Source organism: Euphorbia lathyris, chromosome 1 (genome assembly GCF_963576675.1).
Source record: "Euphorbia lathyris chromosome 1, ddEupLath1.1, whole genome shotgun sequence".
Taxonomy (NCBI): Eukaryota; Viridiplantae; Streptophyta; class Magnoliopsida; order Malpighiales; family Euphorbiaceae; genus Euphorbia; species Euphorbia lathyris.
Window position 1 is genome coordinate 125,707,108 of NC_088910.1, and position 71,844 is coordinate 125,778,951.

Below are 71,844 nucleotides of genomic sequence, written 5' to 3' on the forward strand. Positions count from 1 at the left end.
GTTCCTTGAAAAGGTTTGAAATATTATTCCATCTCACTCTGATTTCTAATTGTTTTTTTGTGGAAGCATGTAATTCTAATCCTAAATGTTTGAATCATAAGGTATGGGGCAAAACTGGATCTAAAGTCTACGGACCTATAGCAGGAACTGATTACGAGGATAACCAGCTTCGATTTACCTTGTTGTGCTTGGTAAGTCATGCTTTCATGGCTATGCTGTTCTTTTTTCCAATGCAAATGAGTTTTTCTTCTTAAACTGTATCTATACAATAGAAACTGTATCTACACTTCATATACATTTAAGATCTCATTTCCTTTTCTGTTGCTTTCAGGCTGCTCTAGAGGCACCAAGAGTTCTGAACTTGAACAGCAGCAGCAATTTCTCTGGACCATATGGTGTGTACATGTTCACAAAACATTTGCACTTTTAGTTTATTTTTGAAAGGTCAATTTTAGTAACATAGTCGCCTTTGCTATATAAATTCAGGAGAAGATGTTGTCTTCATTGCCAACGATTGGCACACTGCTCTCCTCCCATGTCACCTTAAGGCCATATACAAACCTATGGGAATTTACACAACTGCCAAGGTACATTTCCTTAGCTTTTGTTTTGAATTGAAGGGTTTCTGTTTGATTTGAAAACCCTGTTATAGGGTCGCTAACTTGTTTATTTGGTCTATGGTAGGTTGCCTTCTGCATCCACAACATTGCATATCAGGGTAGATTTCCCTTCTCAGACTATTCACGTCTCAATTTGCCAGATGAATACAAGGGATCTTTTGACTTTATTGACGGGTATGGTATTTATAGTACATTCTCAAGATATTCATACCTCTGTTGGTTTCTTGGACTCTTGCGAAGTACTGAAGGACCTTTTCTTGGTAGGTATGAGGAGCCTGTGAGTGGAAGGAAAATCAACTGGATGAAAGCTGCTGTTTTGGAATCAGACAGGGTTTTGACTGTGAGCCCATTCTATGCCCAGGAATTAATTTCTGGAGTTGAAAGAGGTGTTGAGTTGGATAACGTCATTCGTAAAACTGGTATCACTGGCATCATAAATGGTATGGATGTCCAGGAGTGGAATCCTGCTACAGATAAATACATCGACATTAACTACGATGCCACGACTGTAAGTTTCTTGAGTAAATTTTAGTTACCAAGCTATGCATATCTGGTGATAAAACAAGGTGGATCCTTGACACTTTCTTGTTCAGGTTATGTCTGCAAAGCCTTTGGTGAAGGAAGCTCTTCAAGCTGAAGTTGGGTTGCCTGTGGACAGGAATGTTCCTTTGATAGGCTTCATTGGTAGACTAGAAGAGCAAAAGGGTTCAGACATTCTTGTTGCAGCTATTGAACAACTTGTTGAATCAAATGTGCAAATATTAATTCTTGTAAGTAAAACCATTGTTTCTCATGTTACTGCCCCTGTGAGATGCCGAACCTGAGTTCTATAACCTGTTCTTACCCTCAGGGAACTGGTAAAAAGAGTTTCGAGAAAGAGATTGAAAAGCTCGAGGTGATGTATCCTGATCAATGCAGAGGAGTAGCAAAATTCAATGTCCCCTTGGCCCACACGATCATAGCCGGTGCGGACTTCATGTTGATTCCAAGTAGATTTGAGCCCTGCGGTCTCATTCAGTTGCATGCTATGCGATATGGAACAGTAATGGCGCTAAACACTTTTCCATCTCCATTTAATGGATACAATAATCAAAGCTTAAAACTACTTGCGACTTGTTTTAATGGTAATGGAACAGCTAACAATTATAACATCAAATTTTGCTGCAGGTACCCATCGTTGCCTCGACAGGTGGTCTCGTTGATACTGTTAAAGAAGGTTACACAGGGTTCCATATGGGTGCTTTCCATGTTGAGGTGAGCAAGCAATGTGATGATTGATCATTCCACTCTTTTCATTTATTCTTTAAATACTAAAGTAATGAGACTCATCAATTGTCCATTTCTTCTCCATTATAGTGTGACAGAGTCGATCAAGCTGATATAGATGCACTTGTTAAAACTGTGCTAAGAGCTGTTGCCATGTACGGCACTGCTGCATATAAAGAAATGATATTGAATTGCATGGCCCAAGATCTTTCATGGAAGGTATGTATATGTACATTACTAGGAATATTATCCATTGAAAAAGAACCGGCCAGATTTACAGTTCCTTACTCGAAAATCATATTGGTTTGATGCAGGGACCGGCCAGATTATGGGAGAAGGTATTGCTGGGCCTGGGGGTTGCAGGCAGCGAAGCTGGCATGGAAGGCGAGGAGATTGCTCCTCTAGCCAAGGAAAACGTCCCCACTCCTTGAGCAGCAGAGACAATATTTTGACAGCCTCTGAAATTAACCTTAGTAACTACTTGAACTATAGATAAGCATCTGTTCCAGTTCCAAGGCCTGCTGAATCCGGAAAAAAAAAATGGCAGTTGAAGGTAATTTGGTATTTACTCTTATGATGAGTGGAGTGATGTTTGAATCGAAGTCGAAAGAGAATCCATAACTAACGTATGTAATCCTCGTTAATTCGAGGAACTAAAAACGTGAAGAAAAACTTTTGCTTGTGGGTAATAAAATGCTCATCAGAGCAGAGCAGGTGGTGCAAATTTTTCATTTTTGTGGTCTTTCTAGCTGTTACTATTAGTTTTCCAGAGGCTGCATAGGAAAAGAACTCAGTTGGTCTGCAGATATGGAGAAGACACACAGTGAATTTCATGGCAGCTATGAGTTGCAGAATAAATTGAATTACGCGTTTATATGTGAGAATATTGAAAATTCAATTCTGCGTAAACAATTGAAGAAGTGTTTTTAGCAGTTAATTCCAGTCAGAGTACTCTTTGAATTATCAAAATGTGTGATTTAACAATAAAGTATCCATTTAAACCTAGACCTGTTTATGGGCCAATACATCCAATAGCTTCGGGTTTGGATAGACATTAGATTCGGTCCGGCCCAAGTTTGTCTAAACCTATTCATTATTGGAAAATTTACATAAAAATTCATTTTTTTAAAAATTATTTACAATTATATAAAGTAAATCATAATTTTTAATATATTTATTTTGAATTATGTCCAACTATATGTATATATTTTTTAGGATCTAGAATTTTTAATTTAGAATATAATATAATATTTTATTTGTGATATATAAAAAAGAAAAAGTGGCATATTGATAATATAGTTTAATTGTAATTTTATGATTAATTATAATTTTCATGTAATAAACTTAAAAAGAATAGAGCATTCTTAGATGTAATATGAATTCTCCTAATAGATGGCAATTAATTTGATTTGATTTGTAACATGTTCCCACTTTGTATAATTTAGACATTATATCAATTTGGATCTCCTAGACTAAAGCTTCAAAGTGAATTCTAAACTATGAAAATCATTAATTAGGTCTTTAAATTAAGAAAAAATCATCAATTGAATCCTTATCATATCATAAAATCAGAAACTGTGACTATTTGTTATAAGCTATAATAATATATATGTTGGTTCAAAATGAGTTTGGGAAAGAGGATTTGAAACTTTTCAACCGAATGAATTTTGGTGAGACCTCAATTGATGATTTTTGTTTAGAATATAGACTAAATTGATGATTTTTGCTTATTTCGAGAATCTGATTGATGATTTTGATTGTTTAAGATCTTAATTTATTTTGAAACTTTAGCTTGGGGAGCCAAACGAATATTTTACCTATAATTTAAGATTATTTTAGTTTTAAGAAAATGTTGCCACGAGTACAAATCATATAACATACTTTGTGCGTACTTAGTACAAGGTTTTAATTTAATATTGTTGAAATGATTGAAGCGATACGACAAAAAAAAAAAAAAAAAATTGTCGGCATCACTCAACTTCAATTCAAAGTGTTGTTGATCAATTATTTGTGCTACAAATATAAGATTCTTTTATTTATTTTGGTTTTTAACAATTTTCCATTTTATGTTTTTCCAAATATTAGATTTTTTTATTATTATCACAAACCCCTTAGAAAATGACCCTGTTTTTTCTGGACCATTCCTTTCTTTGAATGGTATATAATCCATTTTTAGTTTTTCAAACCCACTAGAAAATGACATTAAATTGAGGGGAAAAGTAATATATATATATATATATATATATATATATATATATTTGTAGTACCTATCTATAAATACAAGTCTCTGATTTAAAAATTGGCAAAAAAAAAATACTAAGAGGATTTTATTTTTCAATTGATTTTTATTTAGAAATATTAAGTCTCAAATTTTTACTTTTTTATCTCATTAAGTCTCTGATGATAAAAAAAATATAGTTTTAAATAAAATTCAGTTAATATAGTCTTTAAAATTCGTATTTCACGGTTTGAAAAGTAGTTGAAAACAGTTTTTGATATCTACAATGTGGTTGTTAGAAAACTATAAAACTTTATTTCAAACTGTAAAAAGTATAATTTCAAACATAGATAAAATGAATAACGCACTTTAACTGAATCAGTTCACAACTAAGCAAATTCATAAGCAAGGGCTTAAGGCAACAAAAACTATATGATTAAAGATTTTTTATGTCCAAATAAAAGATCAATGGTTTATTGAATAAAAAAAAAATGAAAAATCAGAAGTATCGTAATGCTTCTTGCTTGAAAAGTTTATAGTGGTATGCTTTTTTTCTTTAAGTTGAAACTTTCCATTTACAATTTAATTAGAACTCTCATTTTTTTTAACATTTTCAACTCAACCATTTATATTCATAAGCTTATAAATATAGACTTCTATCACAATACATATGAGTGAAAATAACAATATACATTTACATTTTCTCCATCTCTTTAAAACTATCCTTATATTCTTATTTTATAATACATTATCAATACAAATTCTTTCCATAGTTCGTTGTTAATATTTTTTATATATATATTCATCTTTGATTTACATTATGTCAAATATTGCCAAGCTTGAATTTGAGGCTTTTGCCATTCCTAGCAAAAACTATTTGCCATGAGTTCTCGATGCTAAAATTCATCTTGATATTAAAGACTTGGAAATACAATTTTAGTTGGAAATGAAGCATCCAATCAAGACAAAGCAAAGATAATGATATTTCTTCATCCTTATATACATGAAGGGATAAAAACTGAATATCTTAGAGTGAAAGATCATTATGAATGGTACGATGATTTAAAAGAAACGTTTTCTATTCCGAAGTGGTTTAAAAGGATTGGAAAAACATATTTTCTAAACATATTTAATAAAAATGTGTGAAGGTTTGAATGACTGATGTATAGTTTTCTTGATCTTCTTGGACTTGTTGAGCTTGAGAAGCTTGTTTTGGAGCTTGAAAGTGAAGCTCTTCCATGCTTTCTTAGATGGGGGAAGCTTGAGGTTTAAGCAAGACATGGCTAGAACGATGTAATTTTTTTTGTGTGGGTGCGGAGGTGATAAAATGGTTATTTATAAAGAAGAGAAGGCATATAGTAATAGCTAATATGAAGATTTGTTGTTTTGCATATTAAGGGATGGATTTCGGTCATAAAACTAAAGGCAAAATGATGATGACATCCTTTCTAGATCCCTCATTCAATCCAAACCTAGCGTATGCTCTAGTTAGTGCAAGAGGAATCATCAGACGAATCAAGGAACTTAAAAGGCGAATGAACCCTTGGCGAAGGTTACACTGACGAATCCTTCCTAAGCGGATCCAATAGGATTACTTCCTCACCAATGAGGCCACCATTACTTCCTCTCTAAGGAGACAAGTCTGACGATCAGTCGGTTTTGTCCTAATTACCATCTCTGCCATTTTGTCCTATTTTCTACTATGCCATTTTGCCATCCTCCCCCCCGCCCCACCTTACCTATATTACTCTCTATGTTGTAACCCTAGTAAGGGCATTTGCGTCTGTAGTCTTTAATTTAAGGGAAGTATTTAAACCCCACCATTTGTAAGGATAATCAACTTTTTTATCAATCAAACATCATATTTCTCTTTGAGAGCAAGGTTTCATACCTATATTTTGGGATTGACTCCTACTAGTTTAGCTAGTGAAGAAACTCTTTATTGATTTATGATCAAAATTATCACATTCGTCTTTAATCTATATCAGTTGGTATCAGAGTCAATCGTTTCCTGATCTGAAACTTCTTTTGGCAATGGTTCAACCAAGGCAACCTCAAGATTCCATAGAAGCTACTGACAGAAAGTTCGAAGAAATGAGATAGCTCATCATGGATTAGTCGAGCTCATATCGAGCGACAGAGACAAACAAAAGAGAAACTCAGAGAGATGAGAACCTCTATGGAGAGTTTCAAGCTAGAAGTACTAATCGTGATGCGCCCGCCCACCGGAGATCTTAACCGAAGGGAAGCAGAGATTATAGAGACCTAACCACAAAGACAACCCACTCCACTACATTCGCCCATAGTAAGTGTTGGGGTTTAGTGTCCTATAGACAATTATTCTAGGATATAAACTAAATATGAATGAAGTGTTCTTTATATCATTTGTTTTAATAAGATATGGTTTCGTAACTATATAAAGGCAACCCCTTTTAAAGGACTAAATAAGTCTAACAAAAGGAAATCCCTAAGTTTGTTTAAAGTGATTATAAAGTGTTCATACAAAGTGAGACGAAACTTTATAATAAACTAATAAACTTAAAACCACCCCAAGTCAAGTAATATGTTTAGGATTGACATATCACTGTTGAGACTTGCATGTAACAATATCTTCTGTCAAGACAGAAAGTTGATCTCACAAGCTTCAGATATACAGATAATCTGGACAGTTGCATGGATCCAATGAAAGGGGGTTCATTAGGATTGGGGACCCGACTTGAGATAACAGGATGGGTAGATTTATCCTTGTCACCTGTTCATCTCATTGGTATTAATAGGTATAAGTAATCCTCAGACTCAAAGGAATATTAATTGGTGATTCTGGATTATGGAATGTGATGCTTTGATCCTGTTGTAACACGATCCATAATAGAGATGACTCTGGGGTGTGAACGGTAGATGTTGGGTATCACAGGAAGTAATTGCAGGATAATTATACATTGGATTGAGCATTTGTCACTCCCGATGAATGGGAGATACGTCTAAGGATCGCTTGTGGAAGACTTGACTCTAAATCCTTACAAGGTGATAGCTTAAGACTTGAAATACAGATTTCACTTAACCTATCTAATTGGAGTTGACTCGGCCTGTACAAGTAAAACGAACGTCTCGCTATATGTGACTTGACATTATCCATAGTCATAAGATTCAGTCCAAGGATGTAGTTGATAAAGGATCGAATTATACTGTAACTAATACGGAAAGGTCAACGACAGAATCAACCTGTCTTCTTATAGCTCTGGGGGAATGTTTCGGATTTGCTAATCACATTTCGCGTACTCATTCCGTTATGCAAAGATTAAATATAATTCTGTGAAAATTAATTTAATAGTTGCATACGGCTAGAAGCAATAAGAACCTAATGGGTCACACATAAGACTTGGAGCCCAAAAGAGAAACACATGTTAATTAATTGATGGAAGCCCAACTGAGTCCACTAAGGCCCAGTAGATAGGGGTGGGACGATTTTTATGTATGATAAATACATAAATATTTAATTTGATTTTAACAATTCTAATTAGATTATAATTGTGAATTAAATTAATTAAAGGATAAATAAGTTAGGAGTTTTAATGAGATTAAATTGCTCCTATTATTATCCTATAAGGTTATTATTATTATCTTTATATTTAAGATATAATTGTAAATAATAAATAAGAATTATATTCCGAATTAAATTCTTATTCAGTAACCTAATTCTATCTAACTAGGGTTTAGATACAAGAGAATATAAATACCCCCCTATATGTGATTTTCGAAACACACATACTCAATCCGGGAGAGAGAATTTCGACCCACACTAGAGGATGAGATTATCCACCGCTTCCTTCCGTTCAATTGATTTTCATCTCTTTCTCTTATTCCTTGATCTTGTGTTGATTTATTAGAGACAATCTATTCTTGATTGTTTTATACGATTGATATCTAACTTGATTTTGGATTGTGTTTTTGTCTTGTGCTCGGGAACTCGAAGTAAGAGTTGTGGACACTTCGATTGCAATAATAGATAGAACATCGAAAGGTATTTCCTTCTATCCCTCATTAGATGAAATAACGATTAACGGATCTTGGGTTAATGGAAAAAGGTTGAAATTTTTATATTTCCACTGCCAAACGTTTGTCTATTTTCCTTCAGTAAGGCGGGATATAACACATCAGCCACCAAAATCAAATGGGTCTAAAGGCTCACGAGGTAAGAAGATCTAACTATGTTATTGTTCATAATGTTGGTAGCGATAATGATGATTTTGACGATATGGGGAATGATAGAATCACCAGAAATGTAGGGTATGGTGGAAATGTAGGAATTATTGGTAACAGACATGTGGGTGTGGTTAGGGAGAACCCCTATCTTGATAATAATCATATTAATGAAGGGTATGTCAGGAATTTTAAGAGAGATGATGATTTCAAGCTTAAGATCAATTTACCTTAGTTTGGGGGTGAGTTAGACATATAAGGGTTCTTGGATTCATTATCTAAAGTGGGAGCGGCAGTATGGTGGTATCAGTTGAGGGAAGAAATGAGAAGAGGGGGAAGGCATCTGATCAGATCTTGGCTACGAATGAAGGCGATGCTTATGAAGCGGTTCTTACCGCCAGATTATCAGCAATACATTTACAACTCCTATCGGGGATGTTCCCAAGGGAGTAGGAGTGTCCATGAGTATATTTTAGAATTCTTGAGACTTTCGACAAGGGCTAACTTATCGGAGACCAAAAGTCAAAAAATGTCTAGGTACCTAGAAGAGTTGAGATACAACATCCAGGATCGTATTGTCACACAAATTGTGATTCGAGTGCAAGATGCTCAGAATTTAGGTTTCAAGGTCGAGTCTCAATTGAATGTTAGGATCCAGGATGAATACCGGAGATCCGGAGTAGAATGTTCACTTGGAGGAAGAGATAACGTGAAACCAGATGATAAGGGCAAGCAGATAGTAGGCATTAATGGGGCGCAAGTCACGAGTGCAGGAAATGCATCTGGGCGAGATACGAGACCCTACAATAGAGGACCTCCACTTCCTTGCAGAAATAATCCATACGCCAAACCAGCACCTTTTAAATGCTTTCAGTGCAACGAACCAGGTCATAGATCAAATGAATGTCCTAAAAGGAAGAGTGTCAATATTGTGGAAAGATATGAAGATGATTACGAAGAAGAGGATGAGGTGTTTTCTGAACCCGTGGAGGATGAGGAGGATGGAACATATAAGGATGGATATGCCATTGATATAGTGAGGCGTATGTTAATTTTTAGTCAAATAGAGGAAGACCAAAGGCACCAGCTATTCAGGACCCGTTGTATAGTGGAAGGGGAAAAGTGTAATGTCATTATAGACAACGACAGTCAAGAGAACATTATGAGCAACACCACCATTCATAGGTTTGGGCTTATGGTTGAGGCGCATTAGGATCCACATAGCGTGGGATGGATCAAGAACGTTGGTGAGCTGAGAGTTGATCAACGGTTCAAGGTGGCCATTGAAATTAGAGATTATCAGGATGAAGTTTATTATGATGTGGTTGATATGGATGCATGCCACCTCTTACTAGGCCGACCTTGGCAGTTTCATCAGGATGCAATCCATGCCGAAAGGAGGAACACCTATCAGTTCGTAAATGATGGAGTGAAGTTCATGCTTGTGGCATTGATAAGGGAACCACGTGCGAAGAAGAAGCCCACATTGGTAGTATGCCCTACACACAAATCTTTCATCATCGAATGTGAAGAGAGTCAGCTAGTGTATATGGTGATGATTAAGGCAAGTCATGATTCGCTTGAAGAGGAAAGAAGGAAGTTGCTGGATGAGGTGACATGTATGCTTGAAAAGTATCAAGACTTATTTCTAAAGGAACTACAGTGTGGCTTGCCACCGTTGTGGGACATCTAGGATCATATTGACCTAGTGCCCATGGCTAGCTTACCCTAATCTACCGCACTATAGGATGAGCCCAAAGGAGAGTGATAAAGTGGAAGAGCTTGTCGCGATGGGATACATAAGAGAAAGTATGAGTCCATGTGCAGTCCAAGCCTTACTTACGCCCATGAAGGATGGGATGTGGTGGATGTGTGTTGATAGCAGAGCCATCAATAGGATCACTATTCGGTTTAAATTCTATATCCCATGACTTGATGATATGCTTGACCAACTGGGCGAATCTACGGTCTTCTTTAAGATTGGCCTGAGAAGTGGGTACCATCAGATCATGATTAGATCTGAGGATGAATGGGAAACAGCTTTCAAGACTCGAGATGGACTGTATGAATGACTAGTGATGCCATTCATAATGATTAATGCTCCTAGTACATTCATGAGGCTAATGAATCAATTACTTCGCCCAATTATTGGGAAGTTTGTGGTTGTGTACTTTGATGACATACTGATTCACAACCAAACATTAGGAGAGCATGTAGAGCACCTGGGAGTAGTATTCGATCTACTGAGGAAGCACCAATTGTACTCCAACACCAAAAAGTGTGACTTCGTCATGGAAAGTATGATCTTCCTCGGCTTTCTGGTTAGTGGAGATGGGATCCAAGTAGACGAGGAGAATGTTAGAGCTATCTGGGACTGGCCGACCCCTAGGAATGTGGGAGACATTCGAAGTTTTCATGGATTAGAAACCTTCTATCAGTATTTCATTTGAAACTTCAGCACCATCGTAGCCCTTGTGACTGAATGTTTGAAGAAAGGAAAGGGATTCAAGTAGGATGGAGAACAAGAAAGCAGCTTCGCCTTAATCAACGAGAAATTAAGCATTGCATATTAGTTTTCCCTAATTTTGATAAGGTGTTTGAAGTTGAATGTGATGTCAGTGGAGTTAGAGTTAGGGGCGTCCTGATGCAGAAAAAAGAAGTCAATCGCTACTTTAGTGAAAAGCTATGTGAAGCAAGAAAGAAGTGGGTTATGTATGATCAGGAGTTCTATGCCATGGTACATGCGTTAAAAACATTGGAACACTATCTGGTGAGAAAAGAATTCATCCTCTATACAGATCACCAAGCTCTTAAAAATCTTGGAAGTTAGAAGCAGCTCCGATGCTCCATGCATCCCCATTGGTCCGCCTACGTAGATAAGTTCCTCTACAAACTTATCCACAAGGCGGGACAATAGAACAAAGTGGCGGATGCCTTAAGCCAGAGGGTGGCACTCTTTAAGACAATGAACCTAGAAACATATTGTTTTGAGTACATCCGAGGAGACTATAAGGCGGATCATGATTTCAAGAACCTTTGGGAGAACTATAAAAGTCAACATGGGAAGGGGGCGTATCATCTACTTGAAAACTATCTTATGAGAGGCAATATCACCGAGGTGGATACCAATATCAAAAACTTATTGAGCGATTTCCGCAAGTGCACGGTTTCGCTTGTAGTAATAAAAAGATATCGAACCCACAGAGAACGCTTTTTAACAAAAACTTATTTTAATTCAGTTTGATTCACGTTTTAGGTTTATAATATAGAAAATCGTTTAATTGAATTGGATTGTGATGAAGTTAATTGATAAGAATCATATTAGAATTATAGGGTTAGGCTATGCTTACTTTGTTTTTGACAAAGTAAGTCTTACTTTGTTTTTTCCACCATTGGATGGTGATGAACTTTGACAGAGTAAGCTTATCCAATGGTAGAAAAAACAAAGTAAAGCATACTTTGTCAAAAACAAAGTAGGCATAGAAGGCACCTAGAATTATATGTTAGAAATTTAGAAATCAATTCTGTCTTGCGATTAGATTACAAGACAGAAACATTTAGCGTTTAAAGTAAGAGAAGTGTTGAACTCGTTTGCATTAAGCAAAGATATCAACTTTAAACTTTGTAAAAATTATAAGTGTGTAATCAAATATAAATTCCTTCAATTAAAAGGCTTTGAACCGTAGAAATCCCCCTGATGTTGAGTAGATTTCTACCTTAATCAAATTGATACTTATTTTCGATAAGCCGACCCAATGATCATATCATCCATAAATAAGAACTTGCTCAAGTGTTGAACAAAGTTTCCTTGTAACTATGTAAATAAAATACGTTTTAATGAAAACACCAGAATCTTACTTCGGAGAAATTGTCAAAGTAACTACATAAAGATATATTGAATTGCATAAACTTTTATTATGTGATTTGTGAATTGATACAAGTTTACAAAGAACATGAAACATGAAAGCATTCAAAACGACATTCGAGTTCTGGGTCGTCAATCCTTTCCTCAAACCTCGTTAGAGTTTGTCAGGCTCCGGGGTCGCATCCGCTGCTTGATCTTCTCGCTGAATCTTCGGAATAGAGATGATGTGTCTTCTACCGAAATGTAAACTCGTCTTCGAACAGTTCTTAATCTAAACTTAATTGCTACTGTGTTTGTAAGAAATCTAAGAACAATTTGTGTACATCAGATTGCTTTTACAGAAATGAAATCTAATCTTTGACTCATTTCTGAGTCAGAGTTTCTGCATAAATTCTGCACTTTAATCTTAATTAATCTAACTCTCCTTGAAATCTGAAATCAACTTTTTATTTATAGATACTGAAGAGTTGTGTTGAAGGGTTGTGTCCGCTGTGAAGAGACGTTTCTATCCACTCGAACAGACGCGCTTCTTGGAATTAAAACATGTGAATTTGGTGCTGAAACTGCTGCTGATCCTACCGAGATGTGGGGAGCAGTTTTCATTCTTCAGAACAAACATGCAAAGTGCCTGAAAAAGGCGTGTCGCGATCGAGATTTGAGAATCTCGGTCGTGACACCAGAATCCCTGCCGAGATTCGGACTCCATTCCCGTCTCCTCGTATCGGTGCGCTGATTTTCTCGTACTTTCGGCTCGTAACTTAGGAGTTTTCCTTCGTTTTTGATCTGTTTTCGCTCCTATTTGGATTTTACCAAATATTTAGGTACCTTGCATCAAAGAAATATATTCGGACGTAAAAGTACTCTAAAATAGATATAAATAGCACGATTTCATAACAAAATTGACGTGAATATTAATGATATTTTAGGTATATTTTGGGCTTAACAACGACTATTTTATGAGAGGCAATCAGCTTTGCTTACCATGTACTTCTATTCGTGAGAGGGTCATCTGGGATTTACATGGCGGGAGTCTGGGAGGGCACTTCGGGCCGGAAAAAACTTACGAAGCAGTGAGTTCTCATTACTTTTGGCCTAAGATGAGAAGGGATGTCACTTACCTGGTGGAGCGATATTACATTTGTCAAACCGCCAAGGGACATGCGACCAACGTTGGCCTACACTTACCACTACCTGTACCAGAGACAGTATTGGAAGATTTATCCATGGATTTCATCCTTGGGTTACCCAAGACCCAAAGGGGCGCGGACTCCATTTTTGTCATAGTTGATAGATTTTCCAAGATGGATCATTTTATCCCATATCGAAAAACGAATGATGCATCATCGATTGCCAAACTGTTCTTCAAGGAGGTAGTATGACTACACGGGATACCAAAGAGTATCGTCTCGGATCGAGATACAAAGTTTTTGAGTCACTTTTGGCGGACGTTGTGGGCTCTCTTTGATACGACCTTGAAGTTCAGTACTATCGCACATCCACATACTGATGGTTAGACAGAAGTGGTGACCCTAAGGAATTTACTAAGAAGCAATGTAAGGACAAACCTAAGATATGGGATTTGGTTTTGGCTCAAGGAGAGTTCACTTATAACAGATCGGTGCATTCGGGAACTGGAAAGTCACCGTTTGAAATAGTGTATATAAAGTCACCGTTGTTGGGTTGGTTTTGGAATGTTGGATGGGCCGTGGGCTCATATTCCTTATCAAATATCAATAAACTTCATTTTATTTCAATAAAATCATTGAAATTTGTCTTCTTTTTTTTTCAATCAAATTGTTCTAACCGATCTAGATAGAAAAAAACAACTAGAATAATAATGTGGCAACCCGTTGTAAAAGAACTTATTATGTAGTTACATAAAAACTATGTGTATATCACGCGACAACTAAAAAAATAAAAACACATTTTTTTTATCACGTGACAATTTCAAATAATTAAATTAAATAAATAATAAATATATATATTTTTTTTTTTGCTATCATCACTCTCATGTAATATGTAAAGTCAATTATGTTACTGTTTTGGTAAAAAAATTTACTGAAATAAAAATAAAAAATTTAATAATTTCACTTTCTTTTTATAAAAATAATTTTACTGAAATAAAATAAAGTTATACTCGAAACTTTCATCACTATTGATACAATTAACCATGAATTTTTTTTTGAAGAAAGAATTTTTTTTTTTTAAAAAACCCAATGAAATTTTGATATTTCTCATTGAAGGATGACTTAATACATCATCATATCATCCCTAAATTTATCTAAAAAGCTTAATTGGTCCCTAAACTTTTAAAATGTCCTAAATGCTTTTTCAATTTGCTTAATATGTCCTGATAACTCATTTAACTTGTTTAAAATATAATCAATTACTCATTCGATTCTTAAAAATTTGACGTTTAAGGGAAGTGATTAGGTTTCATAATATTTGCCGTTTCCCGCATATCAAGAATGATTAATTACCTTAAATTTGTGAATTACCCATCATACATGCTTATTGCTTTATATGTATATAGCCTTAATTGCTGCGAAATGCACCACCGCCACATTTTATGGATTACTTCAACGCTGCAATATTTGTTAATTAACAAGGATAAAATCGCCATTTTCTGTATAAAATATCAATATTAATTACAATCCTTAATTTGTATGCATTTTTCTTAAACGATAAATATTATGAAACAGAGAGAGTAATTACTCGGTTGTAAAAAAAAAGTAAGCTATATGTACAAGATGTGACACATGCGATTTGAAATGTTATTACATAATTCATAAAATAAATTAAAACATATTAAAAGGGAAGTGTTTACTTGCGCAACTGTAAAATTTACACTCTCTAATATTAGAACTTAATATCCCGACCTTGCTCGTTTTACCTTTTCAAAGCGTATGTAACACACTTCTCATCTATAAATTTTTTAGTTTTTCTTTCAACTAAATGATTAAACTATATATTTTAAGCAAGTTAAAAGGACTTTAAAAAACACTAAGGCCCTGTTTGGTACGCTGTAATAAGCGTTGTAATGGAATGACCATTAAGATGGAGGCTCATTACCATGTTTCGTTAGTCATATCATTTTTATCGTAATAGAATCACAAATACATCATTCAATTTTTTTTTACAAATTTATGTAATGGTCATTACAAACAAAGTATGAATCCTCATTACGAATAACCCTTGTATTTTTTATTACTAATGGAGAAATACGGAAAAAAAACATGAAAATATAAAAACCGAAAAAAAGAAAAACGAGAAAAAACCAAAAAACGAGAAAAAATGCAAAAAGTGAAAAAACGCGAAAATTGGAAAACGGGAAAAGGGAAAGGACGAAAAACATGAAAACGATAAAAAAAATGTGAAAAACATGAAAAAAAGAAAAGGAGAAAAAACACAAAAATGAGAAAATAAGAAAAGATAAAAAAAATGAGAAAAACAATGAAAAATGGAAAAACCAGAAAAATAAAAAAAATAAAAAAAATAAAAAAAACGGAAAAACATGAAAACAAGAAAAATAAGAAAACGGAAAAACCCCAAAAACGAAAAAAAAAGGAAAAACATGAAAAAAATGAAAACGGAAAAATGCAAAAAACGAAAAAAAACGAGAAACAAGCAAAAAAGGCATGAAAATTGCATTTAACTAATATAAACATACGTATTGGAATGATAATTTCATTTTATCAATTTTATTAAAATTTGCTAACCAAATATAGTAATGGAATCATTATTCCATTCCATTACATTACAACCTTAATTACATTACATTGCATTACAACGTACCAAACGAACCCTAAAGTCTTATTTGGTAAAGATGTAATGACCTTTGTAATGAAATGACCATTACATTGAAAACTTATTGTCATGTTTGGTTGCATGTTACAATTTTTATTGTAATGAAATGGGAAAACCATAGTTAAATTTTGTTCAACAAATCTTGTAATCCTCATTACATAGAAAAATAACTTGAATTCTCGTTGCATGTTTAGATGTAATCCTAATTCCTACTTTCAAAGCTCCATCTAATATCTCATTTGTCAAATCTCAATCTAATCTCTAATTCTTGTTAAAAACCCAAAAAATTGAAAAACATGAAAAATTGAAAACAAAAAAAAAATAATAAAAAAAGAAAAAATACGAAAAAAGTAATAGGGAAAAATGAAAAAAAACGGGAAATTGAAAAAAAATGAGAAAATAGAAAAACGGTAAAAAATGTTGAAAATTGAAATAAAAAACGAGAAAAATGTAAAAAAAAAATAAAAAATTATACACTAATTTATTGATTTCAGTTAATCTAATTTTTTCTATTTGATTTCGGTTCAATTTTTTGCATTTTTCGTATTTTTCACATTTTCATTTTTTCGTTGATTTTAATTATGCAAGTAAAGTTTTATGATTACATGTAATTAGGAAAATATAAATATTGTAACGATAATTGCATTCCATCATTTTCTTTTTATTTGTAACCAAACATGATAATAGAATCACTGTTCCATTACATTACATTACATTACGACTTTAATTACGTTACACGACCCGATGACACGACACGAACACGACACGCTTTTTTAGTGTTAGTGTTTAGGGTTTTATGACACGACACGTTGACATGACACGAAATGACACGTTAATTTTCGTGTCGTGTTCGTGTCAATCCGAAAACACGAAACTGACCCGAAATTTAATTACAAATATACCCTTATAACACGAACCCGAAACATGACACGACACGAACACGACACGAACATGAAAATTGTCAGGTGTAGTCGTGTTAGACAGGTCGTGTTGAGCATGTTAGGTCGTGTTAGGAGATCAAGTCGTGTCAATTTAATTGGTTGTAGTAAAAAATTTGTGTCGTGTCGTGTTTACCGTGTCAAGAGCAGATCGTGTTCGTGTTCTGATTTTGTGATACGAAAAGTTTTCGTGTCGTGTTCGTGTGTTGACACGAACTCGAAACCTGACACAACACAAACACGACACGAACACGAAAATTGCCAGGTCTAATTACGGTAATACCAAACGCACACTAAGTAAAATACTAACACGATTACAACACCATGACACATACCGAAAAGCAAGAGTCACCGGAATCCACTAGGGAATGGCGAGCATGTGAGGTGTGTCGGAGAAGGTGACTGTTGTTATTGGGGCCCACTCCGACCATCAAAGCCAAAAAAATAAAGCATTTTTAACGAGCAAATTCGTAACTTCATTCCTCTGCAACTTCTGCTAAAACCATTTTCACATTAATTTCAGCTGTTACTACTAATTACTACTCCTAATTCAAGTTTTTAAACTTTAAACGTCTCTCTCTCTCTCCCTCTAGTAAACAACCAACCTAAAAGACATCGCCTTCAAAGCTTTGCTTGTCAAATTGACCAACATTTCTCCTACTCCCAACATTCTCAAGAGTAAAGATCACACCTTTACTTCATCTCTCTCTGCTCAACTCAACAATGGTGGACTTCACTACTTTCCACTGTTGTTCTTCACTGATCTTACTTTCACTTTTTGGTACTTCCTCTTTCTCTTCCTCTTTCCCTTTCTTTCTGCTTCTGAATCTTCAATTGTTAATCTGGTTTTATTTTGGGCGTAGGTTTTTTATTTGTGTTTCCTGTAATGGTGACTTCAATTGGGATCAATTACGGCCAAATAGCAAACAATCTTCCGTCGCCGCAAGCCGTCGTACCTCTCCTCAAATCACTCGGCGCTACTAAAGTGAAGCTCTACGATACAGATCCGAAAGTTCTCGCCGCATTTGCAAACACTGGAGTGGAATTCATAGTCGGACTTGGAAATGAGTATTTAGCGAAAATGACAGATCCTGGTAAAGCTGAAGCATGGATTAAATCGAATGTTCAAACTTACTTACCGGCGACGAACATTACCTGCATCACGGTCGGCAATGAAGTGTTAACTTTCAACGATAGTTCTCTCACCGATCATCTTCTTCCGGCGATGCAAAATGTCCACACTGCGCTTCAAAATCTAGGTCTAGATAAACAAGTTAGTGTCACTACAGCTCACTCTCTAGCCATTCTCGAAACGTCTTATCCTCCATCTGCAGGAGCTTTCCGGCGAGATCTAGTCGGATGCATTACTCCGATTTTGAATTTCCATGCGAAAACTGGATCTGCGTTCTTAATTAACGCGTATCCTTACTTTGCATACAAGGGGAATCCAAAGCAAGTGAACTTGGATTTCGTTCTGTTTCAGCCGAATCAAGGAATTGTAGATCCCTCTTCTAATCTCCATTACGACAACATGCTTTTTGCTCAGATCGACGCTGTTTACTCTGCTTTAACAGCTCTAGGGTTTAAGAAGCTACCGGTTCAGATATCGGAAACGGGATGGCCGTCGAAAGGAGACGCCGATGAGGCCGGAGCTACTCTGGAGAATGCGAAGAAGTACAATGGAAATCTGATTAAGCTAATTTGTCAGAAGAAAGGGACTCCGATGAGACCTAATACTGATTTGAATATCTATGTTTTTGCTTTGTTTAACGAGAATATGAAGCCTGGACCTGCTTCTGAGAGGAATTACGGTCTCTTCAAGCCTGACGGGACTCCGGCGTATGCTCTTGGAATCTCCTCCACCAATTCCGTTGCCACTAACACCACTACAAGCGGAGGCAGCAACGGCACCGCGAAGCCTCCATCGGCGCCGGAGAGCTCTTCCACTGGTTACTTGTCCATCTCTGGCGCAAAGGTAGTGACTTTTTCTTTTTCTAGATATTTCTTAAAAATCACTTAACATTAATTTTTGACTAAAAATGACTAATTTAGATTCTAAAATCACATTTCAGTTTCACTAATGTCATGTTATAAACAGCAGATTGAAATTCTAAACTGTTTTTGTTGCTGCTGATGTAGTATGAATTAAGGGTCAGCTCCCAAAATTGGGGGCCAACATCAATTTAGTCCAAATTGGACTAAATTAAAATTTGATATCATCAACTCAGCTCTTAAACTTTTTTTTTTCGAAAGCAACCCAGCTCTTAAATTAATCTCGACTTTGTAAAATTTGGATTAATTTATAAAATATTATCGGTTGATATTTTGGCAACTTGTGTCATTTTGACCCAGTACAGTAAAAGCTTCTATATAGGAATAACCTATATTTTGTTATAAAAAAAACAGTTCCAACTTGGTAATAACCTCTATAACCAAACTCTATTTAGTACATCCCAATTGTTATACAAATAGTCTGGTCCCAAGTGTATAGAGGTTTTAACGTAGTATTAAGGGAGCTTCTATGCGGTCTTTAATCAAATTTCAATATATTGCACATGATTATGTAAATGCAATAAAAGAAATGATCATTGAATCAATTTATCTCTGAATCGATTTATCTCCGTGAATCGTATTTTTGGCCTTGACAATTGTTAATTTTGCATGTAAATTTAGAAGTTGCAAACATGAGAGAAATTGAAATTAAAGGTAAAGTAAGCTGATTGCATTTTGATTTGCAGGAAAAAAGGGATTACAATGTGATCATGAAAATGGCAATGGTGTTACCGTTGGTATATTGGGGCCTATAAAGTTACCATTTTCAACTGTTACTTTGCCATCCATTGAAGGAAAAGAGGCAGATTGGGAGATGGGGGAAAGGTGAAATTCTCAGTTTATTTCACTTTCACTAAAATATACCAAAAGTGAGAAAGGACTGCTCTGAAAGGACCGCACCTAGTTGTCGTCGGGTTGGGTATAAATTCTCTTAATTGGGCACTTTTCTACCCACTTTAGTTGATAATTATACACTTTTCTTTCTTTTGCTTTATTTATTGGTGTCTTTGCTCCTATTAGTTGTACACTTTTGTCCCTTTTTGAGGGATAAATTCTTATTCTGTGAGATCATTATTAGGATTATTATTAGTTTCATTGTTTGGTAGATCAGCCTCATTCAGATTTATGTATCATGTAATGTAATTTAGTGGAACATTATTATATTCCTTTCATTTCTTTTAAGTCCAATTCCATGTATAACAATTAATAAATTATTGTCTCAAATATTATTCCATATTCCATTACACCATGACTGAATAATTTTTGTAAAAAATCAATGATAGGAATCTTATGTAAAACATATAAGAGTGGAAATTCAAGGTATATATATAATAATATTGCATTCATTTTATAACTGAATAGCAACAAAAATTTATATCTGAAATGGTGTCTTGTACATTAAAGGAAAAGCTTTCAACAACATTAGCCTATCCCCCATTTCGTCTTAACACATTAAAACCTCTGATAAAACAAGCAGAGGGATCTACAAAATTAAGCAAAAGAATTAATTAAAGAATATTTGCTAGAGCTGAACGAACCTCTTCTATTCTATGCAATGCGCACCCCCACCCCAAATATCTGTACGTTTGCACTCGCTCTGTCAGCTTCCTTGTCTGTCTTCTTCACTCAACAAATGCCTCGAGTCGAGACAAACACCAAAAAATTTCATTTGCCTCTCAGGAACCCTGCGATGTCTCTCCCGATCCCATCTTTGTTTCAGATTGAACTCTTTGGTAGAACAACACGTAAGCAGCTGAGGTCTTGATATCAGCCTCGTTAACTGGAGAAACACGGCTGTCGTCGAAATTGTACCATCTATTCTCATCCATCAACTGCACAAATTCATGAACCAAAATATATGTTATACACCTTGCAGCAAGTATATGATCAACGGACAAAACAGCAACCTTTACCATTCATGAACATGTAAAGTAGTGGATTCAAGTCAAATTCAGAATATGACATAAAAACCTGGTTTTTACCTTAGCAAAAGCAGTATAGTGCCCGCCACCGAGTCCACCATAATGGTTACTGATGGCATACAATTCATACATACAAGACTCTCCATCCGCTCTCTTCACAAATTTCCTTAAATCAAGATTGTGAATGGGGAAATCCACAAAAGTATCCAGTTTGTTCTTCAGGTATCGGCTGTATGAGAACCGTTTCAAGTGAAAAACAAGAATCTCAGGCAAAGTCCATAGGTCTAGCTTCTTGGTTGCTTCTCTATGTTCTTTACAACCAGGGCAATACCTGCCAACCAGAGATGATGCATATAAGCATCGAACATAAAAAGAATTTGGATGGAATTCAAAGCAAACAATATTGAACACTATATAATCTCACCACATGTCGTCAGGCCCTAAAGGTTCTTCGGTCAAGAATGCTTCCAAGCATGAAAACAATGAGACAGCTTCCTGTCGGGTTTTCTTTGCAGTAAACCCAGTTTTATGGAAAACCACAGGGAGATCCTTAAGATAGCTGTGATCGTATAGTTTATGTTCCTTTTCAGTCCACTCCAGTAAAACCTTCACACGGTTTCCTCCCGATTTGACAACAGAGTCCTTGAAAATTGGCTTACGGCTTGTGCACCGGTCATCAGTTAAAAAGAGTTGAAATGACAATTCCTGGTTTGATTTTTCCTCCAGTTCTACGTTGTCCATGGGTTCATCTACCATTTCATATTTATCATTGCATTTCGTCGACGATTCACCATTGCCTTCAGAAAAACCATTTTCCTTCCCACTAAGAACCACACAAGATGAGGTTGTTCTTTGCAAGGGTGAGAGTACTTTAGAAACAGCAAACTCAACATCAGCTCCACTGGGTGAGTCATCTTCTAAGAAAGCAAGCAGGGGTGTTCCAAAATCCTTCCATCCGCTTCCTTTCGGAAAGTCTGATCCAGACCTACAAAACACAGAATTTCTCATCCATAAACTTCACAAGGAAAACGAAAAATGGGCGAACAATGTAGTTACATGTCTAGTCAAGTACCCAGACAACTGACAAAGCATGTCCTCAAGTATACATCACAGATATGGATACTTTTTAATTCATATGCTACAAGTAAAATGCTACAAAGTAAACGCAGAATGTTCACAACAAATTATGAAAAAGATTTGTACTACTTCCGAGCAGATAAACCCAGCAAGTAGTCTAAGTGATAGTACCTTTCCTGATGAACAATTTCCAGCTTCTTTCTTCCTGATCCTTTGTGAGGGAACCGATAGGCTACAATATATTCTTCATCTTTTATAGAAATCAATGATTCATAAGGATTTTCGAATAGACGATAAATCCTATGATCATAGACCTGCAAAGGCACAAATATGAAACTTTAGCTATTATCATTAGAAGAAATTAGAAGCAAGTAATAGCTACTTACTTCCGCCAACAGAAGGGTTTCATCACTTCTCAAACAGCATGATTTTGCCAATGCTTGAGTGAGATCTCTAATAAGACCATTTTTCAGCACTGATACAGTGAATGGCATAGGAAGCCCAATTCCATCACCATAAAACACTGTAACTGTAATTGACCGAGTGACAGTTGAAGGCAGTGGTAGTGACAAGTACATGAAGGGATCAAAAGTAATTGAAATCTTGCTGCAAGTTGGGCAAACCAGTGTTGACTTATATTGACCCTGAATTAACAAATAAAACCTTTTAGTTGACAAAGTAAAACAATTCAACATGCGTTCACATGTTCAGTGAACAATGAGATTCTAGCCATATAATGTGTCAAGCAACAGAACTGATGCCTTGTACAAGAATAAGGAGGAATTTTAAAACTAGAACCTAGTTGCATCCATATGGTTGTTGTTAAATGCTATTTTCCCAAAAAAGAAACTGAATGGCAATGATTCATGACAAGTTTAATAGCTAAATAGTAAACATGAAAAAATATAAGTAAAACTAATACCAGCTGGTAATAGTTTTTCCAAGTTTTATTCAGTCAGCATATTTCTATTCCCCTGATAACTCCAGATAGAGAAGAACTGAAATTCTCTGGATAGGGGAACATAAGCCAGCAATTAATTCGTGGCATGCATAATGTTTAAAACAGCAAAAGTGGCAAGAAATTGCAGCTAGTCATTCTGACTGAACAGAATGGATCCGATAATTTCATCACTACATTGTATACCATATGACCACATCATATACCATATTTCCTAAGAAAAAGTACATAGATAACACGTAAAGCTTCTCATTATATACAACAATCTAGAAATGAACGAGTAAATAAAACACCAGACATACTTACATGGCAAACATCTACAATTACTGAATCGTTTCGAGCCTTGTGATTTCTCCAACACTCATTCGCCACTTCCTCATCTGGACGACCACCCCAATCCTTCATTTCAATGTAGGGTTTCTGTTTGACACGGTTCAAATCTTCATGCAGCCCATCTAGTAAAAACGCAAGAAGTTCCTAGAGGAAAATATTTCATCAATAAAATAATACTCAAAAAGCGCTCTCTTAACGTTTTCTTCAGCACCCACAACAACAATAAATAGAAAGAAAAAAGTAAACAACTGGCAAAAATAATTATGACATCATATATTGCAATCGACTTGACACCCTAAAAGAAACACCTCTTTATCACTTATTGGAACCTAAATTTTTCTATTAAGGTAACAAATGATGAAAAATAATCAGCAACCAAAATTTTCCCTTATACATCAAGAGATCTAAACAAATGTTCAAGCCCTAATCTTCCAGTTTTCACTGTAAAATGTGCAGTAAAGCATGAACAGATATTAACATAAACAAGAGAATAGGAAAGTTGAACAGTTCCACATGCATGATGAGTTATAAAGAAATAAATTATATGTATTCATTAAGTACTAACTTGAGAATCGTGTTGATTATACCCACTGAATTGTGGAGCAAATAGTGCCAGCTTTCCCTTAAATGGACGTGGTGCAATTGTGGCCTTTCCTGACGACCACAGTTTCCTCAACAACTCACCAAAAGCAATTGCAAGTTCACCCTACACAGCTACAACATAAGTTAGCAATTCAACATTAAGTGCTTTAAAAGAAAAAAGCAATTCAGGAGTTCACACAGAAGAGTCACTAATGGAGATTAAAAAGGAAAGCCAAGCCACTTACATGCATTCCCAAGGGATTTTCTGTATTGATCTCATTAGAGTAATCTTGCAAGAAATACTCAACAAGTGGGGGAGTGTGGGCCAGGCACTGAAGAGCACTGTTCATAAAACAAGTATTTCCCATATTCTGTAATCCTGCTAAACCTCCCCTCTCAACCTTTCTAACGGGGTGATATGCGCCTAATCCATCATCACTATCTATTACTCCTGAGCTGGCACTTCCTGGCCTTAATTGCAAGCTGTAAGCATTTGAATGACCATTGGACAATGTTGGCCCCCCTGCAATTGACAGAGAAGCCCGTGAAGGTTCCAAGGGTACCAAAGCCAACTCATTTCCTGTTGAATCCTTTTGGGAAGGACAAGATCCATCAACTTGCAGCTCGAGAAGAATCTAGGGAAAAGGATGAGTCAACCAACTATTGGAGAAAAATATAGACCAACACAAAACCTAGAGATCTTCGTACAGAAAAATGCAAATGCAAAAGAATACAATGTTTATATCTGAACAGCCAATATGCATACAATAACAAAAGTAAATATGCAACAAGAAGATGACAGAGCATCTTTCTAATTTGCATCACAAAAACATAAGCAACCATTAAAAATTGAATATTTAATAGAAATTGCTTCAAATAATATTATTAAATAAAATATAATAATATTTCATATATGTGCACTGATCATCTGCAATCGGTAAAAGCAAAAAAAAAAAAAAAAAGAGATATTAGTGACAATGGTTTTTATGACTAAAAACTCCCAAATATTGTCATCAAAACTTTCCTCCAAGATAGTTGGCATTTTCTACTTAGTTGCACTCATCATTACATGTATGAATGTGATCCAAATTTCAGATCACAAGATAACTTCAGCAATGCAGTTGCAGTTGATATTAGCTGATAACAATTATTTTCACCAAATTGAATGCATTTAATTCATTTCATATAAAATAAAATAAGAAGACATGGAAACAACCCATCTTTAATTTCAAACAACTGGGGAAAACAAATTTCATGATTGGGGTTTTGAATAAGACTGACCTTTTCATTGTTTTTAATCAATGCAATCATAGTTATTAAAGGCGCATGGCGCACTAAGGCGCAAGGCGTCCTGGAGCCATGGCGCATGGCGATGGCGCGTGCCATAGCGAGACAAGGCGCACTTAAAAAAATAAAAAATATAAAAATATAAAACTAAATCATGAAAATATCTTAAGCATAAATAAATTTTAAAATGCAAAATAAACCCCATAGTAGAAAAACTTTAAAGTTGAATACTAATTCCTAAGTTCTACTCCTAATCAAAACTCTCCAAATCCATCACTCCTCATCATCACTATCACACTCCTCGTCTAAGGCATCATCAAACTATTGATCATCAAACTGTTGAAGTTGAATTCCCTTTAGCTTCTTTGTTTCTGTTGTTTGAATCCGTTTGATGTGTTTTCTTTCTACTAAACTTCTTCCTCTTTTAATGACTCTGTCTCTTACTCTTCAAATGACTCTGTCTCTTCCTCTTCAAAGAGTCTCTTCGTCTTCTACTTAGTTTAAAACCTATAATCTCTCACCTTTTTAATACTTTTTGTTAATATAACATGTGTTCCATTCCAGATATATAAAGTAACTACCAAAAAACTGCCCATAACTACCTCTAATTGCCAAGGTGCGCGCCTTTAATAACTATGAATGCAATTATCCAAAATGTACATATCTCCAGTATACATACCTCTTGATCCATTTGCAAATGGCAGTGCTCCAATGTAACGTTTGGATCAACTAATTTTTCCTGCTTGTTCTTGTTAAAGTAGTCCCATATAATAATCTGCCAAGAAGAATAAAAATAAAACAACAGAAGTTAGGAAATTAAAAAACCTTAAAATAAATGATATTAATAAATAAGCTCAGATACAAAATGCAAAATACCCAGCTGTGCAGATCACATTTAAGATTGCTCTTTAACAACAAAGAATCAATATCGTCTTTCTTGAATAAATACAACAACAAAGCCTTAGTCCCGAAATGATTCGGGGTCAGCTAACATGAACCGTCATACGAAACCGTGAAATCAAATCGTGTCAGCGACATAAATTCTCTACCTCCACTCCGTCCTATCCACTACCATATTTTCCTCAATCCCCAATAAACACATATCACTCTCAATCACCCTCTTTCTTGAAAAAATGAAAAGAAAAAATTCGCTAGATATTTTATACTATATCTGAAATTTAATGTCTTCCTAATAAAAAATCACGAAATATAAATACTGAATCAGCACGTACTAAATACTCATGAATTGAGGATAAAAAAAAAAGGGTCAAGGATTGGAAATATGAAACCCATCCTAAAGCACAGTGGCACTAATGACAAACCTTTTCCTGCTGTATTCCTGTAAGAGCGCACACCTTCTCATAAAGCTGATGCACAGAAGCCTGAAAATATATATATAAAGAAATATTACAACCTCGCAAACTTCTACCAAACAACTGAAAAGAATTGAATCTTGTTGCAGCAGGCCACTTATAAATGTTCATAAGTGAAACAAAAAATGAGCACAATAAATTATCAATCATTCTTTTGAACATATATCTTAACTATTTTTTCTTTTTAAAAAAATCGAGAACATTTTTCTGTTTATGTATACGTGCAGAGATTAGGAGAATTTTAGTACCTTTCTACTTATCGTTACAGTTAATTCATTGTTATCCCTGGAATCAATTAACTTGAGATGAAGAGGATAAACCTCCACACTGAACTGCTTTTTGTCAGAAACACCTTGAGCAATCATCTTTCTTGGCAATGTTGGCCCTCCCTTATACCTAAGAAATGATGGAAAATAAAGCAATATATAATGGCAGGAAATTGAATAAATGCTTACAGTTTCCCCAATTTTCAATAATAGGAGTGGACTTAAATGAATTTGTAAATTATCAGAACTAAAACAAGTGGGAAAAAAAAATCAATCAACGTAAGTGATTGCTTAATTGCAGAATGATTAAGTTCAAGCTTAAAAAAACTAATAAGATGTAAAATTAAAGGGCTTCAGAATAATCAAAACATTCAGAATTGTAAGATCAACAACAGCTAGAATTTCCAAGTCTCTGTTTTCCACAATTCCCTAACTTTAGTTTGATAGACTGGCTGATGAACCCAAAACCTTAAATAACCAAATGGAAAGACTAATGCACTACTTATATGGAATTCAACAACTGAAACAAGCCATAGTTTCATAGTTCATGTATTAGTTCCAGGTCATTCAAGATTACAAATGAAATAACAAGAGTGTACCAATTCCTTACATATCAGGTCTCTAAAACGAATTAACTGTATAGATGAGAGATCGAACCACTGAAACAATAATGCAGTGGTTAAGCGTTAACCTATATTACATAGTTCTTAAAATTACTTTATAGTCATTAATAGCTCTATATAAAGTAGCAATTCTCCGATATGATTATTCAGGTCTCACCCTATATTTAAATAGTGCATTTACTTTCAGGTCTATCATAGCTAAACAAAAAGTAGCAAGTGTATACGAATCCCCTATATGATTATTCAGGTCTCTAAAACCATGTAAAAGTTTATGTCAAGAATCGAGATACGCCATACACACATTATATAAACAAGGGAGAAAAAGTGAAAGAATCCATTACCATTGAACAAGCTTTTCCCAAACTTTCAGGGGAACTAAAGTATAGTCCCTTCCTTCCAGCAAGGTTCTAGTGAGGCCTAGATCATCACCCTTACCCTCAGCTCCATTTTCTACTATATCAGAATTATCAATTGGACCGGGTCTCTCAGCAATTCTTGAAGGAATAACATCCATATGTTGACGATCAGAAGACTGTTGCTCGTCAACCAAGTTGATGCCTTGGCCAACATAGCTCTCCCATCTTGTGAACCACCTGAGACGTGGTCAACAATCCAACCAAATCAATTTAGCAAAGCACGCTGCGGTAACAGCCACAGCTGCTCCTTTTCTATAATTTAGTAAATTTTCAGGACTAAAAACCTATGGTTCATGGCCAGCAGTCAAATTTTCAGGCAGATTAAGCAAGCAAGAAATGTGCACTAAACACTAAACACGGGGCAGCGCCCTAATTGTTAAGTTCGGTAATTGGCGGAAAAAGGAAAAAATGCATGAGGATGCAAAAATCAGAAAGTTAGGGCGATAAATTATATGTTACCTAAATTCGAAAGGAATCGGAATCAAGTCGACAATTAAGGAATTAAAAAGAAAACAAAAGGCAAGGAGAGAAGTAGAAAGAGAAATTACCTGGAAGAAATAACGTAGTATAAGTTGCCTTCTTTCAAATCAAGCTCAGCCTCATCCATCAACTCCTTGACGATCTGCCTCTCCTCTTCGGGCGTGCAAGGCAGGCAACTACTGCCCCCATTCTCCATCAAACACCCCGAATCCGCGATCGTCATGGCAGAACTCACACACTATAAAAACCCGTAAACTACAAATCAAGAAAAGAACTCCCAAATTCAAATCAAGAATCAATAAAGAAAAGAGAAGAAATTAAAATCACCAGCAGTAGCGACGAATCTGAGATCGAGGACGACAGAGAAGGAGGAATGGAATTGTAAGAGAGAGAGAACCCTAGATTTAGGGGGTTTGATGTGGAGAGAAAGGAAACTCTTTACCGTCTCTTCAATTCAACGACCTTGTTGTCTTTATGTTTTTTATTTTTATTTTCTCCATACCATATTTGTTGCTTTCTAATTTCTTATTTATGCATATTTCCTATTTCAACTCCATCAAATTTAATTTTTTGTGTTTTTTTCATGTTATACTCAACCATTCACGTGCTATTTTTCTTCAAACTTCTCAAGCTTTTGTTTTTTTTTTTTTTTTTTTGAAAAGGAGCTTCCCAAGCTTAAATAAATACTTTTGTTGGCATTTTTTTTTTCATGGTTTTGTTGGCATTATTTTGATTGTTCAATTTATGATTTCAATAAAACAAACTATTGGAAAAATAGTTAAATTCTTATTTTTCTAAATAAGAAATTTCATTAAGAAAACATACTTTAAATTTATCAAAAGTTTTGGAACCATCTTTTGTAGATTTAGCTATTTTATATAAAATGTTATACTCGTAATATTATATATATATTTCATATAATTATACACATAATATAAACAATAATGTGATTGCTTTAGTTTTATGAAAATTTATACAAATATAGTAAAACTTTTATAAATTAATATTCGATAAATTAATAATTTCGATTAAATAATAATTTTTTCAAATCCCAACTTGAGCCAATGGGATAAAATAATAACCTTATCAAATATATAAGATAATAGTTTAAAAAAAATTCTTTGAGACCCACTAGAAATATAAAATAATATTTCATTAAATAAGTGTAAAAATTACATATAAAATTAATAAAATATAGCATTTCCTAAACAATTTTTTTATTTTAAATTGTATGTTCCTTTAAAATATGTATCTACAGTCAATTGTTTCCTCTTTTTATGCGAATAGAACTCAATTTCATTTTAACTTTTTGAAAAGCATAAACTACGTTAGTCACATTCTTCTCATTTTGAAGCAAGTAATTTTTCAAAGTAGGTAAGTAAGAAAATCCTTTTTGGAGAAACATTTTGAACCTGATCATCTTCCATACCCAACACGATTCAGATAAATTAATACAATATTCATTTGCCGATAAATTATTAACCTTAAGTTTTATGTACATATGATAATAAGCTCAAAATGAGAATCAAGTCATTGTGATGGCAATGGATATCCTATCTAGTGTTTATAGTGATATTTTATTTTCTGGCAAAGAAATAAATACAATTTTTATTACAATAATTGAATATTTTATATTTCAAGTATATTCCAACTACCAATTTAAGTGGTGAACGTGGCGATTAGTTATCAACTTGTCATATGATCTACGTGTGCTGTAAGATTAAAACAAGTATATGCTTTAATTATGTGCCTTTGAGCAAGCAATTAGCCTACGTGTATTACACTAAAAAGCCACAAGAGAAGAGCATTGTCATCCACGTAATCCTTACCTTCCACCACTCATTATTCTCTTTCCTGCCTCTCTTTCTCACAGCTCAACGCACACAATTTACAGAAGAAGATACAAATCTGATGATACGATTATGATACGGTATCCCGTTAACCCGTTGTTGCATCCGTCTCCACACAAAACAAGGCTTGTAAACTATTACAAAATTTACATATATACAATAGAGTTACAGTTTTTGCAGTTACATTTGGTTCCTGCCTTCTATCTATGCATCCCCACTGTGGCATCTTCCCGGTCTTCAGGGTAGATTCAACGGATCAGAAGGGTGCAACAAACCCATGCCGCTATAGAGTTATGGCACAAGAGATTACACAACAGCTATTGTCATACTACCAAAACTATACCTAAAATTCCACAAGTGATTTGGGGATTTCTCGAAACATATGTGGTAGCAGCCCCATTCAGGAACTGTCATCCCGCAAATACTAGGCAACTCATGAAGGGCAAAAATTAAAATGTCAGAGCTCTAAAAATTTACGTTGTTCCTGTTTCATCTGAGCTAGCCGAGGCATCACTTCCAACAGTACCTCCTCCGCCACGAATCTCATCGTCACTGAACAAACTCTCCTCACTTGAATTTGAGAATGGCCCACTATCATCATCACTGCCCAAATCTGCCTTCCTCCTCCTAAGTTCTTTTATTCCTCTACCTTGCAAAGCCAAACGCCTTCTTTTCCTTGCTTTCCGCTTTCCCTTTGGGAACTCGTCTCTTTGTGACTCGAGGCTTTTACTATCACCTTCCTTCACAGGTCTTCCCTTGCCATTCTCATTATCTTCTGACTCCTCAGCATCCACCTTGCGCCTTTTCCTACTTGAATTTGTCTGGAGTACAATAATCAAAATTAAACTTAATCAATGATTATAACTTTAAAACACACACCCTAATTGAAAAGAGAGATTTTCACTTATGCTACTTTCTAATTGTCACATAGGTAAGCAAGTGTAGCAAGTACATCTCCCTGATTTTCCTCAATTCGCAAATTTTCTTCACATAATTTTGCAAGCTATTTCCATTTGTTCATATCTAAAATTGCACAATGTTTTGGCTCCGTATCCAATTTAACTAGCAATCTGTTCTTTTCACCATTAGATAATTCCTTCACGCACAGTTACCAACAATGTAGAGTTCACCCTATAATTAAACAAGGGAAGAATACAAAAAATATGTAGTTCAATTTATATCAGACCAAAAACCAGTGTTCTCATAACGTGACATACTTTATTGTTGTTTTATAGAACGGTAACATTTCCCTATCCGACATAAATTGTGTAAGAACTCAGTTCTTGAAGAAGAAGAAATGTACTGTCAAAGAGAAACAAGTCACTGTGTTGATTTAAATCAAACCATATGGTAGTTTTCTGTACTTCTCCAAATAAACAAACTACAAGATCTTCCATCTAAATTCATCATCACCATGATCCCTCAAGTACATAAAAAAAAAAAATAAGCAGAGCAAAATATATATGCAAATCATCTGGCAAACACCTTCTATAGCAAGGTGCGTGATAAATAAACTAGAATTATGGTCTTACTTATCGAGCCCTCTAATGGGTGCCCCGGGGCGCTAGATAAGAAATATATTTTATTATTTTTTATACAACACACATTAAATGGTTTGTATTGGAAAATGTTAATATTTTGTTAATGATTTGCATTGTACTTAGTCAAATTCTATGCATTAAATATGGCTGTAATTGGGTAGTTTAGCTGTCATTTGTACCATTTCTTCTTCTTCTTCTTCTTCTTGTCTCTCTCTCTACAAATCTAACGTTTACTTCTCTCTCTCTCTCTAAAGTTTAATTCTCTATATAAATCACGCCTTACAATTAGACCATCTTTTTTTGTTCGATCTTTCCGAATGCTAAAACCGTGACGACGTGCATAATTTTGGTAGAATGCACATGCTTCTTCTTGACTTAAAAATGTTTGACCCACAAATGGTTGTAACTGTAGGTTTGCTTGATCATAAGTTTCTTTTGCATTATTTGGAGGCTACACTGGAATTGAAGTATGTAATGAATTTTCCAAATTCGGATCTTCCCCCATGAACGCAACTATTTTTCATTGGATGAGAGGACATTCAAATCAAGCATTTTGCTTTCAAAAATTAGAAAATCAAGTATCAAAGAAATAAGTGGGGAATTGGAAATTATATTTTTGGTTTAAATTTCACTGAATATGCCCAGAAGAGTTAGAGGAGGAGATTGAGTTAGAGGATGAGATTGAGTTGGAATATGTCCAGGTAAAATAAAGATGACAATGGGTGAAAGTGACTTTCCATATCTCCTGTACAAAATGCTGCTGGTTATTAATTATTTCCTTTAAATAACAAAAAAAAATCCTGATTACTTCAATTAATTTTAGCACAATTATTTAAGCTTTTGCCTTTAATTAATTAATTTGTGACCACTTAATGCATATTATATAAAAAATAATAAAATATATTTCTTATCAAGCGTTCCGGGGGCATCCGTTAGCTTTTGCCCTTACTTATATAGCTTAATCAAAACAGTGACTCTCAACACAATAGATATAACAAATCTGCCAGTTTTGCATATAAACCAACAAATACGCTGAAATCATTTCCAAACAGACTTCCCCCACTCCTCAAACAATATATGCCACCTTCACAATTCATAAAACCTTAAATATATCAGAATACCACCCAGTTTAGTCAAGACTATCCTGCATTTTGAACAGATTGCATTCTTTAATTACCGAATAGCATGTAGATTTCAACAACTAGCATCTATAGTGTCTCCAGGAAAAATCAACTAATGTGCATTAAAACAAAACAAATTACAAAATAAAATAAATAAATAAAAAATCAGCTTACTTTGGGACCACGGTCGACCAACTGAGCCCACTCATGTCGGTTCCTAAGGCAGTCAAGAACAGCCTGAGAATGACTTGAATATGCATAGCGCTCTCCATTATGCTTCCTCAAGTTGTGCCAATGCTGCAAATGGAGTAAACAGAAATGAACAAGCCATTTTTTTGCTGCTCCTACAACAGGAGGCAGACAAACATTCACAAAATACAAGGTGCTTCATTCTATACAAAATAAAAGCATTACCGGCAGGACAGCATTACAGAGTTCCTCATATGTCATGCGCCGACCTTTGCTCATAATCTCATTGATTAATCCTACAGAAGAATAATTATGAGGCATAGGAATATAAATATATACCAATAACTTAAAACATGAGTAAATAACATACACAATTTTTTAGTTCCTCGAGAGTAAACTACCTGGTAAAGTGCGATGAACAGGAACCTGAACAATTCCTGTCTCATCATCAGACATATTTCTTGGTGAATTTCGGACAGAAGACAAATGATGGTCATTAATCTCAGTACAGGAAGATAGGCCACTGTTTAAATTTGAGGTTGAGGTAGAAAGTATGTTTTTCTTTACAGCATGGACTGCTGCCTGAGATCCATTATCCTCTCTCTTGGGCAACTCATCAGCTGTATATCCTGTATTATGTCTTCCCAAATCAGGAGAAGATGGTACTTTGTCTGTCTTTTTAGCCCCATCATCAGGCTCATGAGGACGGGCAAACCCATCTTTGTTTTTTCTTCTAGGAACCTGCAAAATTTTATCAATTGAAGCTCACTTAAGGAAAAAGCTGACAATAATCTATACTCACAAACACAAGCACAACTCAAAACGTCAACATAGAAATCATGTTCATGCAATGTGAACCTTACCGAATTATGATCCCTTCCTCCATAACCTGATGTTCGCTTTATGAGCATGCTTGTTGCACTTGGAGATGCCAATTGGGGCAAGCTTCCTGCATGCCGAACACGTGGAACACGAGGAACCCTGGGAGAACTATTGAGTTCTTGATGCAACAGCAAAGCAAGCTGGCAAATAAAAATTGAAAAGGGAAAAAGGAAAATCAATCTAAACCAGCGGAGAAGCATTATAAAACAAAATCAACTCACTAATATGATATCGAAATTCAGTTAGCACCTCTTCATCACTTAAAGTCGCAGATGAATTAGTAGCAGGTGGAGGAACAGATGGCGCATGATTTCCCTTGGATGATGACTGGCTATTTGAATGGTTCAACTTTTCACCTCTTAGAGGTAAACCTGAAGCCGAGGCCTTGTTCTGAACCTGTGAAGGGCATCCATTTTGCAGCGATCCAGTAGCTTCAGAGGAATTATGAGATAAAGATGATTTGGAAGATGAGTGAAGTGCTGAATCTTTTGAATCAGACAGAGCTCTTTTATGAATAGATGCATGTGAAATCTTGCTTGAGTTTGATGCTTTTGAAGTGGAATTCACAGAGGGTTTTAGACGCTCTTTTGCTGCTTTTCTTGATATGTCTTGACTGTCTTCATCCTTAAGTTTGACCATATCACTTGCAGCTCGATCTTTCTTAATACTAGAGTTGCACTCAGCTGGTGCCTGTTGCTTGGTACTAGGATTAGAATCCAGATTATCTGCAGATCTAGCAGTGTCGCTAGCAGATGATTTGGACATAATAACAGTGGCTGAAGCAGAAGATGACTTTCCTAAACATAGAACTATTTTATTCTGACTAGGTAATGCCGAAGAATGAGAAGTATTTTCACCCAATTTTGACAGTTCATTGGCCAATGCTGAACCAAGTTTTGGCTCTGATGAGCATTTTTGCAATGGAGTTCGACCCTCAGACCCTTCCAGTTCTCGTTTAATCTTTAAGTGATCACTAGCTATTTCTGTGTGTTTACTTGCATGACAATCACTGACTGCTTCTGCTGTCCTTTCACTCTCTTGGGTCTTATCATGTCCAGATGATGAAATACTTAATGGTATAGTATTCATTTTCAAGTTTTCATTTATGTCATTGTTAGGAGCCCCAATATCTTTTGTATCACAGACAGATGATTGACCATTCAAGAGCCTACTCGAATCATCATCTTCTGCATCTGATTTAACATTAGGCTGCAAAGAACCGGAAGATATGTCATCGTCGCCCTTTATCTGATTATCCTTAGCTTCTGAAAAAGTTGTAACTAGTCCATCAGTTGCAGGCTTCACATGACATCCGACGGAGCTCTCCACATTATCATCTATATTCCCATTTAGAACGTTATCTCCCTAAAAGAAAGCATTACTAAGTTATCCTAGCATACTAGGTTAAGAAAAAATGCATAAAGATAATGAATAAATAATTGAACCTAAAATGAGAATATGCATGATACTATACTATAACTTACATATCCCATCACCATTAACTTGAGAATCAATAACTACCTCAAAAATCAAGAATTAAGACGGCTACATATGTTACTGTCAAAATTGCATAATTGAAACATCTTGCTAGATTCATGTACCAGCTTTCTCTTACCACAGACAATAATTCTTTTCACTAGCAAAATGTGCTCCATTACATCTACTTCTAATAAGATATGCATGTGTCGTTTCTCTTTGCAGCCTAATTTTGTGGTTATCATTAACTGAGTTACATATTCAACCATGGGTTTTCCAAATTTGATTGACTTACATCACACAACCAAATTTAACCTGAATATTAGTAAAATGCAATCCCCTTAGATGATGCATAAGCATTTCCAACTGAACTCAACTAACCTAAACAAAAATCTCCTAAGTTAGTTGGCTTCGGACTCAGAAATGTGTTTCCTTCACCTGGTTTAGGGCCCTGGCCCATAAGGTCGTACTAAATGTGCAAAATACGATCTAAATATTTCCCTCTAAATAATGTCAATTTTACCACTCAATATCTTGCCCCCTACTTTAGATGTAAGCCTAGTAATTACATCTAGTATCATCAGGTTAATTCTATGATTAGGATCATCGTTGAAACCACCCCAAATCATGAGTCTCATTGGACTTTTTGCTTCTAAGGCATTTAGATTGTCAGTTGCACATAATTATCCAATTCAAAACACACGGAAGTAGCATAATAGCCGCAAGAATATATTCATGGTCTTTCTACAAAAAGTAGGAATCCAGTAAGGCTTCTAGATGCAGAGACAGTTAGAATTCGAAACTTGTATGGCCAAACACATAACAGTAAAGACTATGTTTGTGTAGATTTGTAGTATCTTTCAAATCTTATTTAAACTAGATTCTTCATGTTTATTAGATTATTTTATACACAACAAACAAAATGGTGTACTTGTATATGTGATCTCAAGTCAGAAAGACAGAAACATGTATCAAGCATTCTACCTAAAATACCACACTGTACAATCCTACAGAGAACAGAACAATGATTTCCCAAGAGAAAACCAGAAAATGAAAACTCTTCATCTACTACCAAAGGAGAATGAGTGCATAAAAGCTTACCTCTCGTTCCATAGGTAGTTTCTGAACAACGTTTTCAGGTGTTGATGCAACTAGGTTGTCAAATTTGGAAGAGCTCTCAACAGCTAATGGACCTTCAGGACTAGCTTTTCTTTCATTCAATTTGACTCCAGTTGCAAAATCATGTCTAGCAACGTCAGTAGATAAGGTCTCTGAGGAACGCTCTATCTCTGATACGGAGTTCTTTGACTTCTCAAAACCATTGCCCACAGGAAGATTATAATCTGATTCATGATCTGTACCTGTGGAGTCTCCAAGATTCTTATTCTTAAGGAGCTGGTTGTCATTCTTGATAGACTTCGGTCTTCTGTCTTCATAAAAATCCAATGGTTTTGCATCACTGGTGGATGTCAATGCTAGTAATAAGAATAAAAACAGAAAAGGAATGGGAGTCAACAAATGCATGTCTAGCACTAGCACTACATGTGACCACCTTCAGCGTTTATGCAATCAGTACAAACAATGCACAATGTATGAGAAAGAAGAAACCTTTTAGTATAAAAGAAAATAAACAAGATGAAATATGTGAAGTTATGAACAAAAGAATTGCACAGTCCATCAAATTACCTGTTCTAGAAACATTTGAAACTCTCTTCTTCAAGTCCATCTCCTTATATGTAGATCTAGCCTTTTTCTTTCCACTACGTTCTTTAGGCATTGCCAGATCCTCTTTCCTTCGCTTTCCAGAATGTATTACAATTGGCCTAAGTAAACTTCTCTCCTTTGTAACTTCAATCTGTGAATGGCTAACATCATCATCCCCATTCACCCAATTCTTCCTTTCTTTGGAGTACACTTTCCTGTCCAGAGTACCTTCTTCACCTCTTCCCCTCATGCCAACCAAAGCTGCTGCAGGAGTTGCAAACACAGTCTCCTTAGCCAATGAAAACAAAACACCTGCACCTTTATCAACAGTATTCTCATGGTCTTCCTCATTCCCAGAACCCTCCTCATCCCAACATGGGAATTCCCTGTATTGGAAATTAAACTTCTTAGGCACATACCCAGCGCACTTCCACAACTCTGGTGTAAACACAGACAAACCAGTAAACAATGCAGGATCACCACCCGGAATGCCTTGCACATGTACCCTCTCCTCCATAGGTATATCGGTCCACAGCCTGAAAGGCCGGGTTGCTGGCCCAGTTGCAGCATAACTGCTCTCAAGTCGAATTGTTTTAGTGGGCAGCTCAACCAGCAATTGAGCAACTTCGGTCTCTTCACTCTCATCTTTATTGTTCTTGATTTTGCATTTGTCACAGGCAAATGACTCTTCCCCCTTAACGTACCGAGAACAGCGTGTGTGCACCCACACACCACACTCATCGCAATTTACCATCTCCTCCCCATCATCAAAATTGACCCCGCACACACAATCCACCGTCCACGAGCCATCGCCCCAGTCCTCGTGCATGTCATGGCTCGGAAGGCGGTGCGACCGCCCCTTCATATCTTCTACCCCCGGCGCCCCACTAACCCGAGAAAAAAGAAAGAAATACCGCCCTAGAAATCACCAGGACATGAAATACCAAAAAAACTAAGTACCTCTCAACCTAAAGCGAGGCGAATTCAAATCGTTTGGTGTTGAATTATAGGGTGATATATAACAGTTTTCCCTAATTCTTAACGAATTCAAGCGTAAAAGACAATTGAACAAGAATGAGTACCTGGCGAATTCAAACCTTCATCTTGTTTAGTTAGAGCTAACTCCAAAACTCCGCAAGACAATGAGATGAATTGATATCTCGAAGGTTAATGAAAGAGAAGGGAAAGTGTTTAGCAGCTGAAAAAGAAAAAATGAAGTCTGTGGAAAGAGTGTCGATTTGCTTCCCGTACTTCTCTTTTCTGCGCGGAACGAAATGGCTTGCGTACAAACCAGCGGAATCGAAACGGCAAAGAAAGTTTTTGATAATATTTTGACGTCCGTGCCTCTATTGACTCTTTCCTTTCGCAGGTTGGCTCCGTCAATATCACGGGCTTGACAGAAGGCGAGCCAGCCTTGAGGTCTGGCCCACTAAAAAATTATAACAATTCAAAATTAAGTCTCTTGTTGTGGAGCATTTTGTTTACCTTTCCTCTAAATTATGACATGCTTAAACTGGAACTGTCATGTATTAGACAATCCACGTTCAGTTATTATCCTTGGTGTATCCCACAAACCATTGATCGATATCAGTCTTGCTAATATCCAGTTTGTGATCGTGTTGGTGAAGATATAAGTCATGCATTTCTTGAGTGTTTAACGGTTAAGTTTGCTTGGGGGATTTTTTTGTGATAATCGAATGGAAGCAATTAGAGATATTAAAATTTGGTTGGGTAATATGTTGTCATTAGTTTAGACAATTAAGTTTGTAGAGATAGCAATGCTCATCTGGATAATATGAAGAAATCGAAACACGATGGTATGGAAAAATAAATGGTTACAACCAGCCGAAATAGTCGCCAATGCCGGGCGGGAGTTTGTAGACTGACAGTCCATACAAAAGTCCCACTCGAAACCTCTTTGCGTCTTCGGTGTCATTTCTGATAAGTGGCATAAGTCTCCATCGGGTTCTATGTACTGTATTGTGGATGCATGAACGTTTAAATAACAAGACTATAGATCCATTGGCTTTCTCCTTCGAGATGGGCGATGTTTTTATGCTCATCATTCTTTTATTCTATGATGTACTGAACCAATTATGGCGGAGGCAATATCAATTCACGAAACACTATCGTGGATTAAATTATCAGATAGAAGTAATACGGTAGTTTAATCGGATTGCCTTTCGGTTGTTCAAACCATTATATTCTTATCGCAAACATATACACAAGTATGGAGCAGTGGTCTAAAGTAATTGTAATTAGAGTAAGGACTACAATGGAGTTCAGAAACCCCACCTGGAAATAGCTTAATCGACTCGCCTTCCAGTAGGAAGAGGGATCAAGTTTTTGGTTAACGCCCTGTTTGGTAAAGAGCATTTTGGGATAAAAAGAGCGGTTTTGACCAACTTTAGCGGTTTGACTACTGAAACCGCTGATTGTAGTGTTTGGTGGAGAGAGGTTTGGGAGAGAGTTTTGGGATGAAAACGCTAATTTAGAAAAAACTCCTTTTAGGAGCTTTTTCAATTAGCGTTTTGCATTATTAAAATTAATGGACTTCTTTAACCCTAATAGATAGACTCATCCTCCAATATTAAAAAAAAAATGTCCTTATTCGTCTTTTTGCACAAACCGCTATTATCAATCAGCTAATTTTTACCAAACAGGTCTACACAAACAGCTAATCAAATCAACTAATGTAATCAGCTAAGCTAATTCCCAAACAGATCTAAGTATTAAAAAATTACTTTTCATGTTCATTCTTATTTTTCCATATGAAAGAGTCAACAAGAGCTTGTTTTAGATTAATGAAGTATCTTGTTGACTAGGAAATCTTTAAACAGAATCAGATCATCTACAATGTCAAAATCTAAGAAAATATTTCATAAATAATATCCTTTTGATAATATTAATGGATAGTCATAAATCACATTTTTCATAAGCTTTTTGAATCTCCAGCTGTAATTCTAATAAATCTATATCTAACCGTGAATGACCAAATACTACGTGATCATTAAAGTTTCCAGAAATGGTAAATTGAATGCTACGAATTTATACGAATCTTTCACGTCAGATTGCTTACCGTCGGCCGATAACCATCTTTCTCGTTTGAATTCTAAGCAATCTTCTCCCCATATGAATTTCATCCGGCCGATTGAGTAAATTGAATATGTTACCAGTGATCCCGCCGGAACGTAGACGCTACCATTTCTGTTCAAATATAACCTGTCAACTATTCTTTCTCATGCTACCTGTCAAATATAACCTTAAAAAATTACAAATAAAGTTTCCAGAAATGGTGATTACTAATCACTGCAAATTACTTTAACAAAAGAGGAAACTGTTGTATACTTTTATGCTTATGCTGCTGAATCAGAATAGAAAATTATTAGGGATGATCATAATTGCTGTTCAAATTTCCTTAAATTTAAAATGTGTTTCTATATACATAAATAGCTAAGACTTAAAAAGAGAAGTATAATGACATGCTTTTCATACTCATAATCTCAGAGATTTGACTACACAATGACGACCTGATTTGAAGTTTTTGATGAATAACTTACTAAATTGTTCTACTTTTTCTTCATCAGAAAAGCCTATGTTGGTGAAGCTGGAGATACTACTTGATGCCTTTCATATTCAAGAAGTTTGTGATTTTTTTTTTTTTTGAATCAAAGAAGTTTGTCATGGGCAATTTTGTTCTGGAATATTTAATTTAATTCCTTTTCAAGTCTGAGATCAGGGACCTTTACACGATTACTAAATCTGTGGATGTTTTTGACGATCCTGCGTTCTATTACTTCCTACAAAAAGAGAGATGTAGGCGGTTTAGTGAGTTTTCTTTGATAATAAAGTCAGTAACTTTATTAGAAATGGAGAAAGTAACTTTATTACAAAAGGAGAGGATTCGTGATCCTCTAGAGTTGAAAAGCCTCTGGAGTTGGTGAAGTTGAAAAGCTACCACATTTTTTTTGGACTCTGTCTGCGTATAACATTTGATTGTTATCACAAGCTCCTTTAAAAGTAGGATTGTGATCGAGTCGAACTTTGACCTGCTCAGACTTGGTTTGTCATAATATTAACGAGCTCGAGCCGAGTTTCGAGCTTAATGTTTGAGCTCGTCTCATTTAGAAGTCCGTTTATTCACGAGCTGCTCATGATCCAACTCGTTTATCTTGTTCACGAGCTCATTTGTGAGTAGCTTGTTTCTTTTGTTCACGAGCTTACTCATTAGAAGCTCGTTTATTTCGTTCACGAGTTGCTCATTTATTTTTTCACGAACTTACTTGTGAGCAGTTTTTTTTTGTTCATGAGCTTACTCACTAGCAGCTTGTTTATTTCGTTCACGAGCTTTTGCTCATGGGCAGCTTGTTAAGTATGTTCCTAAACACGCTCGTTTATTATGTTTGCAAATGAAATAATATCAAATAAAATAATTGTATGTTTAACAAATGAAATAATATAATTTTATATGCATAAATATTAAAACCTCTGTTTAGTCATTAAATAAAAATAGTGTGAGGAGAGGGAGGCAGAAATGAAAAGAGGAGTGGGAGGAGGAGAAGTGAATGTGACGAAGATAAAAAAGTGATTTGATGATGATGATTACAAAAAAAAAAACCTTAAATTCCTTCCATATCCTTCTAACATAATCTACATTTTACTGTTATCGTTGTAATTTATAGCATTTTTAGTATTTAATTACTAGTTATTTTGTACATTTTAATAAATTTTAATAATGGTTTTTGTTTATTTTCTTCATTTTATGTATCTAAGCCACTTTATGTGTTTTTTAAGACACTTTCGCAAGGTTTTCGGCACAAATAACCAAGTTAGGGCTTAAGGCGACAATTCGGGAGTAAAAGGGACCAGAAAAAATGAGTTTTAGTGACACTCAGCGTGCACCTCGTCGCGGATGGATGCTGTAAGATAAAAGTCCAATTGTTCACACTAGGACAGATTTGACACATTTTCGTATTTTCAACTTATCTCCCTCATACAAACTCGGATTGAGGTGATTCAAAATGCGTTGGAAAGCTAAGAGAAAGATGCACAAATGACTAGCAATAATCATTTCCAAATTCGAAGTGTATCAGGCCCAGAAAATTATCCAAAGTTGATGAACATGTTGTACAACCTTTGTCAAATTTCACACTTTGGTGTACAACTTTCAATTTGTCTCACTAATATATATAACCTTATAAGTGACCAGACAATATGGTATACAACAGGTAAAAATGACCGGTCAACGCTCAGTCAATGCGCCACTCCATCTTTGACCGGTCAAAACGTCAATTTTTTTTTGATAAATTACTTCTATACCCTTATTTAAGAAAAACTTCTCTATATTAATTTTCTCTTTCTTAGACTCTCTCTCTCCTCTATTTCTTTCTTTTTCTCTCTCTCTAATTACCCAGATTTGTGCTTTAGCAAATGGATTACTAGTTTTAAGAAGGTGAAGAAATCGAATAGATGAATATCGCATGTGATTCTCAGAGCTACCGTCGTATGAAAACCCAAATTCTTCCTATGAAAGACGAAGTAGATTTTCAAATAATGGTTGATTTAAGAAATTAGCTTCCATCTACGGTTTCCATTCGAATTCTTCTCAGATGTATACTCGAATGTAACCTTCTCGAACTTCATCTTTTTTGTCTCCTGATCTTCTTCTCATCATCTCCGATTACGATTACGATTCCGATTCGAATCCCTTTGCTCCGCATGACCACATCTTTCTCCTTTCTCAGTATTCCGCTCATGATTGATTTTTTGAAGAATTCTCCAATCTGGTGAAAATGATTGCTTGCATAACAGCATGATAATGGAAAAGGAAAGCATTATTTATTAATTGCAACTCCTCTATGGTTTTCCACAACTCTCTAGTTTTGACCCAGAAATCATTTGCATTTAGAGACTGGAGTTGTTCAAAAGCTTCTTCGAAAATATGGTTCCAAGCAGATATCAGGGAAATTCTTGCATAATCAGAATGGTCTCTTAGCTAATAAAAATGAGGCTTTGTGGTATGCCCTTTGTGGTTTCTCTAATGCAAATACTACTGCAAAAAGATCATTCTCTGTAGTGGAATAATTTCTTTTAGCACTATCAAGAGTTCTTGAGGCATAGTAAATAGCATTTGTAAGCTTTCCATTCTTTTGTCCCAACACAGCACCTACTGCATAGTTACTAGCGTCACACGTTATCTCAAAAGGATACTCCCAATTCGGAGGCTGGATAATTGGAGCTGTCGTCAACAATTCCTTCAGGTGATCAAATGATGTCTTGCATACTGCACTAAAATCAAAAGGAACATCTAGCTGCAATAACTTAGTTAGAGTCTGAGTGATTTTAGAAAAGTCTCTAATAAACCTTCTATAAAATCCTTCGTGACCAAGAAAAGAATGTCCTTCCCGCATGGAGGTGGGGTAAGGTAAAGTTTTAATCAAGTTAATTTTAGATTTATCAACCTTTTGATGATACTATATGACCTAATATTAAACCTTGATCAACCATGAAGTGACATTTTTCATAATTCAACACTAAATTTGTTTCAATGCATCTTTTTAACACTTTAATAAGATTTTCTAGACAATCATCAAATGAATTACCACAGACAGTAAAGTCATCCACAAATACCTCTATGATATTCTCTACATAATCTGAGAAAATACTAACTATACATCTTTGAAACATTGCAGGTGTGTTACATAATCCAAACGACATACGACGGTAGGCGAATGTACCAAAAGGGCAGGTAAACGTTGTCTTTTCCTGGTCTTCAGGTGCTACGGGAACCTACATAAAACCATCATGACCATCAAGACAACAATAATGAGAACGACCCGCCAACCTTTCTAACATTTGATCCATAAAGGGAAGGGAAAAATGGTCCTTCCTTGTGGAAGAGTTCAGTTTTCTATAGTCTATACAGACTCTCCACCCATTTTGCACACGGGTTGGAATCAATTCACCATTATCGTTATTTACCATAGTAAAACCAGTTTTTTTTCGATACTACTTGAACTGGACTAATCCATTTGCTACCAGAAATTGGGAAGATCATACCTGCATCTAGAAGTTTCATAACTTCTTTTTTTACTACCTCTATCATTGGTGGATTAAGCCTACACTGAGCTTCTCGTGTCAGCTTATAACCATCTTTTAGCAAAATCATGTGCATACAAATAGAAGGACTGATGCCTTTCAAGTTAGCAATTGTCCATCCAGTGGCTTCCTTGTATTCTCTAAGGACTCTCACAAGTTTCTCTTTTTCCAAATAGGTCAATTTGTTCAAAATGATCATAGAAAGAGTCTGATTATCACCCAAATAGGTGTATTTCAGATGTTCAGGTAAAATTTTCAACTCCAATTTGGGTGCCTGTAAAATAGATGAAAGAAGCTTGTTGTTAGCTATTGGAAGATTAATGTAAGACATATTATACTTGATATGTTTCAGACTTTCCGATTCAGAAACTAGATTTTTCATCTTTTCACAAATGTCATATTTTACTTCAAGATTTTTCAGCTCTTTATAATTAATTCCTCCATTAATAAATAACTTCAAGTTATCTGCATTAGTTAACTCAAAAATTTGCTGAGTTAGATTATCAATTATATCAATAACAAAAACAGAATTAACATCATTGGGAAAACGCATGACTTCATAAATATTAAATCTAATCAGTTCTCCATCAAATTCCATAGTTAAAATACCCTCAGCAACGTCTATCTTTATTCTTGATGTTTTCAAGAATGGCCTTCCTAACAAAATTGGTACAGATTTGGAAGAATAATCTTCCTCCGTATCTAATACATAAAAATCTGCAGGAAACACTAACTCATTAACTTGCACTAAGACATCCTCTAAAACACCTTCAGGATATGCATTGGACCTATCAGCTAATTGAATGATTACTCCTGTTTCTTTTAAAGGTTCCATGTTCAAAGAATGATAAATTGAGCTAAGCATGACATTTATCGATGCTCCTAAGTCTATTATTGCTCTTTCCACTTTCAAATTACCAATTTTACAAGGAATGGTGAACATACTTGGGTCCTTACATTTCAGTGGTAATTTCTTTTGGAACACAACTGAAACATTTTCTCCCATGTGAATTTTCTCATCCCCCTTCAATTTTCTTTTGTTAGTGCATAAATCTTTAAAGAATTTTGCATACCTTGGCACTTGCTTAATGGCATCAAGAAGGGGAATATTTACTTTTATCTTTCGAAACACTTCCAGAATCTCTTTATTTTACTGCTCCTTTTTAGAGTTTGCCAATCTATTTGGAAATGGAGGTGGAACAACATAAGGTTGTTTTGGCTTTGAAATTTCACTGCTGGACAGCTCTATTTCTTTCTCAATTTCCTTTTCCAATGCATAATTTGAAGACTTTTTCATTGGTTCTTTCAATTCTTTCCCACTCCTTAGTGTAATGGTACTTGTATTTTGACGTGGATTCACTTCGGGTTGAGACGGAAGCCTTCCAGAATTCTGGTTCTCTAACTTTCCCACAGTTATGGCAATTTGACTCGTTTGATTCTTTAGATTTTGAATACTAGCCTTCGCATCAGTTTGAAAAGCTAAAGTATTCTGTTGAAATGTGCTTACATCCCGATGAAATGCTAAAATATTTTGCTGCATTTGTTGAACATTAGTAGCAAGAGAAGTGACAATTTGTTCAAGAGAATTACCTGAATTTGCAGGAGGTTGTGATAGTTCCTGAAGGTAAGTAATATAACCAATCTTTTGCCTTATCCATTAAAGAGAACGAAAAAGCTCGCATTTTAATATGGTCAATATTCACATCTTGTGGTTTCATGCTAGAACAAACAACATAAAATTCTTTGAGATGTTTGTAGGGATCTTCACCTGAAAGTCCATAAAAACTAGGAAACAGGTGAATCAAACCATAATTTAATTCAAAATTCGCATCAGTTTGTGCTAATTCTATGCACAATGGTTGTTGATTGACATCTGGATTACTGGCCCTACACAAAGGTTGTTCATTAGACATGATTTCAGGTTCTTCAAAAAAAATTGACAAACTAAATTCTATCTCAGAAGTGACAGAAGAAGAATTAGAGGAATTTTTTTGAAGTTTAGCATGTAATTCTCAAATGACGAGCAGTCTTCTCGATTTCAGGATCAAATTGAAAATCACTTCCACGAGAAGTACGGGGCATAAAAAATTCAGAAAATAATGATAACAGTCCCCGACAATGGCGCCAAAATTTGTTAGGTGTCGAAACCAACAAATATTATTTCCTACTCTGTAAATTTTATAGAAACAGTAAGCAGGGTCGAATCCACATAGATTGATATTATAATCTGAATTTTTAATAAACAATAAATAAAAAGAGGGAGGTTTTGAAATTTTTGTTGATCAATTGAAAGTAAATGATTAAATTAAGACTTTAAGAATGATAAGAAAGTTTCCAGTCAAGATCTATTTCAGTGTTGATTCCATTTAATTGATCATCGAATAGAAATATAAATTTCTCTCTCAAATGAAATGGTTATGAATACTAACAAGTTCTAATACTCTGCTTTTCCTTAATTGTAATTTAAAAGGGAATTGATCCACTAATAAACCTTGTTTATCAATCAATTCTAAATAAGTTTTTAGAATTTAGAATGTAAACAACTTTAGAAATTAGAAAAGCTACCATTTCCACCCAATAATACTCGAATTGGATTATTTAAGATGGATTGACTATTTTTACAAATGCAATCCAAACGATTTAATTTAATCGAATGCATCGGTTTTCCATTTTATTGGATCGATTAAATATAAACGAATTTAAAGATCCAAATAGGGATATATATTTGATAGAAATAAGACGTCAATATTAATATCAAATAAATCTCAAAATTACAGAAAATATCCAAACACTGAAGAAGAGAAACTAAATGAAGAACAATTCTCACAATATTATTGAATCAAACTTTGATAAATCTTGACTAGAACGAAGGTTTTTAGCCACTCGTGACTTTGCAACACAAACAAATAAATTGAAACTAAATCTGAAAAAAATGAAAAGATGTATAACTTTACATTTCTCTCCCCTTTTTATAGGATCAAAGGGTCAAAATAATGGAGAGATTTTCTCCAACAAATTAGGTAATCAACCAATTGAATCCCACATAATCCTCTTATTAATAATAAAATTGAATAATATCATATTGCAGATTTTTCTTCTAACAAAATTCACCAGAAATCTTGCAATGCACTTTTCATACCTAAGACATTTGTATCTCAAGCTGGGCTTGGGCTTTTGAATCACTCAATTTGGATAACCGAGGCCCGAGATAATATCTGTTTTGTCAACATGTCTTGAACTGAAAATTCTTCAAATAACATCTCCACTTGACTAACTTTACAGCTTCATTTGGGGACTGAAACGAACTTGGATTTCATCCTGTAATAGCTTTTCGGAAAGCTTGAAATGTATACTTCAACTTTGATTAAGACCTTCTTTAGATTTTAAAACTCGATGCAGGTGAAAACCTGAGATAACTAATAAAGATCAATAACCAAAAGTGTCATAATTTAACCCAATTTCTAGCAAAATAATTCCTTAGCCTCCAAAATGCATCTAACTTGTAAAATTACTTCTAATAAGCCCAAAAGGAGTAAAACACATTAAAAACCATATGAAAAAAAAGTAAAAATACAAGAATAAAATGCTATCATCAATGCACAACTTTCAATTTTGCACACAAAATTGTACAACCTTTTGGTGACCTCCCACTAAAGTGTATAACTGGTAATTATGACTCATCAACGCGCGGTATTGGCAAGGAGCATATGTTGGTTTCAAATCTGTTGATGCAAGATTATAGGGTGTGGGATTATGACAAGCTTTAAATGTTTTTTCAACATGATAAAACTGAGATTATTAATGTTATGTCACTTCTTATGCATTCCTCAGAATATAAATTTTTATGGATTTACACAAAAATACACGTTGTACTCTTCAAATTCGGGGTATCAGATGATTGGGAATAGTATCTCTCTTATGGAGGCTAGTATTGGTTGGACGAAGATGTGAGATTTGTTTCTGCCTCCAAAAATCAAAAAGTTTCTTTGGAAATTATGCTCTTATTATCTTCCTATTAGAACTTGTTTGGTTCCATGGCATGCTTCAATGCTAATTTCCTGTCTTTTGTGTGATCCAGACGTTGAGCATGATTGTCACTTATTTGATGGCTACCAGTATGCAAGTTCTTGTTGGAATATTGCTGATCTTAGTCCTCTAGAGACCAACATGGATCATATAAGGGGTAATTAGCATTAGTGGTCATAAAAGTTTAGACAATGTCCCAAAAAGGTTACAAAAGTTTAGATTGTCTCAATAAAATCACTTAAGTTTGTTGTCATCCCAATAAATCATTTTGGACATTTTTTTATCATTTTTTCACTAGATTTGATTAGATGACATGTAACCACATGTCTATCCATCACCTGGTATAATAAAAAAAAAAATTAACCCAAGTAAATAATGATTGTCAATTAAAATTTTAATCACAAATTAACTCACATGGCATATCGATTGGTAATTAAAGTATGTAGTTACATTTATTTAAGGGAAAAGTATAAAAATAAACCTTGTGGTTACACCTGTTTTCGATCGGCACCATTGTGGTTTAAAAGTTTACAAATTGGTACCTTAAGGTTCATTCATTTAGCAAACACAGGTCAAATTGACTAATGGTGTTAAAAGTCAAAAGAAAACGAGTTAATTTGGTCCTTATATTTAATAAATTTATAAATTAACCCCCTTATCATCTAATTATCACAAACAAACCCCAAAGTAAAAAATAAAAATCAATTACACCATCTTTTTCATCTCTCTTTAATTTCTTTTTTTTTCTTTCTCTCTCTTCTCTCTCATCTTTGTTAATTTTTCTATCTCTAAAATCAATTTTCTCTCTATAAAATCACAGTTCCAATAATTTCTTCCCATTAAACAATGATAATAAAGCAACTTTATATAAACAAAATGTCTTACTCTAATTCTTTGAAAGATTCTTCAGACATGGATGATCTACCCGGATTGTTATCACTGATGTATGTCAATTTGTGCTTAAGCGTAACAAGCTGCTCGAAACCTTAGTAGATATGATAGATCACGAAAAATACGATGAAGAAGCGGTTTCTACAGAGGTTAATGAAGAAAATAATGGAGCTACTGATCAGATCGGCGCAGAGACAGAGCATATTCTAGAAACTACTACTATAATAGCAAATGCTACTACAAAACAAGCAACAGAAGACGAAGAAACTTCTGGATCCACAGTGTTTTCTTCTCCGAACAACAATGGTCATCGTCAAACTGTGCGTCATGCTCGCAGTGGCAGTGGACGAACCGGATCTCGGAGTTCTCTTGTCTAGCCGTTCGATCACTTTCTAATTTTAATGTTGTTGTGATACAAATACGAATTATCAATTTTAATGCTTATGTTGTTATGAATCTTTATTATCAATTAATGGGAAGAAATTATTGGAATTGTGATTTTAGAGAGAGAAAAATTAACAAAGATGAGAAAGAAGAGAGAGAAAGGAAAAAAAATAAAGAGAGATGGAGAAGATGGTGTAATTGATTTTTATTTTTTATTTTGGGATTTGTTTGTGATAATTAGATAATAAGGGTGGTTAATTTATAAAATTAATAAATATAAGGATCTAACTAACTATTTTCCCTTTGACTTTAAACACCGTTAGTCAATTTGGTCTGTGTTTGCTAACAGAATGAACCTCAAGTTACCAATTTGTAAACTTTTAAACCATAAGGGTGCCGATCGAAATTAGGTGTAACCACAAGGTTTAATTTTGTACTTTTTTATTGGGAAAAGTACAAAAATAAACCTTGTGGTTACATCTATTTTCGAACAACACTCATGTGGTTTAAAAGTTTGCAAAATGGTACATTGAGGTTCATTCCGTTAGCAAACACATACCAAATTGACTAACGGTGTTAAAAGTCAAAGAGAAAAGAGTTAATGTGGTCCTTATATTTATTTATTTTATAAATTAAACCCCCTTAGTATCTAATTATCACAAAAAAGCCCAAAATAAAAAATAAAATTCAATTGCACCATCTTATCTATCTCTCTTTAATTTTTTTATTTTTTTGTCCTCTCTCTCCTCTCTCTCATCTTTGTTAATTTCTCTCTAAAATCATTGAGTTTCGTTGAATTTGATAGTATGCATCAACAAATGTAAAGTTCTCCTTCACCTGAATCCTAAACTCATCATTTACCAGTACATCTTTGTTGTAATTGTTCTGCTCAACCATCTACAAGATGAAAAAAAGAGTAAGAGCAGATAAATTAAAAACAGAATCAACAAACATGGAAAAAAAATTCACAGATTCTAACTAAATTACCTGTTTAAATTAGGAGTGGAATTTACTTGCCTTCCATTTAACTTCTTCCTATATGTCCTTCCTATCTTACAGACCTATAACAATATCTCTGTTAAAATCTTCGAAACCAGAATCAATGCCAGCATGTCCCACTTGTTTGTCAGTTGACTTGGTTCTTTCTATTATTTGTTTTGTTACTTACTGTATGAGTTGGTAAAATCAGGCAGAATAATGATCAACAACTAAAGCCTTGCTTTTTCGTTGTTTGTCAGTTGAGCTTCACACTACTTGTGTATAGGGGCCGCCCATCAGAAAACCTCTGGAAGGGGTTGACCGTCGATCTCCGCCTCTGTGTTAGGCCATGGATGGAGCCCCTCCAGCCATGACCAACCAATAAGAAGATAGGGGCTGAGGCCTATCTTTTTGTATTTTGTTTTGAGTTTTTCCTGTAAAATTCCAAAAGAACTCTGAAGTTTGACAGAAAAAGAAATTTCAGATCGAATGAGAATAGAAGGAAAGTGAGAAAGAACAGATGATGGAAATGAGAAGTAGAAGACGTCTGGTTTTGGTTTGATTTCAAAGAGAATTAACAAACAAAGAGGAGAGAGAAAGAAAAAAATTAAAAATTAAAAAAAAAGATGGAGAAGATGGTGTATTTGATTTTTATTTTTAGGTTTTTTTTGTGATAATTAGATAATAAGAGGGCTTAATTTATAAAATAAATAAATATAAGGACTAAATTAACTCTTTTCCGTTTGACTTTTAACACCGTTAGTCAATTTGGCCTCTATTTGCTAACGGAATAAACCTCAAGGTACCACTTTGCAAACTTTTAAACCACATGAGTGTTGTTCGAAAATGGGTGTAACCACAAGGTTTATTTTTGTACTTTTCCCTTTTTTATTTAATATGCTATGTGGCGTTGACGTGACGTTGAGATGCCACGTCAGCAATTTAGGTGAAAAGATGACACAAAAATATTCAAAGTGACTTTATTGGGGCAAAAACAAACTTAAGTGATTTTATTGGGACAATTTGAATTTTTGTGACCTTTTGAAGATATTGTCTAAATTTTAGTGACCGCCAATAGTAATTACCCATCATATAAGGATTGGTTTATTGATTTATGTGAAACCACTAGTAATGATGTTGTTAGCTGATGCGAACAAGATAGACAAGATTGTGAGGCAGATCATTCATGGAAAATAGCTACTAAGACCAAAGTTTCCATCAAGAATGGAAGGAAACATCAAGAAATAGTAGTTCACAAAGGATTCCTCTCGAACAACTGCAGAGTAGTGCAGAAATACACATTCAGTAGTAGAAACGGGTCGGACAGACACGTTTCGGATAAACACGCGGGTTAAGCATGGACCAATGGGAGAGTGAAACGTGGGAGACAGCTTTTGTGCACCAAGATGAAATAGATGGTTGTGATGTAATGTTCTTTTTGTGTTTTTTTTTTGTTTGGTACCATTTTTCCCTTACTGTTTAGGGTTAAAACTTCACCCTATCAATAGTTTGCTTTGTGGTAGGTGAAGATATTATTATCGGTAGCCACTCTTTTAGCTTTCTTTTCAAGTTTCTATTTTTAGAGTTATTTTGGGCACGAACATCCTGTTCACTCATGGAAATGAGTGAGTAGTTTACTTGTTTCCGGTCTAGCCATCCATAAATGGTGAATGTAAGTATTCCTCTTTTATTAATGAATCATCTTTATCTATGAATGGCTATCAAATGGTGTATTGAATGTTTTAGATAATGATCAAGTCTAAATGCTAGTGAAAAGGGATGACATGACCTTGCTCCTAATTCATAGAAACGGCCACTTGATGAATATCGTTTTGGACGGACACGAATATAACCATATGTTGAGGTTTCTTTTATGAATGCTCCTTGTTCTTAACGCTGGAACAACTTAGCGCAAGGACACTTGGTTAAGCACTGTTCTTAGAATCTATGGAAAAAGGGACACCTGACCTTAGTGACCTTAGAAGGAGAGACTCAAGCCAAGAACCTTGAAGGTGCCTATGTTAATAGGTTAGTTATATAAGCAATCGCCATTCGACATAGCGCTAGACCAGCAACTGTTCCCCCCTGATATTTAACTTAACTCATTCTTGTTTCTTTATTTTATTGCATGTTTACTACAACTACTTCAACTTTAATTGATCTAGTAATTAAGGTAACTACTCTTGATCTTAACTCAATCTCTGTGGAAATGACACTTGGTTTTGCCCAACTATGATAGACCTAGTATACTTGCTAGAGTCCCATTTAAAGAGATCATTAGCATGACGACTGTTGATCTAGATGATCTGGAACCAACAAAACCAACAATTATAGGAGAATTCTTTTCATTGATTTGACGTTCCTCTAAATGTTTTTTTTGTTTCATCGAGGATTGGAAAACTGCTTAGTTGGTTAGCAGGTCTGATATCAATGATGTTATGCATCGAAATGTAATAGATTGTAGTCATCATTGGAGGAAGTCAAAGAAGGAATGAGTTCGATGGAGCTATTTTTAAGGAAGTTAGTTACTGTGGTGTTGGTTTGTTATTTTGGCGTGATGATGACAATTTTATTGCTTGTAGAAGTTTGATGATTTGATGGCCTTTTCAATCTTAAGATTGTGGAAATTCTAGTTATACGTAAGAGTATTAGTTGTGTACTTTTTTTTTTGTACAGCTCCATCGTGTTATTTTTTAAGTAAATGCAAAGTTAGTTGTGGACAACATTTGTTCTAGCAATCAAGCTATCTCTGACTATGATGTTATTATCCAAGAATGTAAGGTTCTTATTTTTAATATGTTTGATTTAAAGATAAATTTTTTTCAAGATTAGCGAATAATGTTGTCCATGTCGTTGTACGACTGATAGGGGTCAAAAACCCCTATCTTTGGGTACGGTTTTAGGACGGGTTTTAGTGTTATTTAGTTAATAAGCGAGCAATTCTCGCATTTAAATGCTTTTGTGTGAGTTAGTTAGAAATTGGAAATGTTTTATTTACTTTTCGTTGTTTAGGCTCGTTTTATGATCAATTTAGGCAAATACGGCCAAAATGGCATGCATATTATAATTCCGTTATCTTTTGAAGCTAATTGATCCGTCAAAAGTCACACCAAACGAAGCGTTTGCTCAAATAAGCGATTGGCGGGTCAATTCAGCCTTTGGACTAATGTTATCTGGAGTTTTTGTGCATGCGCAGGGATAAGTTCGAGCGAAAAACACGTTGTTGGCATTCGGCATCCGCGCGGGGCCGTATCGGGCAAGACTGCTCGACGAACTGGCCTATTTTAGGCCAGCTCACCGAGCAGGCCCTCAGGGGCCTGCGGGAATTGGTCAAAAAGACCAATTCCGCCCCACGACGCCACGATGGACCCCACGACTTCCTACTTGCATAAGGACATGAAATAGGTCATCAAAAGGGCCCGAGCCACGCCTATAAATAGGATTTTTCCAATGTAAATTAGGCATCTTTCATTATTTGTAAATTACTTTAGCTTTCCCCTTGAATTTCCTCTCCATCTCCTCCATCTTCTTCGACCTCCATTGAAGCTCCTTCAAAGCTGTTTTCGAGGAATATTCAAGGTCTGTCCTTAAGACCTAGCAAGCCGATTGCAGAGTAGACAGGTTCCTTGAAATGGATTTTCGTATCTCCTTTTACTTTACTTTGTTTGTACTCTTTGATACAGTCTATGAATCATAGGCTAATTGTATCCTGTGACATTATCCTTCATCTTTAATAATATTTTAGCTCTTATTTTGTTCTATGCTTAATTGTTTAATCTTTGTCTTACGCTTTTTCAATTGGTTTAACTCATTCAAAAGCCCCAAAATCGAGTAGGCACATATTGTGAGCTAAATCTGACCTAGTCAGAGCCTAGGAGATTGACGACCTCTTAGTTGATCAAGCCCAAATTGCTGAGCCTTAGACCTAGTTTCAGCCTTATAAGGGAATCACGCACTAGGAACTTCAGGAGGGTAAGTAGGGTTAATCGCCTTGAATACAAGTGACTTAGATTAGGTTTTTAATCAATAGACCTAATAACCTAACTTCATTATTATCGTTCATACCATGTTCCTTCGGGTAATTGCATTAGTGAAAGATCAATTAGGAGTAGTATAACTTAATTAGGAGTAGTTTAACTTAATTAGGCATAGAATAACTTAGCTAGAACTAGTATAACTTAGCTAGGAGTAGCGTAATTCAACATAGGAGTAGATTAACTTAAGAACAAACTCAAAACCCACAAAGCCTAGATAACACATGAGACCAAGTAATTCGATACTTGTGGTAAATAGGTCATGTGGATTCGATACCTGGACTTTCCAGATTTATTACTTGATAACAACGGGGTACACTTATCCCTTAGTGAGTCTTCTTCACCGAAGGCGCATCAAGTTTTTGGCACCGTTGCCGGGGAAAAAGAAAAGAGAAAAAGAGAAAAACAGAAAAAGAAAAGAAAAGAAAAGAGACGAACAAAAAGGGGAGAACTTCATTCCCCAGTTCTTAAAATCAAAACGTCTCAAGAAAACGTCCTAAAAAGAGAATAATGAATAAATAAAAAGCTCAGTCACTTCATATTTGCTAAAGCCATTTGAACCTTGTTTTTCTAGCGCTAGAACTATTAACCCTTGTTGTACCTTTAACCCTCTAACCACATTACAACCCCAATTCGAGGCTGTTTTTGATATCATCAGAGTCATATAGCATAGTAGAGGAACTCGGATGACGTGCAAAATCAACGTAATCCTAAGCAAGAACATAAGCCGAGAGTAAACACTTTAGCCACCAAGATTGTGTGAAATGAGTGAACTACCTATGGTGAGGTGTTTTACTTAGCGATCCCCTCAAGTTCGTTTAATTGAACATGTGTCCTTTTTCTTAAAACATATGACCTATGATAATTGAAATGCGGCTTTTGGATATCGTGTCTCTACTTTGTATTTCCGAATGCATGTAATTACAAATCCTCGAAATTGTGTCAAGCACCTAGTCAAACCAGGAGGTTTTCTAGCTTGCTTGTGATTGCGGGTTTAGTTTTTTTTAGTTTACTTGGGGACAAGTAAAGTTTTAAGTGCGAGGAGGTTTGATAGGGGTCAAAAACCCCTATCTTTGGGTACGGTTTTAGGACGGGTTTTAGAGTTATTTAGTTAATAAGCGAGCAATTCTCGCATTTAAATGCTTTTGTGTGAGTTAGTTAGAAATTGGAAATGTTTTATTTACTTTTCGTTGTTTAGGCTCGTTTTATGATCAATTTAGGCAAATACGGCCAAAATGGCATGCATATTATAATTCCGTTATCTTTTGAAGCTAATTGATCCGTCAAAAGTCGCACCAAACGAAGCGTTTGCTCATATAAACTATTGGCGGGTCAATTTAGCCTTTAGACTAATGTTATCTGGAGTTTTTGTGCATGCGCAGGGATAAGTTCGGGCGAAAAACACGTTGTTGGCATTCGGCATCCGCGCGGGGGCGTATCGGGCAAGACTGCTCGACGAACTGGCCTATTTTAGGCCAGCTCGCCGAGCAGACCTGCGGGAATTGGTCAAAAAGACCAATTCCGCCCCCACGATGCCACGATGGATCCCACAACTTCCTACCTGCATAAGGACACGAAATAGTTCATCAAAAGGGCCCGAGCCACTCCTATAAATAGGATTTTTCCAATGTAAATTAGGCATCTTTCATTATTTGTAAATTACTTTAGCTTTCCCCTTGAATTTCCTCTCCATCTCCTCCATCTTCTTCAACCTCCATTGAAGCTCCTTCAAAGCTGTTCTCGAGGAATATTCAAGGTCCGTCCTTAAGACCTAGGAAGCCGATTGCAGAGTAGACAGGTTCCTTGAAAGGGATTTTCGTATCTCCTTTTACTTTACTTTGTTTGTACTCTTTGATACAGTCTATGAATCCTAGGCTAATTGTATCCTGTGACATTATCCTTCATCTTTAATAATATTTTAGCTATTATTTTGTTCTATGCTTAATTGTTTAATCTTTGTCTTACGCTTTATTCAATTGGTTTAACTCATTCAAAAGCCCCAAAATCGAGTAGGCACATATTGTGAGCTGAATCTGACCTAATCAGAGCCTAGGAGATTGACGACCTCTTAGTTGATTAAGCCCAAATTGCTGAGCCTTAGACCTAGTTTCGGCCTTACAAGGGAATCACGCACTAGGAACTTCAGGAGGGTAAGTAGGGTTAATCGCCTTGAATACAAGTGACTTAGATTAGGTTTTTAATCAATAGACCTAATAACCTAACTTCATTATTATCGTTCATACCATGTTCCTTCGGGTAATTGCATTAGTGAAAGGTCAATTAGGAGTAGTATAACTTAATTAGGAGTAGTTTAACTTAATTAGGCATAGAATAACTTAGCTAGAACTAGTATAACTTAGCTAGGAGTAGCGTAATTCAACCTAGGAGTAGATTAACTTAAGAAAACAAACTCAAAACCCACAAAGCCTAGATAACACCTGAGACCAAGTAATTCGATACTTGTGGTAAATAAGTCCTGTGGATTCGATACCTGGACTTTCCAGATTTATTACTTGATAACGACGGGGTACACTTATCCCTTAGTGAGTCTTCTTCACCGAAGGCGCATCAAGTTTTTGGCGCCGTTGCCGGGGATTTATTTCTTCTGCAATATCGAACCAAATGTCGATTTGTTAGTTTAGGCATTCATTGTAAATATCCTTTGTTTATAACATCTATACTTGTTTATATACTTGTTTATATTCATACTTACGTGTACAAATACTTGTTTGTTCGTTTATACCTAAAAGTACATATGACCTTTCTATACTTGTTTATATCTACCATGTTCTCTCATAACATGTGTAGTTGTTCATACCTATTCTTAATTTATACTTGTTTATACAAATGTGTATCTATACTTGTTAAATTCATCTATACTTTTTTTTGTCTGTGCTTGTTTATACCTTTTATACTTGTTCATTCTTATATTTATTTGTTCATATTCTGAGTCATACTTATACATACTTGTTTATCTCTACTAGTTTGTACCATGTACATCAATCTATGTCTGTCAATAATAAGAATACTTGTATAAAACTGCGCAACCTTGTATGATGTGTATAATTGTCTTTCATAAGAAAAATTTCTGCTTTCATTTATTTCTTGTATTTATTTCTTCTCAGCATATGCCTACAAGATCAGCGAAAATACCGTGTGTCCCTCTTAACCCTGAACTTGAACGTACTCTTCGCAGGAGCAAACAGATCGGAAAGCTGAAGCAAGACGAGATCATCGAGCCTATCAAGATGACTGACAATGAACGGAACAATGAACGGAACACTGAGAACACCGGGCCAGAAAATGACACTCGTCTGATGAGTGAGATCCTGGCACCACACCGACACCAGCTTTTGTCCGGCATTGCCGCTCCGAATATTCCGACTAATACATACGAAATCAAGTCTGGTATAATTCACTTGATCCAATAGACCAGATTGTTTGGAGGGGAAGCACATGAGAGCCCGAATGATCATCTGGATCGCTTCCTAGTGTGCGCAGACACTGCAAGAACAAATGGGGTTCCCCAAGATGCTGCTAGGCTGAAGTTGTTCCCGTTTTCTCTGACTGGGCAAGCTTTGGAATGGCTGAGAACACTGAAGCCCAGATCAATCATGACTTGGGTAGGACTGGAGAAGGAATTCTTGTCCTACTACTTTCCTCCCTCGAAGACAGCAATGCTCAGGGGTGAGATCACATCCTTCCACCAACCCGAGCACGAAGCGTTCCACACATCTTGGACCCGATTCAGGAAAATGTTGCGCATGTGCCCTCATCATGACATACCCAAGCATCAATTGGTGAGCGTCTTCTATCACGGATTGGCACCCACCAACAGGGCTATTGTAGACTCCGCAGCGGGTGGAGATTTGTTTAGGAAGACAACAACGGAGGCGTATGACATGATTAACGAGCTGGCTAGGAAGAGCGTGCAGTGGTAAGAGGAGAAACTCGTTGGCCCCACAAGGCAGCGGGTGTTTGCTGTGGAAGAACAAGAACAAAATCCAAGTGTTGCGGATATAAGTAGGAAGATGGACGTCCTGTTGGCTAAATTCAGCCAACCTCCCACCTGTGTGCACTGTGGCGGCGACCACCGTGGAAAGGACTGTCAGGCAGGGAGCCCTTTCGCTGGAGATGGGGTGGAGATGGTCAATTATATTGGGGGGCAACCGAGGTACAACCAGAACTATAACAACTACAACCCCAACAACCACAATTCCTACAACAACAACAACAACTATAGGAGGCCTCAGCACCCGAACCTATCCTACGGGAATTCAAATCAGAATGTGATTCGACCTCCCAGCGGTTTTGTTCAGGAACATAGAGAGCATGGGCTTAGCATGCCCCCATATCAACAGCAGAACCAAGGGCCAATGCAGCCTCCTAAGGAATCTGACGAGGTGGTTACTCTCTTAAAGGAGATCTCGGATAGGCTTGCCAACAATGAAGCTTTCTGCAAGGATCTGAGCAATCAGGTAGCCCAGATCAATAGGGACAGGCAGGAAAGGCCACAGGGTTCTCTTCCAAGCACAACGGAGAAGAATCCAAAGATCCTGAGAAAGGATTGAGTAAGGGGGAGAAATCGAGTTCTCCTCGGTTTAAATTCAAAGCTTGAACAATTTTTTCTGCATTTTTTTCCATTCTTTTTATTTTGGTTAAATTTGATTGTTAGTTTTAATTCGTATTTTTTATTATATTGTCAAGCTTTGCACCCCATACTCTCTCTAAATTTAAAAAAAAAACGCCCCAGCTCGGGCGAGTAGGGCACTGACGCCCTGCTCGCCAAGCTGGTCGGCCGAGCCAGCTACTCGGCCGACACAGGCTGTGCGGGATTTTAATCTCGAACTAAAAAAAATAAAAAGATAAGGATAGGGGATGACTCATCATCCCCTTCCTTACCTTCTTCTTTCTTTCTTTCCTTCTTTTATTCACTTATTTCTTCTTTCTTCTTTCTTTCTTTCTTTTTTTTTTCACAAAACCTAAACCCCAAATCCTCCATACTAACCCGAATTCAACAACTAAGGTATGTATTCTTACCTATTTTTGATTTCTAACATGTTTCTAGGTTTAGATTTTAGTTTAGGGTGTTAATTTTTTAGATTTTGGACAAAACCTAAGTTTTGGGGTTTTCATCTTTTTTCTCAAATAACCTCTTACTTGCTTTTAATTCTTGATATTCTTGCAATATATAGTTACATTGTGATCAATATGTAATTTGGGTATGATTTTTGTTCTTAATTTGTGAATATTTGGAGAAATTGCTCAATTTGGGTAAAATCTCCATTTTAGCTCAAAGTTCAACTATTCAGTTTATAGTTGACAACTTGCCAATAGAATTCTAGATCACATTCTTAACACATTTTAGTCACTGGGCATCTCTAATTTTGCACGAATTTAAGAATTACGGGTAAATTACTTAGGGACTGAAAGCTTATGGTTTTGGTCCCTAAGTTTCTAAACTATGGTTTTACCTATTTATTGGTTATTTGGAGGTTTATGTTTATGTTTGTGAAGAAATTCTAACTAGTCCGTTTGGTCTATCTCTCAGGCACTATGGGAAGGAAAGGCAAGGCCAAGATCACAGTTGACAATGAAGCTGACTCTGACATCGAATTCAGTGACGCTCTGCAAGCTAAGTATAACCCACCTTTTGGGCTAGTCGATGAGAGAGAGGGGCTATTGTATCGTTGGTTTTCTAGGCAAGAACTTGCCACTCTAATCATTGTTGACCAGAAATATCTAGCATCTATAGGTCTGGAAAAGGATTTCAATGAAATCCTGAAATTCCACGGTTGGCATAGACTAGCCACAAAAAGGACCCTAGTGTATTACAATTTCACTGTAGAATTTCTGACCACCTTGAAAAAGGAATTGCCTGTGGGGTGTGGTAAGCATTCTTTCAGATTGAACGGTGTACCCTATCATCTCAGTGACACTACATTAGCAGCCTTGATGGGAGTCTATAACCATCCAGAGGCAGTCTCGAGTTTTGAGGAACCCATGACAACAGATAAAGCTTGGGAACAATTAACAGGCTTATCAGAATTTGACTCCCGCACTGCTAGCCCAATCCACCTCTTAGACCCAGTGCTAAACCTTGTACACAAGTTTATGGCTCACAACTTGTTAGGCAAAACTGAGAGCAATAAGATCTCAAAGACAGAATTGCTCATACTATGGTGTGTGGCCAACCATAAACTCGTTAATAGTATCAAAGCCATCTTTGAAGGCTTTTCAAGCCAAACAAGTAGAAAACGCGGGTCCATTGGCATTTGACATTTGGTTACCAACTTCCTTGATAACCAATTCAAAGATTTGGACATTCATGAAGATGGTTTCCACCCCACCTTGCTTAACTCCGCATTTCTGGGAAAATCTACTTTCCATTCAGTTTTGAACAGGAACTCATCTGGAGGGGCAAGCTCAAGTGGGAGAGCAAGAAAACGGACAAGAAACCTACCACAACTAAGAGAGGGAGAGCACGACGAACCTGAGGAAGAAGAAGCTGCAGCAGCAGATGACCAAACGGAACACCAAAGGCCGGGGACGGAGGCCCAATTCCACGCCATTAACACCATGATGGCAGAAATGAGAGACCTTAACCTTCGGACCTTCAATACTGTTCAACAAATGGACCAACGGTTTACTACCTTCGAACAGAACATGGACCGAAGGCTCACAGGCCTTGAATACGTAGCGACAGACTACTGTGAGCGCTACAACATGCAGTGGCCACCTCCTCCGGCCAATCAGTAAGTTGTCTTCTCCACCCTAACTTTTTACACTTGTTCTTTATGATTTGTGATGCAATGTTGGAACTTATTGCATATTTTTAGTGTGAGGAGGAGGGGTAGACAAACTTACAAAAATTGTATAATTTTTAAATTTTTGTTGCGTCGTGTCTAGTTTAGTTTTGCGTTTTTCGGGTTTTATTTATGTTTTGCATGTTTAGGACCTAAAACCGTGAACCTCCTTCGAATCTAAACTTCGTTATTTGTCCTTGAGGGCTGAGAACCGAATCTAAGATTGTATGACAACTAGTTTAGGTGTAGGACACAATCCTTGTATCTGTAAAAGCATGAGCTAAAGTTTGCATTTAGACCCTACTTTTGAAGAAATGCTAAAATCATTACTTAGGTAGATAACTTAAGAATTGAAGGCATGTGATGTTAAACTTGAGTTTGGGGAAAACTAGTAAACTCAAAATTGAAACCCAAAGAATTGTGAGTTGAATTTGAGCCCAAGAGCGAACATCAAAAAGCTCTTTTTCTTGACATTTTTGTGTGAATGCTTTGACTTGTGGAAAGATTACAGATTTTGCACCTAATACTGTGTTGAACCTATATGCAATGATTTGAGATGATAAACGATGAATCAGCCTCATTAGAATTAACCCTTTTCTTTACCTTATTTTCTCTTTTTTTTCATCCACTCTAGGAAGCCCCTTTGAGCCTATATTTTTGTAGTTTATAGATTTTTCTTTCGTTCTAACCCAATTTTTGCAAACCATCATTTGGTTTGCTACTTAACCCTAAGTTTTTGCAAAGCTCCTATCGAGCCTTTGTCGTTTCTAGCGCTTTATCTCTGTTTATGGCATCATAGTAGCAAGCCAAAAGGCTAAAAAGTGAATGAGCATCGCTATCCCAAAAAGAAAAAAAAGGGAAAAAGAAAAGAGAAAAACAGAAAAACAGAAAAAGAAAAGAAAAGAGACGAACAAAAAGGGGAGAACTTCATTCCCCAGTTCTTAAAATCAAAACGTCTCAAGAAAACGTCCTAAAAAGAGAATAATGAATGAATAAAAAGCTCAGTCACTTCATATTTGCTAAAGCCATTTGAACCTTGTTTTTCTAGCGCTAGAACTATTAACCCTTGTTGTACCTTTAACCCTCTAACCACATTACAACCCCAATTCGAGGCTGTTTTTGATATCATCAGAGTCATATAGCATAGTAGAGGAACTCGGATGAACGTGCAAAATCAATGTAATCCTAAGCAAGAACATAAGCCGAGAGTAAACACTTTAGCCACCAAGATTGTGTGAAATGAGTGAACTACCTATGGTGAGGTGTTTTACTTAGCGATCCCCTCAAGCTCGTTTAATTGAACATGTGTCCTTTTTCTTAAAACATATGACCTATGATAATTGAAATGCGGCTTTTGGATATCGTGTCTCTACTTTGTATTTCCGAATGCATGTAATTACAGATGCTCGAAATTGTGTCAAGCACCTAGTCAAACGGGAGGTTTTCTAGCTTTGCTTGTGATTGCGGGTTTAGTTTTTTTCTAGTTTACTTGGGGACAAGTAAAGTTTTAAGTGCGAGGAGGTTTGATAGGGGTCAAAAACCCCTATCTTTGGGTACGGTTTTAGGATGGGTTTTAGCGTTATTTAGTTAATAAGCGAGCAATTCTCGCATTTAAATGCTTTTGTGTGAGTTAGTTAGAAATTGGAAATGTTTTATTTACTTTTCGTTGTTTAGGCTCGTTTTATGATCAATTTAGGCAAATACGGCCAAAATGGCATGCATATTATAATTCCGTTATCTTTTGAAGCTAATTGATCCGTCAAAAGTCGCACCAAACGAAGCGTTTGCTCAAATAAGCGATTGGCGGGTCAATTTAGCATTTGGACTAATGTTATCTGGAGTTTTTGTGCATGCGCAGGGATAAGTTCGGGCGAAAAACACGTTGTTGGCATTCGGCATCCGCGCGGGGGCATATCGGGCAAGACTGCTCGACGAACTGGCCTATTTTAGGCCAGCTCGCCCTGCTCGGCCGAGCAGGCCATGCCTGCTCGCGACAAGCAGTGCCTGCTCGCCGAGCAGCTCGCCCTGCTCGGCGAGCAGACCTGCGGGAATTGGTCAAAAAGACCAATTCCGCCCCCACGACGCCACGATGGACCCCACGACTTCCTACCTGCATAAGGACACGAAATAGGTCATCAAAAGGGCCCGAGCCACTCCTATAAATAGGATTTTTCCAATGTAAATTAGGCATCTTTCATTATTTGTAAATTACTTTAGCTTTCCCCTTGAATTTCCTCTCCATCTCCTCCATCTTCTTCGACCTCCATTGAAGCTCCTTCAAAGCTGTTCTCGAGGAATATTCAAGGTCCGTCCTTAAGACCTAGGAAGCCGATTGCAGAGTAGACAGGTTCCTTGAAAGGGATTTTCGTATCTCCTTTTACTTTACTTTGTTTGTACTCTTTGATACAGTCTATGAATCCTAGGCTAATTGTATCCTGTGACATTATCCTTCATCTTTAATAATATTTTAGCTCTTATTTTGTTCTATGCTTAATTGTTTAATCTTTGTCTTACGCTTTATTCAATTGGTTTAACTCATTCAAAAGCCCCAAAATCGAGTAGGCACATATTGTGAGCTGAATCTGACCTAGTCAGAGCCTAGGAGATTGACGACCTCTTAGTTGATTAAGCCCAAATTGATGAGCCTTAGACCTAGTTTCGGCCTTACAAGGGAATCACGCACTAGGAACTTCAGGAGGGTAAGTAGGGTTAATCGCCTTGAATATAAGTGACTTAGATTAGGTTTTTAATCAATAGACCTAATAACCTAACTTCATTATTATCGTTCATACCATGTTCCTTCGGGTAATTGCATTAGTGAAAGATCAATTAGGAGTAGTATAACTTAATTAGGAGTAGTTTAACTTAATTAGGCATAGAATAACTTAGCTAGAACTAGTATAACTTAGCTAGGAGTAGCGTAATTCAACCTAGGAGTAGATTAACTTAAGAAAACAAACTCAAAACCCACAAAGCCTAGATAACACCTGAGACCAAGTAATTCGATACTTGTGGTAAATAAGTCCTGTGGATTCGATACCTGGACTTTCCAGATTTATTACTTGATAACGACGTGGTACACTTATCCCTTAGTGAGTCTTCTTCACCGAAGGCGCATCAACGACATACCCTCTCCAATACTAGCTAAAGAAGCATATTAGTTTGAGAGAGAATGAGGGAAACGAAAGAAGGATATAGAGAGGTGAGAGAATGAGGACGAAGAAAGAAACGTGAAGGATATACAAAGAAGAGGGATAAAAGTTTTTTAAAAAAGGGAAAAGGACAAAAATAAACCTTGTGGTTACACTCGTTTTCAATCATAAACTGTGTGGTTTAAAAATTTGCAAATAAGTACCATGTGTTACCTTCCGTTAGCAAACACAGTCCAAACTGACTAACATTGTTAACAAAAAGTAAAAGGTCAAATGGCAAAGAGTTATTTGTGTCTTTATATTTATTTATTTTATAAATTAACCTCATTATTATCTAATTATCACAAATAAACCCAAAAACAAAAAAGCAAACGCACCATCTTCTCTTTCTCTCACATCTCTCTTATCTATTTTCTTTCTCTCTATAAACACACTCACTCTCCCTTCAAAACCCTTTCTATCAAAACCCTTTCTATTTTGAAGGTTCATTTTTTATTGGTAGCTTTCACATGCTGAAATCCTTGGACCTTTCTTGTAACAATTTCTTAAGTAATTCTATCCATTTAACGTGAAAGAACTAGTAACCATAAAATATCTTCTTTGTAGTCACTCTGAACAATCAAATTTTGTGTTAACGTGAAAGAACTGGTAATTATAAAATAGTTTCCTCGAAAGAACTGGTAATTATAAAATAAATTATCTTCTCATTAATGGTAATGATGAGCTTCCCAATGTTTGAATAAGAAAGATTTTGTTAGGACTTTTCCAAATTGGAACTCGAATTGTCATACTACTTGTTGGTTCCTTTGGAAAAGGCAAAACTCATGTTTTCATGTTTTGCAAAAGTAAATTCATTTCCCAAGCTTGTGAATTCTGAATTCAATTTCAGTTTCGTTCTTGTTGATTGCCCTTTGCAGCAGCCACAAACTTAGATTGTTCTGTGTTGGGACTAATCGCATACTGGCTGGTACAAGATCAATTTCAATAGATCGTTTGATGGTGCTAATAACATATTTGATGTTGCTGGTTTAATCATGAGGGCTTCTAGGTCCATGGTTTCTCCCAAAAATTACATATATAATGGACTCATTTACTGATGAGTTTTAGGATATCTTATATAGAATCCTCCTTTATTGAGAAATTATTATGAAAAAGGTCTAAGGATTTCAGCATGTGAAGACTAGTAATAAAAAATGAACCTTCATAGTAGAGAAAAAAAGTGAGTTTTTAGAGAGAGATGTGAGAGAATGAGGAGATGATGAGTTTGATTTTTTATTTTTGTTTTGGGGTTTGTTTGTGATAATTAGATAATAAGATGGTTAATTTATATAAAATAAATATAAAGACAAAAATAACTATTTGTCCTTTGACTTTTGACTTTTGTTAACACTCTTAATCAGTTTGAACTGTGTTTGCTAACAGAAGGTAAAACATGGTATGTTTTTGCAAATTTTTAAACCACATAGTTTATGATTGAAAACGAGTGTAACCACAAGGTTTATTTTTATACTTTTTCAAAAAAAAAAAAGATAAAAAATATTACACATTTGCATTTTTAACGGTGTTAGAAAAAATTATTTGATCTTGTAACAATACGAAACAAAGTTCTTGTTTTTTCATTGATTTCAAAAAATGTGTAACCTCTTCCAATAAAAAAAAATGTAACTACATGATTTTTTTTTATTTAATGATGTTTGATAAAACTGAAAATTAATTACTTAAAAATGAATATTAAATTTTAAGTGTTGAAAATATTAAATAATGTAATAAATATTAGAAATAAATACTAAATTCAAAATATTAGTTGATAATGTAACTTAAAATTAGTTAAATATCTTAATTTATGAATACATGAATTTTAATTTAATTGAATAATTTAAATGGTTAACAAAAAAATAGAGTTAAGATGCAAAAATACCCCTAATATTTTGGGTCTTTTACCCCTAACATCTAAAATTGTGCAATTTTATTCCTAATGTTGGAAACCAAGAGCAATTTTACCCCTAATACTGGAAGTCAAGAGCAATTTTACTCTTAATATTGATAAATTGGGTCAAAATAAGAAATAATTCATCAAACTGTCATCTTGGTCATGAATTTTGTAATCTACACTTCACATGTGTCTCATTTTATCAGTAACAAATCACAAACATATGTTGAGATATGAAAAAATAAAACAAAATAAAAAATACTGTCTTTTATACGAATTAGGCAAAAAAATTAAAAAATCCACCGAATTTATAAATATTAATCTCAAATTCTATTATTAAATTACAAAAAACATGAAATCCTTTTTTTTTAGAACGAATTGATATGCAATTGATGCAAAATAAGGAAATAAAAATATCTGTGATTATAATAGTGTCTGAAATTGATCCAAATTATCAATGTTAAGGGTAAAATTGCTCTTGTATCATTTTAGACGTTAGAAATAAAATTGTCTCTGACCCAAAACGTTAGGGTATTTTACACCATAACCCTGAAAAATAGTTATCAAACCGGATTACTCTACTCTATATTATTTCTCTTTCAATCAATTATATATTTTTCATACATATTGTACCACGTTGTTCATATTTTTGTGAAAGCTAATAAGTTAAATTGACTTGAAAATGAAATAATTTCCACTTGCTAATATTTAATTACCAATTCCAGTGAAATTGAAAGAATGGGATAATAATAACAACGGTGAAAATCAAACGGTAAACCTGATCAATAGAAATCTAACTCACACACTTCAATGCCATCCCACGCCACTCCCAATCATTGTACGCCACGTTGGCATTGTTTACACATGCTTAATATTTATGCAGTTTCACTATATAATATGTTTACGTGTAATACATGGGTATAATAGTATTAACTATTAGGCCATGTTTGGACGTGTTAGGTGACAACTTTGGTGGAACCATTCAACTTTCTTTCCTTTGTGGGGGTAAATTACAGCAATTAATAAAATTTATTTCAATTTTAACTAATTTAAATAGGAAAAGTCACTAAAAAGACTATATTACGGATAATACGATAATCACATGTTATGTGACGGTTAGTAAAAAATATTTTTTAGCTATCACATGACAATTTTAAATAATAGAATTAAGTAAATAATAAATATAAATTTTTTTTTTATTTTTTTATATCCCACTTCTATATCATATATAAAAGTTATTAATTTCCAATAAGTCTTTCATGACACTATTCAAGCGATTTTTTCCGTGTGAAATAGTTGGAGTGACTTTATTGAAATAAAAAACAAAGTTTAATGACTTTACTGAAACAAAATGAAGTTCAGTGACAGTTTTAAAATTAACTCCAAACTTCAATAACTATCGATATAATTAATTCTTCCTTTATGTCCAACTATGTATATTCTCCAAATCAAAAGGAACATTCTTTTACCACTAATAATCACTTGCGATTTGCAAAGGTAGGTCATAAGTTGAATACCAAAATGAGTTATCGTGTCATTATTGTGTTACGTATATTTATATATTTCACATGAATATATATGATGTAAATGATTTTTTTTTTTTTGCGTTTAAATGGCCGCATTAAGTGAGTTGTCTCTATAAATTATGTTTTCATGTCAGAAATTAACAGCCCTAAATCTCCTAGAAGAGGTGTTCTATAGAGTATACGACATTACGAATTATACAATTTGAAACACCTCTATATTATGTTGGCCCTGTTTGGTAAAAAACGTTTTGAGATAAAAAGAGCGGTTTTGACCAATTTTAGCGGTTTGACCACTGAAACCGCTGTTTGGAGTGTTTGGTAGAGAGAGGTTTGAGAGAGAGTTTTGGGATGAAAACGCTAATTTAGAAAAAGCTGGAGCTTTTTCAATTAGCGTTTTGCAATATTAAAATTAATGGACTTCTTTAACCCTAATAGATAAAAATGTATTAAAAAAAGAAACGCCCTTATTCGTCTTTTTGCACAAACCGCTATTATCAATCAACTAATTTTTACCAAACAGGTCTACACAAACAGCTAGTCAAATCAGCTAATGTAATCAGCTAACAACTAATAGTTAATGTAATCAGCTAACCGCTAACAGCTAATTCCCAAACAGGACCGTTACCAAAGAAGTATAAAAATATAGAAATAACTCGTGCAACACCGTTGATTTAATATGAGTATTATATTTATTGTATTTATTCATATTTAATAATGTATAATATAAAATGATAACGTTATGGAGAACTCTTAAATGCTCAAATCACTTAGGGTTTGAGATAACAATTAATCAATAAAGTAATAACGAAATATTTTAATGAATAAAAGGTATTCATATCTGAAAGGATTTAGAGTTCTTTATAAGAGCCGTATTTAGAATAATATTGACGTTGTTATCTTTTCTATTTACTATAAAGTTATAAAAAGGTCGGACTCTTCTAATAACTTAAATACCATAATCGGGGGGAAATATAGTTCTAAAAATACACTTTAGATATCTATTATAATAAAAAAAATCTGATTGAGCACATCTTGGATGGAATGTTAAATGATCAATAAAGCAATAATAATACAGTTTAATTAATAAATGTGATCGTATCTTAAATGCTTTAGAACCCTTTATAAGAGCCATATATGGACGCTATTATCATTTTTCTATCTATTATAAAGTTTCAAGAAGGTCGGATTCTTCTAAAAATCTAAATATTCCGATTTTAGTATAGAGTTTCAAAAAAGTCAAATTCTTCTTAAAACTTAAATATTCTAATTCTAGAATAGGGTTCCGAAAAGGTCGGATTCTTTTAAAAACTTAAATATCCCGATTCTAGTATAAACTTCCGAAAATGTCGGATTCTTCTAATTTTTCTAAATATCCCGATTTTAGTATAAAATTCCAAAAGACCGGATTCTTATAAAACTTAAATATCATAATCAAAAGATACGTAATTAGTGCATTTTAGATATTCATTTATTACAATCCGACCTAGCCGACCTAGCACATCTTGGAACGTAATATTTCCTATAATATATGATATAAATTACATAACACGATTATAGTACGATAATACTTATCCTCATTTTGAATGTTCTTTAGAAAAGAAATGGCCAAGTAAACCACACGAGAAAGGGAGAAAATAAGCGCAAACAAACACGCCCTTGTGTGAAATTATATTATTATTAATATTATTATTCAAGTACATTTTCTTTCTCTCTCTATTCGCTTTGTTTTCTGTGTTATTTAGCTGCGTATTTTGTTATTTGAATTTTGGGGTTTCCATTTTCGTTTTCTCCGGTGTGATCTCGAGGAGGTTTTGGTTTCCATCAATGGAGATGATTCTAGTTTAACTTCTGTCTTGTTACGGAAGAGAATTATTTCTTGCTGTGATTTTCAATTTTTCATTTTCATCAAGAAAATATTTTTAATTCAGTCGTTCCTTTTCTTGAGCTGATTACAGAAAAAAAGAGCTGATTTTGAGAATTGAGAGAGAAAATCATGGCTGTTGTAGAGAATGCGGTTGCAGATTTGGGGTTAGGTGTGGGTTCGAGCTCATCATCAAGTCTAGATTCGACTGTATCGTCTTCAGCCAACGATCAGGACCAGTCCAATCACAATCACAACCACCACGCACGGTCTGGCATCGACAACGGTGCCTCCGTTCAGCCTCTCTACATGGTTCAACCCCAGTCCAACGGCAACACCCAACAGCAGCCGCCGCCGCCGCCGCCGCCACCTCAGAATCTGCAGGTGGGCCATCATTTCCCTTCTCATCATCAGCGATCCAGCACCGTCGGAGCTGATTTGCAGAGAAATGGAGATGTTGGAGACACCTATAAGAGGGACATACGAGAGCTGCAGGAATTATTCTCTAAGCTAAACCCCATGGCTGAGGAATTTGTTCCCCCTTCGCTTGCTAACAACAACGGGAATCATCCTGGACTTAACGGACTCAATTTGGGGTTTTTTATTAACAATACTGACTCATATATGAACCTCAACGGAGCTAGAAATGGACAGCTTAATGGAAATGCTGGTCGAAGGGTAAACATCTCTCTTTTTGGTTCTTTTTCTACATTTTAGTTTCTTGAAGGAGAAAAAGATTGCCCTTTTCAGCTTTAGGTTGGGGAATTCTTGTAGGACCAAGTTGTATGCTAGACTGGATTCCAAAAAAATGAAATTTGAGATCACAAATTTAGTGCACATGGTATATTATATATTTGTCTAGATGATTATTGTTTACTGAGAGGCTCAGCAAAGAAAGAAGGATATAATCTGGAAATTGAGTGTTTAATTTGTGTTGTTTAGAGTTCTCAAAGCATGAAAACAAACATGATCAAGTTTTCTTGTTGAGTTATACAACTCTAATGGTGATTTTTTTTTTTTTTTGCCTTTTTTCTATTCACCTTGTCAAGTATTGAACAGAGGATTGGTGTATGATTCATGATATTTATTACTATGTGCTTGTGCACAGAAGAAAAACTTCAATCAAGGAAAACGGAGGTTGAACAGCAGGACTACTATGGCTCAGAGAGAGGATATAATTCGCAGGACTGTATATGTTTCTGACATTGATCAACAAGTATGAACTTATGAGATATCTTTGCCACTATCATCCTATTGCTATGTTTCTTTTTGTGTACCAGAATGTATATTTGCTAATTTGTTGGTGTTTTCTCTTGCTTGGAACTAGGTGACTGAAGAGCAGCTTGCCGCTCTATTTATTGGCTGTGGGCAGGTAATATCTCCTACCTGCTTATCTTAATTGCCCCATCATAGCTATATTCTGGACAAGTTCCTTTCTCCTGAACAGGTGGTGGACTGCCGTATATGTGGTGATCCCAACTCTGTACTTCGTTTTGCATTTATTGAGTTCACTGATGAGGGTAATGCTTATTTTGCTTACTCTAATTATTATGTGGTTCCTGTTTCATGAATTTGTTTTGCATTCACATGTCAATGCAAAGAAAAACCGTGCTCATATGATCCAGTGGTTTGGATATGCAGAAGGTGCACGAACTGCTTTGAATCTGGCTGGCACAATGCTTGGATTCTACCCTGTTAGGGTGCTGCCTTCAAAAACAGCCATTGCTCCAGTTAATCCAACCTTTTTGCCTAGGGTGAGAAAGCCTTTTCATACACTGGCCCATGTACATGATGTCAAAGTTTGATAAAATAGGCTTTTTCTTTATATTATGCTTCTATATAATCTTTTGACAAGTTGGTACCTTGGATTTCAGACTGATGATGAGCGTGAAATGTGCACAAGAACTATCTACTGCACAAACATTGATAAAAAGGTCTGTTTTGATTAATCCGAAGAGAGTTTCGATTGGATTCTTTGATTCACTTGGGTGAATTGTGTAATTTGTTTTCTGTAGGTTACTCAAGCAGATGTTAAACTCTTCTTTGAGTCAGTCTGTGGAGAGGTTTGTGATTATTCCTGATGAAAACTTGAACATTGTTCTTGATATTGCA

The 71,844-nt window shown here is 35.4% G+C and overlaps 5 protein-coding genes across 11 annotated transcripts in view; 3 read left to right on the forward strand and 2 right to left on the reverse strand.

The window, feature by feature from the left end:
- LOC136210919 (granule-bound starch synthase 1, chloroplastic/amyloplastic) overlaps positions 1-2,823 on the forward strand; it is a 3,887-nt gene extending 1,064 nt beyond the window's left edge. For both annotated transcript variants that reach the window (XM_066002382.1, XM_066002383.1), the window contains exons 4-14: positions 1-13; positions 102-191; positions 332-395; positions 487-587; positions 685-794; positions 885-1,128; positions 1,214-1,390; positions 1,471-1,662; positions 1,788-1,874; positions 1,977-2,105; positions 2,201-2,823. The exon at positions 1-13 is cut by the window's left edge and continues 86 nt beyond it. In XM_066002382.1, coding sequence (XP_065858454.1) covers positions 1-13; positions 102-191; positions 332-395; positions 487-587; positions 685-794; positions 885-1,128; positions 1,214-1,390; positions 1,471-1,662; positions 1,788-1,874; positions 1,977-2,105; positions 2,201-2,317 — 1,324 coding nt within the window. In that variant the 3' untranslated portion in view covers positions 2,318-2,823. The remainder of the gene's footprint in view (positions 14-101; positions 192-331; positions 396-486; positions 588-684; positions 795-884; positions 1,129-1,213; positions 1,391-1,470; positions 1,663-1,787; positions 1,875-1,976; positions 2,106-2,200) is intronic.
- A 14,630-nt stretch (positions 2,824-17,453) lies between these two features.
- LOC136210920 (glucan endo-1,3-beta-glucosidase 11) lies at positions 17,454-20,148 on the forward strand. The gene is made up of 3 exons (XM_066002384.1): positions 17,454-17,695; positions 17,778-18,889; positions 19,653-20,148. The coding sequence occupies exons 1-3, from the start codon at positions 17,638-17,640 to the stop codon at positions 19,719-19,721; spliced, it is 1,239 nt and encodes a 412-aa protein (XP_065858456.1). The 5' UTR covers positions 17,454-17,637; the 3' UTR covers positions 19,722-20,148.
- Positions 20,149-20,276: 128 nt separating this feature from the next.
- Positions 20,277-28,774, reverse strand: LOC136210922 (ubiquitin carboxyl-terminal hydrolase 9-like). Its single transcript, XM_066002385.1, has 14 exons — positions 28,611-28,774; positions 28,352-28,521; positions 27,729-27,980; positions 26,747-26,894; positions 26,448-26,507; positions 25,805-25,900; positions 24,084-24,473; positions 23,822-23,962; positions 23,230-23,400; positions 22,352-22,609; positions 22,137-22,279; positions 21,313-21,873; positions 20,949-21,219; positions 20,277-20,798 (listed from the first exon to the last, which is right to left on the reverse strand). Exons 2-14 carry the CDS (start codon positions 28,504-28,506, stop codon positions 20,643-20,645), a joined length of 2,802 nt encoding a protein of 933 aa, XP_065858457.1. The 5' UTR covers positions 28,507-28,521; positions 28,611-28,774; the 3' UTR covers positions 20,277-20,642.
- Positions 28,775-30,170: 1,396 nt separating this feature from the next.
- LOC136210923 (uncharacterized) lies at positions 30,171-38,370 on the reverse strand. Of its 4 annotated transcripts, none has more exons than XM_066002387.1 (9): positions 38,129-38,369; positions 37,029-37,964; positions 36,444-36,817; positions 34,116-35,231; positions 33,848-34,006; positions 33,386-33,725; positions 33,210-33,280; positions 32,970-33,092; positions 30,171-30,954 (listed from the first exon to the last, which is right to left on the reverse strand). In XM_066002387.1, the coding sequence occupies exons 2-9, from the start codon at positions 37,909-37,911 to the stop codon at positions 30,607-30,609; spliced, it is 3,414 nt and encodes a 1,137-aa protein (XP_065858459.1). In that variant the 5' UTR covers positions 37,912-37,964; positions 38,129-38,369; the 3' UTR covers positions 30,171-30,606. The 4 variants fall into 4 exon arrangements, with proteins under 4 accessions (XP_065858459.1, XP_065858462.1, XP_065858460.1 ...); XM_066002390.1 differs by having other exon boundaries at positions 37,029-37,432; positions 38,129-38,366; XM_066002388.1 differs by having other exon boundaries at positions 36,444-36,772; positions 37,029-38,370.
- Positions 38,371-69,575: 31,205 nt separating this feature from the next.
- LOC136210925 (polyadenylate-binding protein-interacting protein 11) overlaps positions 69,576-71,844 on the forward strand; it is a 7,824-nt gene continuing 5,555 nt past the window's right edge. Inside the window, exons 1-7 of one of the 3 annotated variants that reach the window (XR_010678251.1) lie at positions 69,576-70,410; positions 70,841-70,948; positions 71,060-71,104; positions 71,180-71,252; positions 71,374-71,486; positions 71,607-71,666; positions 71,748-71,795. Coding sequence is in view for 2 of the 3 variants with exons in the window: in XM_066002392.1 (XP_065858464.1) it covers positions 69,865-70,410; positions 70,841-70,948; positions 71,060-71,104; positions 71,180-71,252; positions 71,374-71,486; positions 71,607-71,666; positions 71,748-71,795 (993 nt within the window). In the remaining variant the exon portion in view is untranslated. The remainder of the gene's footprint in view (positions 70,411-70,840; positions 70,949-71,059; positions 71,105-71,179; positions 71,253-71,373; positions 71,487-71,606; positions 71,667-71,747; positions 71,796-71,844) is intronic. The other 2 variants (XM_066002393.1, XM_066002392.1) reach the window with 2 other exon arrangements.

Bases quoted from the DNA above. Each gene is read 5' to 3' on its own strand.
- LOC136210920 (XM_066002384.1), top strand. From the start codon at position 17,638: ATGGTGGACTTCACTACTTTCCACTGTTGTTCTTCACTGATCTTACTT. The intron at 17,696-17,777 runs GTACTTCCTCTT...TTTTGGGCGTAG, and splicing joins GATCTTACTTTCACTTTTTG to GTTTTTTATTTGTGTTTCCT. The intron at 18,890-19,652 runs GTAGTGACTTTT...TTTGATTTGCAG, and splicing joins TGTCCATCTCTGGCGCAAAG to GAAAAAAGGGATTACAATGT.
- LOC136210922 (XM_066002385.1), bottom strand. From the start codon at position 28,506: ATGACGATCGCGGATTCGGGGTGTTTGATGGAGAATGGGGGCAGTAGT. The intron at 27,981-28,351 runs GTAATTTCTCTT...ACCACGTCTCAG, and splicing joins TACTACGTTATTTCTTCCAG to GTGGTTCACAAGATGGGAGA. The intron at 20,799-20,948 runs GTAAAAACCAGG...GAATTTGTGCAG, and splicing joins ACTATACTGCTTTTGCTAAG to TTGATGGATGAGAATAGATG.
- LOC136210923 (XM_066002387.1), bottom strand. From the start codon at position 37,911: ATGAAGGGGCGGTCGCACCGCCTTCCGAGCCATGACATGCACGAGGAC. The intron at 36,818-37,028 runs GTAATTTGATGG...TCTTATTACTAG, and splicing joins TTCAAATGTTTCTAGAACAG to CATTGACATCCACCAGTGAT. The intron at 34,007-34,115 runs GTGCTAACTGAA...TTTATTTGCCAG, and splicing joins CGACTTTAAGTGATGAAGAG to CTTGCTTTGCTGTTGCATCA.